Here is a 72089-nt window from a genome sequence, read left to right as displayed (position 1 = left end):
GCGCCACGTGAGGCGTGGCACAATCACTCCTGCTTAAATCTCCTTGTATAACAAACAGTCACACGGGCTCTTGTAACCAAGAGAGAGGCCACCAAACGGACCTAGGTCAAATAAAGACACACGGGAATAAGGGAAAACACATAGCTGATCTCCATTTCAGTGCGTGAGTTGTTAGAGATACTTGAGAAAACCATTTGCTGTCACCTGGTGAAGCTGGACACGTGCACAACCTCCGAGTTCCTCGTAGGCGCACCAGCACACAGCAGCAAGAATGTTATATATTTATAATATTATGATATTATGTGTCAGAACGGAAATAAACCAGATGCCCATCAACTTTAAATAGATCAACTATAGTCTTAAAATTGAATATTACACAGCAGTGAAAATTAAATCCTAGCGGTTTTTAAAGATATGGATGAATCTCAGGACAACGGGTTTACACCTAAACCAAGCAAAAATATTCACCTTATAAAGTGATCAATATTAAAAACACATGTTCATTATAAAATTTAATATGATTCAGAGATATAGGTATAAATGGAAAAACCACCAAGATAAGCCCGACGTTCAGAACAGTGATTAACTGTGAGGAGGAAAGGAAGGGCAGGGGTGAGGAGGAGAGCAAAGCGGGGTTTTGCCCGCAGGAAACGGCAGTGAGACTTGCCTTCAACAGGGTGCTGCGTGTACAAGTGCCTGCCATCCCGCGACTCTTTAACCTTCATGTTGTACACAGATTTTGTACATGTTCTTCTCAACCACTCAGTATTTAATCTCTAAAAACAGTGATTAATAAAAATACTTACAGTTCCTATAGGCCACATCTAGTGAAAGACCACACAAATGAAGTGCCCGGTGTCTGCGTTTGTAAATGTGTGCGTGGGGCCCTTTCCGACATCTTCAGTGGGTGCTTTCCACTCTCACAGGCCCCCCTGCTCTGAAGGTTAATAACTACTGTTAATGTAGCCATTACATTTTAATTTAATGCAGTTACTCTTACACAAGGTAGCATCACAGTTACCTTGCTATTAGGACTGTGTCCTTGTTGATCATGAACCTGATTCTAATTAAAATTATATCCTTATTACATTAAGACAACAGCACATCCTTTATTTCCCTCATTTCATATTGACTTACTTTACTGGCAACCAGCTTTTTCTCTAGCAAATTATTTTTACATTCCCACTAAACATTTTCTCTATTTCTTCTCATTTTAATAATTTTGTTGGCAAAACTCTAATTAATATCTCCAAGACTAGAATCTTAGAAAACTTAATCAATTCTAATTTTAATATATTTTGATGTCTTTGTACTTTAACTATAAAATTTAATATGATGTCCTGTATTTAACCGCATGTTACTGTATTATTTCTCGCATGAAATGGCATCCTTCCACAGTCTCTCATTTATCATGGTGAAATACTTCCCCCTCAATTAATTATTTATACAATTTTAGCATGAAGAGATGCCGTTTTATATCACATGGTTTTTATAATAACTGCATTCTCATGAAAATAATCTTCGCAGAAAACTGAAAGTATTTTAATGCATAGTAAATTGTGCAGTCTTCCTAATTGTTGACACCATTTAGAAAATATGACATTAAAGAAAATTATAAGTGAGTAACAAAATTTTTCTGGAATAGACAAAAATCCCTGCTTTTAAATTTCTTTTATTCTTAGTGTAGATATCTTAAGAACCAAATATTTGAGTATTTAATTAAAAATCTTTTACTTAAGGGAGAGGGTTCAGATAGTATTCTCTGGTTTAGTTGTATCTATGAGAACTCCTTAAGTTAAATTGCTACCCCAAGATTTCCCTAAGAAGACATTGTGTTATGTATTGGGGTGGCCAGGAAGGGCATGAGAGGGAGAGGGAAAGGATATAGACAGATTGGATAGATAAATAGATATCAATTATTTTTTACTTTTTTAAATTTTGATTTTAGGGCACTGCCAGTATGTGAAGGAATCCAGTGACCAGAGAACTTACTGGTTACAAGAAGTTCCAAAATAAAGTCCACGTGCCAATATCTCACACCCAACTGCCAGGCCTATGCCTGATGCATTGGGCTGCAGGGTGATGAAAGAGGCATTCTAATGTCAAGCAACAAAAGAGACCCAGTTAGCTCCATGTCAATACCCCATTAACATCCCGAGGCAGCCTTGGGGGAACGATAAAGTTGCTTTGATCAAGCATCCCCTGCATGGCCAGGCCAGACTAATCCTGAACATATCTATTCCTGTCTCTTAATTGCAAAACCAAATCAGTTTTCTAAGAGCATTCCTTAACTACAAACACCCAGAACTGCCAGATGACCAAGGTTCACCTCTACAACCCAGACAGTCCAGCGTGCTTCAACTGGGTATAGAATTAACCAGAATGATGTCAAGGGGGGCAAAGTCAGGGCTGGTACCTCATTGCCTGGGGCCCCTTTGTGGAACACTGTCCTTGAGCCTGACTTTGACTCAAGGTCTTGGGAAAGCTTCTGTGAAGACAGTGTGCCGTGCTCTGCGACTTCCTCCACAGGATGCACACCATGTCCCAAGCACCCCTCTCTCTCCAAATGCTGAGGGTCTCTACCATTTTCTCAGGAAGTGTCGTGGAGGCTCTGTTCCTAGGCAGGGAGGACTCTGGAGAGTTTAACTTAGGATATTTGCTGGGCAATGTAAATGCTCTGAAGATATTCAGGAGCCAACACTGTGACTGAAGCCCTCACGTTGGTCCAGAAAAGAAATCATCATATGTGCTGTGACTCTCGGATTAATCTTGAGAAACACATAGAAAAGGCAGACTTGCCTGCAGATAAGCATTTTCGTGTCCTCTGGAGAATCTAGTCCTATAGAGCAGCTTCATTTAACCAAGAAATAAGATGATCATCTTTCTTTTCCTTATCCTGTCTCTTCCTGTCCAAAAGCCAGAACCCCTCCCCCCAACCCCACGCACACACACCTCTAGATAAGGAGCAGGGTATTTCAAAAGGCATGTGGAGAGAGATGAGGCAGGCCAGCCACCCTTAAAAAAGCCCCGTGTCCTGCCTCCCTTTCCTTTCAGTGCTATGGTGCACTGACTCCAAGTTCATTTCCACCTTCTCCAGTGCCTCGGGGTTTAGGACATATTTTCAGCAAAGGAATATTTGCATGATTCTTTAGACATGTGTCATTTCCCTCACTGCGTATTGAAAATAATTAAAATGCCTCAGAAAGGTATGGCCCAAGGCACTAACTCCCTGCTGATCACATTCACCTGCCTGCGAGAGACCAGTTCAGGCCCCTCTGACTGGCCAAGGAGGAAGGCTGAGCTGTTATAAATGATTTTAATAAATGCAAACTACATCCAAAGGTTTTAGGCCTTCTAGAGTGGCCCTTTAAGTTGATTATCAGTTTTGTAAGTTATTTTGTAAACTGCATACATGAATTTTACATAGGTAATGATATTATATGTACCCAACCCTCATTCATCAGTGAGATGGCACATGACCCAGTACTTAATTTTTATGACCCAAGAAATACCAAAGGCTTTAACTGGTTGGAAACTGAAGAATGAAATGAAATTCAGCCCTGATGTGACCACAAAGACACTGAGTGGCACCTCTTCAGTGCAGTTGCTGCATATATATCAGTTTCTTCCTCTGTGTACGTGGACTGGTAAAGGTCACTCGCATTTACCATATTTTGCCACATATAATGTGCACTTTTTGCCCAAATTTTTGAGGGAAAAATAAGGATGTGCATTATACATGGGTGGTATATAAATAACATGGGTGTGCATTATACACAGGAGCATATTATATTTCCCTCAAATATTTGGGCAAAAACCGTACATTATGCATGGCAAAATATGGTACTGACCTACTCTATAGCATCCCTCTGGTTTTGTGATGCTCTTCGACATGAATTTATAGCTTTCCCTAATTGCACATTTGACTTTGTTCACATTTCTTCCTGCATATATACCATTAAATCCATGAGGTTCTTGTTCAAGTGTTCACATTTTTTCTCCTTGACTTAAAAGAAATGGCTGATTTTGCATTATGGCTGGTTTTGCTGTGGAGAGACATGCCTAAATTTTTTTTAAATGTATGTGCAAAGATTTGCATGTTCATTATAGTGGACCCAGTAGTACCTGAAGCAAAGATCACAGTGGATATCTTCAGTTATGTTTCACTCTGCACAAGGCATATCAAATAATCTGTCTGGACTATTGATAAAATCTAGAGCTCATTCCAATTTCTCTGGTTTATTTCAAGAGAAACGTACTATGTGTTTATGTTGTCTATGATCATTTACTCATTTGAATTTAAAGTTGAAGTACTAGGATGTTAAACAGCCAAATGGTTAACTTCTCCTTACAAAGCTATTATTTCCTTATTTTTACTACTGTGGTTAAGAATGTCACAAAGAAACTTTCCTGTTAAAATGAATGGTATTGATAATATTAATAGCATGCAGAAAATATAAAAAACATTAAACTGGTGGGAGAAAAGCAATTTTAAGTAATGCTTCTGTGTTGGTCTCCTTTACATTTTGGTGTGTGCAGCTAGAGGAATACACACATAAGTCTTTTAGTGTTAATAGTCTTCATATCTGAATTCTTAGGCATGTTTCTGAATATTTAAGTCAATTTAAGTCAGAATGTAACAAAATCATGTACTTGTTCACTTTGCAAAGGTGCACCGGGAAGATAAAATGGCAGTAACTTATTTTATCTGTAAGGTTTCAGGTTAAGCAATATTAATGGTTGGTTAATGGCTTAATGAGTGGGATACAAACCATTTAAGCATGCAATGAACCTTAGCTTCTCAATGGCTTTCCTAATGAAAGATCTATATGACTGCATGTCTGTGTCACAATAGAGATAGTAGGAAAAGTACCTAATCAATTGTGATGGTAAATCAATTGATCTGTAACCCTGTTTTCATACAGTGAGGAAGATATGGAGAGAGCATTTTACTATAGCCTTATTTCTAGCTGAACATCAATAAATAAAAGAGACAGCTCACTATTTGAAAATGTTCCCTTTTACTGTGTGCTTCCAAAGCCAAGGCAGGCAGATTGATATCCTATTTCATAGACGTGTCAGTTTCCTTTGTCATTTCTCAGAGATTTAAAGTTCTTCAAAATTAAATATATGATAGAGAATATCTGTGAGTCTAAACTTTATTGTCATGATTAAGGTTCAGATTGAAGATAAAGCTGTGGCATGATAAAAATTTGCTATACGGTTTTATAATATTCATGGATGTCATTTTAAAATTGTCCATCAAGAAAGGTTCTATTATTCCCATTTTCTTTTAGAAAAATATGTAGTGCTGATAGCATTTCCAAGTATAATAACTTGAGAAGTAGGTAAACAAATATAAACATGAACCACAGACTGGGAGGAAATATTTGCAAAACATATATATGATAATGTAATTGCATCAAAAAATATATAAAAAATTCTGAAAACTAAAAAAAAATCACCTAATTTTAAAATGAGCAAAAGATCTGAATGGACCTTTTACCAAAAAGATACCTAGATAGCAAATACATGAAAATACATTCAACAATATTATTTATTAAGGAAATCAAAATCTCAATGATATACAACTATTGACCGATTGAAAAGGTTAAAATAAAAGGAACAAACAATACCAAGTGCTGACAAAAATTTGAAGCAATTGAAACTTGCACATATCACTAGTAGGGATTTGGTGGTACAGCTCTTTGCTAAACAGTTTGGCAGTTTCTTATAACATTAGACAAACACCATACAACCCAGTGATGCTACTCCTAGGTATTCACCCAAGAGACAGGCAATTTTATATTGAAACAAGAACCTGTAAACAAGTGTTTATAATGGCTTTATTCATCATTGCCCCCCAATGGAAAAAAAAGTCCAAATAGCCTTTAAATGGTAAAGGAAAAAACTTGAAGTCCATGCAATGGAAGAAAGTAATAAAGAAGCATAAACTAATAGAAACTATATTTTGTATAAATCTTAAATACAATATAGTCAATCAAAGAAGCCAGCCTCAAAAGACCACATAGTGTATGATTTCATTTATATGACATTCTTGAAAAGGCAAAATGAAGGGGGCAGAAAATAGATCAGTGATTTGTAGGAGCTAGGACTTGGGGAAGAGGTTAACAACTAACAAGAGTGAGGGAAGTTTCTTTCGATGGAACTTTTCTACATATAAATTTTAGTAATGTTTATTTTTTAAAAGATTGTATTTATTTATTTTTAGACAGAGGGAAAGGAGGGAGAAAGAGAGAGAGAGAAACATCATCAATGTGTGGTTGCCTCGCACATGCCCCTTACTAGGGACCTGGCCCGCAACCCTCACATGTGCCCTCACTGGGAATCAAACCAGCGACCCTTTGGTTCACAGGCCTTCACTCAATCTACTGAGCTACACCAGCCAGGGCAAATTTTAGTAATGTACATACAGCTGTATGTATTTGTCAGAACTCATAGTATTCTATAAGTTCTGACAAACAATAAATTTTATAATATGTAAATTATACTTTAATGAACTTGAAATTGCAATAATATAGAATTAACACTAATACTTAACCAAGAATTAAAATCTTTCAAAAACTAAACATATGAATTCTTAAATACTTTAACTATAGATGACATAGTTAACCTCAAGTTGGTCTAAGGCAGAGGTTGGCAAACTGCAGCCCACTGACCAAATCTAGCCTACCACTTATTTTTGTAAATAAAGTTTTATTGAAACATAGGCAAAGCTCATTTATGGACATTTTCCCACTACAATGTAAAAGTTGAATGTTTGTGGTTGAGATCATATGCCCCACAAAAACTCAAATATTTGTAATCTGGTATCTTGAAGGAGAAGGTTGTTGACCTCTGGTCTAGGGCTAAATACTATACTCGTTAAAACCCTTGGTTGTCCTATAAAATTTAGTGTTTTCTTAAAGGTACCCACACTTAAATGCAAATAAAGGAGATACCATCATTAATAAAATCAATCAAGCTTTACAATAAACATTTATTAAAGGTTTTGATGTGCCAAGCATACAAATGTGAAATAACCATTTTCACCATCACAGAACTTAAAATTCAAACATAAAATTAGAATTTTTTCTTAAAAAGTGAAAAAGTTCTATACAGTAATTAAATTTCAAGGAAGAGTTATTTATTAAACACTTTATGCTTCTGTTGCATTTCTACTATACCTATTCAGACTTGGGGTCATTAACGGACCCCTGACTTGACCTCCATGCTAAGTGACCTGTCCGTCTTCATACTAGTGCCCAAATCTAATGGTTACCATGCGTCTTCTCAATAAAGTTTAACAGTTCTGTGCTGTTCTTAGATTTATGTCCAAACTCCACGTTAGCATGCATGCATGGACCTTCATAATCTGGCCCCAATTTATGGTCACATTAATTTATTATTCTTACTTTTTATATCTTATGTTTCTGCCACTCCAGACTATTCCAGCCCTCAAACATGAAATATTTCTCTCCATTTACACATTTTCTTCTTTACCCTACAAGTTCCTTTTCTATCTTTGCTGCCTCTGAGATTCCAATTACACATAAAGATTAAGCTAAAATCATTTGCCAAATTCTCTGTCAAGTTTTTTTATTACATATGTGATGTAACTGCTTTTTCCTGAGTTTTTCCACAATACTTTGTTTATACCTGTAAATCTAACACTAATGATATGATGCCTTATTAATTTTCCAATGTTTGCCTATCTTCAGTACATGTGCCCTGACAAGAGGAAACACATCTTATCACTCTGTGACCTTCCTCCATCACACCTAAGTGTATACATTCCATGTAATAGGTAACTGGTAAGTACTCCTTGACTTGAATTTAATTAAATTTAATTTTTGTAAATTCTTATCTACAATAATCTATTTTTAAAGGTTTTATTTATTTCTAGAGAAAGAGGAAGGGAAGAAGAAAGAGAGGGAGAGAAACATCAATGTGTTGGTTGCCTCTCATGCACCCCATACTGAGGACCTGGCCTGCAACCCAGGCATGTGCCCTGACTGGGAATCACCCCTTGGTTTGCAGGCTGATACTCAGTCCACTGAGCCACACCAGTCAGGGTATTTTTATGAATTATCATTAATAGTGATGACAATCTCAAAATTCTTTAACTATTCAAGGGGGAACACCCCAAAACAAGAATTATCTTCTGGAGGGTGGGCCCCTTTTAATAGAGGCTCCCCCTGCTGGGTGAGTGTTCTAGGAACCCACCTGTTATCAGTGTACCAGCTGGAGCTGTTGTGAGAGGCTGTGTTTGGCTTCAGTGAATTCTTTTTAAGACTCTTTCAATGCATTTGCCCATTTCATGATGGGTGATTCATGAGCACACCTGCCCACACCACACTCCTCACAGCACACCTCCCCACACCACAGCAGTTTTTGACCAAAAACAACATGATACCCACCCACCCCCATTACCCACCATCCCTATTCACCTGATCTTGCCCTGACTTTTGCCCTTGCCTTGACTTTTTTTTTTGTTTCCCCAGATGAAAAGAGTCCCCAAAGGGAAAGGTTTTGTCCATATGGAAGAGGTGAAACAAAAAATGACAGAAGCACTAAAGGGCATCCAAATCAGTTCAAAAACTGTTCTGAGCAATGGGAAAAAATGTCTCAATAGCTGTATTGATTGCATCAAGTGGAGAGTACTTTGAAGGTGACTGAAGTTTAAACATGTCAGAATAAATACACAATTTTTCATAAATAAATTCCAGAGTTTGGGGGGAAACTCATGCTATATCTTATATTGTCTGTGTCTCTGGCTATATACCCATTTTTACATTCTCGGTAGCATAGGAGTCAAATACATGGAATTTAGTGCTTGTTTTTAAAATCCTTTGACAAAACTCATCTAGCCCCTTTACTCTTTCTAACTATTTTTGTGTTCATTCTAATCTGTCCTTAAATCTTTCCACATTTTTAAGTTCATATGGAGGCACAGGGCAGATGGAAGCTGCGTTTCACCAGGAGGCAAAGAAAACAAGTCGATACTTCTAGAATGTAGGCAGGTCAGCCTCTTCCCCGCTTTTCCAGTGGGGGTTACCTTGTTCAACCAGATATACCTGGGCCAGCAAGGTTGATTCCATGTGCACAAATCTGCATGTGCAGTGGATTACATCTAGTGTTACTTTCCCGTGTCACCTACCTTCAGTCCCCACTGCCGTGGGGACAATGTCATTTCTTTCTGCTGTTTCTCTTTTGCTGTCAGAATGAAGCCCACTTTCTTCTTCATTCCAGTAAAACGTCTTTTCATTCATTGATAACTGTGTCCTGTTCTCGATCATTCTATGTGTTGGAATGCGATGGCCAGCTTCACCCACACCCTGAGTGGGGCGGTCCTTTAAACCTGCGCAGCCCGCAGCCATTAGTCATGACTATGCACGCGGCCTCCGGAGACTCGCATCTAGGTCGGGGGCCCCTACTTGACTCTTAGCATCAAGATTTCTGGGGCCCACAGGGGACAAAACTAGACACTTTAATTTTAATATGATTTCTTAAATGTGTTTTCTGGATGTTATTGTACATCCGGAAGACATTGCTTTGCCGAGTTTACCACCACAAAGGTTGCATCATTCCACACTCTTTCCAACAATGTGGAGGAGTTCCTGCTCCCCCCACAACTTCTCAGCAGAGCATGTTAACAACTTCCTGATTTTTTGCCAGCTAGGTGAAAAGGGATACCTAGTTTCATTTCACAAATTACTTATTATAAGTGAGAATTCTCTTTTCATATTTTTAATGCTAGTTATATTTGTTTTTCTACGAACTGTCTACATGTCTCTTGGTTACTTTTATATAGAGTTATTGATCAATTTTAACTTAATTTCTGGTAGTTATATATTATAAAGATTAACCCTATTTAGGATATAATTTGTAGATATTTTTCCCTATTTGACATTTGGTTTTTGACTTTGCTTATTTACAAACAAATAATTTGACATTTGTTGTTTGACTTTGCTTATAGTGAACTTTTATCTTGATGATGTAGTTGTTATTTTTATGTAGAAGAACTCATCAATCTTTTCTGTTATGGCTCATGGATTCTGGATCGTAGTTAAAAAGCTTTTTTGTTTCCAGACCAAAGTTATAAAAGAATGAACCCATGCTTTCTTCTAATGGTTTTCCTTTTTACATTCAAATCTTGTATTTGCTTACCTTGAAGTATAATACAAAGAATCCAATTTTGTCTTTTTCCCAAGCAGTTATCCCCTCGCTCCAATGGGATCTATTAAAATACTTGATCTGAGTTGTCACCTTTATCATAAACTACATTTCCATGTATAGTCATGTCTATTTCTATGCTTTCTATTCTGTTTCTTCCTTGGTCTATTTGTCTATTATGTACTCTAATTACATTTTTATATCATGCACCCCTTAATTAAAAGCAGAAATGTCCATTGATGAAGGGAATATGGCTTGCATTTCAAATTAACAAGTATGACAATTATTTGTCACTGTGTCTCCAGCTCTTCCTAAAGTTTAGATTACCACCCGGATCTCATTTTCTACTTTTGAGCCTGGCAAATATATTGTTATAGATCACATTGCAATACAGAAACATTCTTTTGGAGCTTTAAACTCTCTATCACCATTAGAGATCTTCAGGCACATATAGAGTTTCTCTCGAGCCAGCGGATGCATAACCTCAGCCTTCAGAAGTCGGACTGTGGCTCTGTAGCCCATGCTGACAGTGCAGGAGAGTCAACAATGTATTTCATGTCATCTCATGTGTACTAGAAGGCTGGAAACATAATCTCTCCTCAGACCACTGGAGATAGGGAACAATCACACAAAATACTATCAACACAATATAACACAACGGGCTATACCTCTCACGTTCCCAGCCAGCTCAGCATGGTTGATGAATATCAAGCTGTAGGTAGAAGTAAGCTTACCAAGTATCTGAATGTTGTCTCATGTTGACAGGAAAAAAATGCATTAGTCATTTTAATGACGGTGTAGATGCTTGGAGGTTGCTCATTTGCCTGAAACATTGTTCTAATCACAGCACTGTTACCACACTAACACCTGGTATCACATTGTTAGTATTATTTCAGAAGAAAGTATTCGATGCAATAAATTGCAGGTAATATTTTCAGGCAGTAGAGAAGTACCCAGGTGCCTCAACAGAACATTTTTCAATGAATGGCCATCACGGTTACTTTCTAAAAATAGGCATTTAGGAGGATGCCTAATAATAGTAATGGGAGTCACAACTTATTTATCTCCTGGGATACACCAGGCCCACCCTCTCGCATCAATATTGACTGAATACTGACAAACTTGTTCTGCAAAATGTAGGAATCTTAGAACTATGAATGTCTGTATCTCCTCATGTTTGTTTGAACTATGGTTTGCCAATAAGAAGCACAGAGGATCAACTTTGTGTTAAACATGTTACCTTCCAATTTCTTATGCTGAGAGCTTACTGAACTATCTTCCATCTAAATAATTGGGCATTTTAAGTTTTCTGACTTAAAAACTTTCAAGATTTAGAAGAGTTTAATATTTAAGTACATGCTCTAATATCAAGGTATTATAATTTGCCACGAAGCTAAAATCAGTTCTACGGCCACTAAAATTTCTCATTTGAAACACCAAATTTCATATGTTTTAGCACTATTTATAAGATGGTGACTTGTATATTTGCGGGAGACAGAAAATGGGTGAGAGGTAATCCCTGTTCCCCTTTAGAAGTTTACAATCTAATGTCTTCATTACAGTGTTTCTTGCTCCTGAGTCCTTCGGTTACATGATGAGGGCATGGCTCTTCTACACAATATAGTTAACTATGTATTGTCACAGTGCCAAAGATGGACCTCTCTTAAGTGTTTACTGCTAATGGTGCCAGAAACAACTATTTGTTTAAAACACACACACACACACACACACACACACACATACACACATATATATTCCAAATTAAGAAGCTATTTATGTTAATTTCTCTTCTTAAGACAGCCAATATGGCTCAAACTGAATACAGTATAAGAAAATTGGAATTTCAACCTATGCATTCTGCAGCCCCTGTCCTGTTATGAACAAAAGATAACATGAACAACTGCTAATTGTTGTAATCTGTAAAAGTGCCTTATCTAAAACATGAGTAGAAAATCTTCTAACATTTCGGAACTGTACTTTTCAAGTTCTATAAGATGCCTACAAAAGCAGCATTCTTAGGAAGAACAGAGAATTAACCTGGAAATCAGTAGCTAAGATCTGATTCATCAGCCGTGGGCTGTAGAGTGGTGGCTGCCTAATTTTAAAATGATGGCCACAAAGCTTTATTTATATCCAGTGTTAAAATAGAAGCTTACCTCTTTCCTCTGAAGATGTGATCATCTACCTTTTGCATACGCATAAACAAATTCAGAAAGGGTAAGAAATGTACCTAACACCACACACCTAACTAGTATGACGAGTTGGAAATAAAAGAAAATCACTGGGGAATGAGAGGGAGAGGAGCGAAAATGGAAAAATAAGTGCAAAATTAGCAAGTGTGGCTCTAAAGAGACAGCCTTAAAATATTTACTCAGATGAAAGTCAAAATGGACCCCTCATTTTTATGACCTGTGTAGCAATAACCTAGGTTTATGGCTTACATACTCACCTCAGGAAGTGGTAATAACAGCCATTATTTTCCGTGGAAGCAATGCCTGCAACCATGTCATCCTCTGATAAATCATACCAATTGCATCTTATTATCACACCAATGGTTCAATTAACTCACATCACCACTCAATTTATCAAATTAAAAAGGAAGGGTTTTGTGTGTTCTAATAATTGTTTCATTAACATAAAACTAGTTAAGAACCACAGAGCTTCAGATCTGGGTTCGTACTGTCTTTATGCAGTTTTGTTTTGATTTGCTCCGAGAGTCATACACTGACAGGACTCGTATTCTATTAGTTGTCATGATTATTCTTTCATTAACATCCATATGGCTATTGAATGTGGCAGGTTTTCACAGAAGACAAACACAATATTACGGAACAAAATGGTAACCATAATTTTGAAAGTCTGGTCATGTTTTTAAGCCTTCTAACGGCTTTAAAATAAGCATTGCCATGAGTTTAGTATGGGAGTATGATCTTTATGAAAGAGATGCATTAGCATAATATATGCAAGGAGTCTGAAGACGGGAGATCAAGGAATTTCATAATAAATTTTAAATGATTCTTAAAACTTTTTGTCTGACTGGAATAGACAAGTCTGTTGTTTCACTTTGCATAAATAAGTCAAGGGGAAGAAATATTTCAGAGGTACTTGTCCAATAAAAACGAATTTTGAAAAATTTGAGTCAGATGATTAGAGACTATGAGCCATACTTCAATTCTTTTGCAGCTCCTCTGCCGAGTATAGTTGTGCAACTTCGTGTTCGAAGCAGCGTGCTGATTCTTGCCCACTGGTGATAACTGCTATGTTCCAGTGCACAACAATTTATACACCCTTTCACGTTATTTTAACCTCACAACAACCATGCAGTTGAACACTGCGATTCCCACCTTGTAGATGTAGGAACGGGGGTACAGAGGGATTATGTTGCCCGGGCTGAGTTAGTTGCCCGAGTATGTGTAGACAAAAGTACAGGTGGTACTTAAAAGATGCTGGCCTGAGAATCAGAAGACTAGCTTTGCTGCTCATTAATTGAGAAACCTTGGTTAATTCATTTAAAATCTATGCCATCTTCCTTACCTCTAAAGTGAGTGTTCTACCATCTTGCATAATGATTTTGTTAAACAGGATGTGGAGGGGAAAGCACTTGGTGTGTTGCATGAACATGTAATAAGTACCTGTTTTAAAAAATTTCTCTTTGCGTAATGCCTTGCTGCCTTCTTTATTTACCTAACCCACTACCAAATGGAGCCCGGCATGTGGACCACGTTTTCCGTAACCCTTGCAGCTGGTTGCATGCTGGTTGCATGCTGGTCTGTTTCTTTTTTTACCAACAGTGGATTCTGTGTTTTTGCCTATGGAGGCAATGAAGAGTGGTGCTTTTGGCCACCTCCACTTGGTCATGAACTTAAGATTCCTCATGCTGAATTCATCAGCTCTTCACTGTATTGGTTATTATTTAGACTTTCTCTTCTCGTGACAGCCCTGAAATACAGGTATTCTTGTTCTCAGTTTGAATTCATTTTAACACCGTGGTCTCAGTCTTGAAGACATGGAGCTTCCATGCTGTTTTCAACTCGCCTCCCTAGTCATTCCCCAAATCCAATTAGGCGCAAAGTGTGGTCTTGCCAATTTCAGCTTTCAATTGCTTCTCATGTCCTTCACCTCCCTTGGATTTCCAGTTCCCCCCACTCTGGCTCAAGCCCTGTGGCTACAAAGCGGGAATGTTCCAATTGTTATCTAGCCTCTAATTAATCTCTGTATCAACCTTACCGTGCTTATTTCTAAGTTAACCTTCTAAAATAGAACTTTCATCTTGTCATCCTTGTGTCCAAAACCTGTGTCTTCGCAACACCTTTAAAGCCAAGTCTAAATAAACCCTTTAGCATGGCACTAAAGGTCTGCCTCGCTTTTGCCATTTTGTTTCCCCGTCGGACCCACATAGAACAGGTCTACTACTATTTCCAAGGAACATTTGGCAGTCGTGTAACTACGGAACTTCACTCTCACCATAGTGTCCTCTTGGAATTACTTTGCTTCTACATCCAGGCTTTCTAAAACCAACCTGTTCTTCGAAGTCCTATACAAATTTCTTGCCTTCCGTGAAATCTTATAATTAATCTTAAGGACTTCTTTCCTCACTACTTAAATTGATCTCCATATTATTTTCTGTTAACTATGCATATTTCTAGAGGCATCTTTTTCATTCTCTATCTGGAGCCTTAAAGCAGACTTTCTAAAATCCTGTCTTCAGCTTTTTGTAATATAACTGGCTGCTGTGTATTGCTACTCAGCCATCCTTATCCAGTAAGCTCTGTTCTGGGGGGAAAAGTTCATTACATTTTTTATCCTTTTCAGATTATCAACTGAAATGAACTAGAACAGAACCTAAACTAGCATACTGGACCCACTGATTATTTCCTAATTAAAACTCTTTCTTTGTTGAGTACAGAAACCACTTAAGCTCACAAAACCCTTCTGCTTTTAACATACCTGGTAAAATTTCTGTTTAATTTATCATATAATTAATTCTCAGATGCAAAAGGAGAAAAATACTGAGACTTTATTAGGACCCTACACTGTAATTATACAGCTGGTAAAAAAGTTAGACTCTAATCCAAGTCTTAATAAAATATATTACTCTTTGAAACACGAGCCTTTCTATCCCAGAAACACAACTATTGAATATGGAAATGCAAACTATGTAAGTCACGTTGGCAAAACAATAACTGATATTATATAGTATTTTTTATCTTGCCCTATTTTAATATTTTTCCTCACCTTCTTTGACATCCTTCTCTCCACAACTATATACTAAAAAATGTAAGGACTATGAGTTTCACTAATCTCAAACACCCATAGTGCAAGACACATAAAATGTGACCAAGAAATGCATGGTAATTAAATTGCCAACAGCAATGCATGTAACTAAACCAATGCAGAATAGATGTTCAAAATATATTTCTGACTTAATTTAAAACAACACTCAACTTTTTTTCTTGACAGAATTTTTCATTAAATATTTAATCATTATTCTGTTACAGTTGTCCCACGTTTCCCCCTTTGCCCTCCTCTGCCCAGCCCAGCCCCCACCCCCATGCCCATAGTCAATCCCCACCCTGTTGTCCATGTCCGTGGGTCATTCAAACATGCCCCTTGACTAGTCCTATCCCCTTCTTTCCACCCTTATCCTCCTCCCCGCTCTCCCCTGGTCATTGTCAGTCTGTTCCTTATTTCCACGTCTCTGGCTCTATTTTGCTTGCTGGTCTATTTTGTTCATTACATTCCTCTTATAGATGAGATCATATGGTATTTGTCTTTCACTGACTGGCTTGTTTCACTTAGCATAATATTCTCCAGTTCCATCCTTGCTGTTGCAAAAGGACCTCCTTCTTTCTTTCCACTGCATAGTATTCCATTGTGTAAATACACCACAGTTTTTTGAACCACTCATTTACTGATGGACATTTAGGTTGTTTCCAGCACTTGGCTATTGTAAACAGTACAGCTATGAACATAGGAGTGCATGAGTTCTTTTGAATTGTTGTTTTAGGGATTTTGGGGTATATTCACTCAACCTCTTTACAAAGGACAAAAAAGCAAATTTTATTTCTGTAATGTAAATTATAAGAGGGAGTAGTCAGCGTCAAGATCTGCTATCAGTCCCTTAATTTGCACCAGAAATTAGTTCAACACTGAGTATGCTCTATTTTTAAATGATATAATAGATGGTTTAATGGAAGTGAAGGTATTCATTCACAAGCAAAAGAGAATAATGAACATAATTATCTAATCAATTTGAGGACAAAAACCCCACAACTTCAGGTCACTTAGCTCTCATCTCTGTCTTAAGCCATTAACAAGAACCCTTGCTAAGCGTGGCCAAAGCGTTAATGACGTCAGAGAAGACCCCTCAGATGAAGCCCAGTGCTTCCTTGGGCAGTGACTTGCTCCTTCGAGGGTCACTACCAAATCAAACGTTTGATGGGAATATTTCCAATTTTTATCAAGATAATTCTTAAGGTAGCTTTAAGCCTGTGTGTTAGAAAGTATTTTGACACGTCGCTAAGCCTTTGCTGTTAGTTTGAACGTGCCGTCTTCCTCACATCCCTCAAGTGGGAAACCACCAGAGATCTAACCGGTGATTGAGCGCGCATCCGTGCAGCGGAGGGGTTTCCGTGGTTCGTTAACGGAGGCCGATTCCCACTCCTGCTGCCTTTGATCCTGGTTTTAACATCAGCTCCCTATCCGTGTGACTGTCGCGGGCACAGCCCAAGCACAGAGACAACAGCTGAGAACCCAGAAAGGTATTTTTAATCACATATAGGCAGCTTCATTAGTTATGCCCAAAAGATGATAATAAATGTAACCTTTTCGTATCACCCAAGTGACTGTCTTCAGTAGAGTGTTTGTAAGTGGTTGGCAACATACAAAAATCTCTCCTGTTGCTTAGAGAATGAAAAGTGATTTTCATCCTGAGATCCTTTTTAGAAATTTATATTAATTCTGTATTCTTCTTCTTCTGTTCTGTGTTATCCTTTTCCCAGCTAACAATTATTTTGTATGACCAACAGAGCATCGAAACACCTTTTGCTGTGTTGACACTGAATGACTTATGATCCTGGAAAACAAGTGAGAAAGCAAAGTCAAATGACCAAGGTTGTATATACCAAAAACTCTTGCTAGAGAAAACTTCTTTAGTATTCTTCCCAAAGAAGCAGTGATCCACTCATTGGCTAAACCAGGCAAAAATGAAAGGGAACAGTGTCAAAGGATGCTTTAAAAATCCATTTGTCTCTCCTCAATGGCCAAGTATTGCCTAGAGATTTCTTTTCTTTTTTAACTGATGGAATGAAAAGGTCTCCTTTTAAGTAGCTCAGTGAGGTAGGGGAGCAGAGAAGTTGGAAGGATCTTAAGGCACTCATACAATCTGAAGTGTCCCAGGCCTCAGTTCTCTCAAGCTGGGTTCCCATGTGAGCCAACACCCATGAGATTTGCATTAAACACCTAGGCTTTAAAGTGCTTCACATCAAAGCAAAGAGGCAGCAGAAGACGGGAAGGATGCTGCTACCTCATGTTTCAGCACTAATTAGGTTAAAAGAGGACACAAATGAACCATTGTGTTTGGACTGGATCCTGGAACAAAGGGTTTGATTGGAAAAGCCAGTGCAATCTGAATAAACTTTGTAGCTTAGTTACCAATATTTTACTGAAGTTAATGTCTAAGTTTTGACAAATTTACCATATTAAGTAACACATTAACATGAGAGAAAACTGGATGAAGGGTTGATGGGAACTCTTGTACTGTCTTTGGAACTTTTCTTTAAATCTAAAATGATTCTAAAATAAAAAGGTAACAAAAAAGAGATAACAAGAAAGGAGACATATAACATGGAAAAGAAGGTTATCAATAACATCCCATCAACACATACAGAAATTACAATTGCAACCATTTCTATAACTGCCCGAAGGACAACTGTCATCAAACTGGACTCACATAACTATTCATGCCAGTGCCCCTTTCCTCCTTACGCTGCGCACATGCACGGTCTGACTCATTATCCCACATTTGTGTAGAACATACAAGCTCTATGTTCTAAACCCCAATTAATGAAAATAATTGTGATCCCACCGTGTATACTACCCATTATTCAGAACATGCATAAGTTTCAAGGACTGCTTTTTAACAAAGAAGGGAAAAATATAAAAGTGACCCAATAAGCATTCATTAAGTGAAGGTGTGATGGTTTATCATGTTCAAACTCAACTACGAATGAAATTTACACATAACAGAAGGAAAGCCTTTCTGTGTGATCTTTGCAAGTGTCTTGAGTGCCCTATCCTTTAGTGTCAGAGGTCACCCTTCTCAGATAAAAGCCTTCAAGGGCATCTCTTACCTCCAGGGACGGAGCATCACAAAGTGTTTAACCCCACTGATCAGCACACACTGCCACGTCAGTCCCTAAAGTGCCACTTGCTTGTGGGACGTGAAAGCAGTGCGGCCAGGATTAGCTCGGCACCTGGGGGTGGGGGGGGGGGGATCCGGAGCAGCGCTGGGAAGCCACGTGGGGGCAGCTGCTCTCAGACCACTTTCCCGGTTTGCCTACTCCGAACTCGCGGCCTCGATAGACTATCTTCTTGACCAATTCTGCCATCTAGTGGGCTCTTCCCTTCTCACTACTTTTCCTTTCGGGCCCTTCCAGTTGAATACAATTAAAGGCCAGGTGTTCCTACTCACAGTGTGAGTAACCACTTGGCAGTGGGTGGGGAAGTGTGGGAAGGGAAACCATAACCCTCCCATAAGAAAAGTAATCCTGGCATGAAACAAAAGAGAGAGGTTCCTGTGGCCTTACCTCCAGAAAACCAAGCAGGTTGGACTCGTGCTGAGCTGTGTGTCTTCAGATCAGCAGAGACAGCAGCAGGCACTGAGACCACCTGTTAAGTGAAAATCCAAAAATCTTCAAAGCCCTTCCCATGCTGAAAACCTGTGATGAAAGTCCCCCTGGGTTTCTACCACCTTTGAAGGCAGCCCCCTGTTAGCCCCGGCCCCTCCTGCCACGGAGCGCTGAGTGTGTGCCACCCTCTGGGCTCCGCACTGAGTGTTTTGAAGAAAAAGAAAGGTTATTTGTACTTCTGCAGGCATACAGGGAAAATATATGATTACTTCTAGCTCAACACTCTTTGTTTTCCAGTGTAATGTACCTACCTTATGTCTGAACTCTCTGGTATTAATGAATTGCCATATTTTTAATCATCAGACTAAGACAATGCACTAATAAAAATTTCATATAATTGAGACCAACATACCCTTTCTATTGTTTTTAGAAAAGAAGAATAGAGGTCTTTGGGATATCATACTGGAAATTTTTACATCTGTGTCACCATTGACCAGAGAGAAACTCTGAAAGATTTCCCCGAGAATTACAATATTGAACGCTGAAAAATAGAAACCTTCACAATATATTTTCTTGTTATAAAATAAATACCAGTTCCTGGTGAATACTTTAAAAACTAGAGAAAAATAAAAATTAGAAAATAATAATCACTTGCACCCCCACTCTCCTGATTTAAATATTAGTGACATACACACATTTTGCACTAACCTTTTGATCTTCCTCAAGGCAGTTGTTTGTGTTTCTGCTGACTTTCCCTCGCGGTATTTACTTCCTTATGTAGTTTTAAAATTTTCATTCTAAGCTGATCTTCAGTTGGTGTTTTATTGTTGCTGCTGCTGTTTCTGTAGTTTGCCGGTTTGTTTGTCTGTCTGTGTCCTGTGGAAGTCTTGTGCGCTCTACATTGTGGAAGGGCCCCTCCATTTGCTTGCACCGAATGCCGCAGAGGTTTTGTTAGTCTCGGACTAGAGAGTCCATTGATTTCTCTACTTGGGAATCACATGCAACATGGATGTACAAAGTTGGGCTCTGCACTCCAGGTTTTTATTTATCATGGGGATTTATCTGTTTGTCTACAAACATGTTTAACTCTTCCCAGGATGTTCTTTAAGAAAGGGGCGGTGCTTCCAGGCTCCTGGCGGCATCCTCCACGCCTACTACAGTAAGTCTGAAGTACACTGTCTTTTTGCCTCCTGGACCGATACTACCAGACCGTCAATATCCCAAGGCCCAGAGCCCCGATTCCTAGGTTTTCACTCTGCAGTTAGGAATTTTCTCATCTTTCTAACTCATCTTTGTATTTCCAATAAAACACTAGTATATTTTTATACAGAATATTATGAGTCTTAGTTAAGGGAAAGTGGTTCATATTAGGTCTGTCTGCCGTATTGCTGGGACTCAATTTTTTCCTTTCTGTATACTGTTTCATATAGTTCAAATAGTACTCTGTCCTTACACCAAATTCCATTTTAAATTAGAAGAAAAAATAAGTCTTGTCATTCAACCCTTTCTAAGCTTCCAGGGTTAAAATGTAAGTCCTGCTCCATCTGTCCTTCTGAGACATACCCAGCACCACCATCTGTTTCTGACTGTTTAGTGGTATGGTATTGTGGCCATTGCTTTTTTGACATTTATCAAACACCACTATGATGTGAAAGTATCCAAATGTACAGATGACAGACAATAACCTTACAAACCAAGGCACTCACCACACAATTATAGGATATCACATTGAAATCAAGGATCTCAGTATTTTAGATCTGAAAACTACCTTAGAAGCCATCTCGTCATAACCAACTCTTCCTTAAATTTGAGGAAACCAAGGCCCTGAGAGTTCAAGAACAATTTTCTAAGGTCTTTGCAAAACCTCTACCAAAGTAGTGCCACAGCACTGAATTTACTGTTCTGAATCAATCTGACATTCTAATGTTAAAATAAGTGTACAGATAATCTCTTCATTAAACATTAATATATAATAAAGCAATTATCTGGGGGTGTGGAAAATCGTTCAAATTATAACCTTTTGTTTGAGTTTTCTATTATTTCAGAGTTTATTTAAGTTGTAGTTAGTTCAAGCAAGTCCATCATTTACTTTTCAAAATTTCAACATTATTAAAAGAATCATGACTAAAGGCCAACTAAGCCTTTATAAATCAATATGAGCTATTTTATATGTACATTTGTAAATGTTTTTTTCAATAGTTTACTATGTTATTAAACTCTCTGAATATGTGAATTGCACAAATGGGCTTCCCTCATTTTATTAGTTTTATATTTGTGTAATCCACGTTTCTTTTTTGATCTTTTGTTTGTTCAGATGTGGATTTTATGGGATAAGGGAACGCTCTAAAGATGGCATGACAAGACCACAATATTTTGCTAGAATGGTTACCATAACCCTTATTGTTCTGCATTGAGGAGATCGTGCTTCTCAGTGAGAGAGTTTTAGTTGAAAACGTTCCCCAAGTGACTCAATTCTTTCTTCCTAAGAACTTGAAAATAATTTGTTTAAAACTTTCAGTTGCTAACTTTTTCTCTATGGACAAAGCAGTAATTCTATACCTATTTTCTTAATATGCCAGAAATACAAATGTAGTATTAGCAACAAGGTTTAAATAGATTGACTCATTTCCGGGTAACTGAAAAGAATACATAAGCAATGATTTTCCCAAGGGCCAATGCTAATTCTGGGCCAGAATGGCAATCTAAAATTCATTTGGTATTCAGATTAGGGAAGATATTAGCTTCCACCCCCAAACACATAACCCCCTGGCAGGCATTTTGAATTCACACTCATTCAAGAGGTGATATTTAGAATGTGGTATTTTCAAAAACTGGCACAAACATTAGGTAACTAATATGTGAAAAGACACATTGATATTAAAATACTACAGGAGGTCTGACGCTCCAAGGTTTGGTTTTAGAAAGTCGTGCATGCCAGATGTTTCAGAGAAAAGCATAAAATCCACATTATGTGCCTAATTGTACTGTATTACATCACAGAGATGGGGATTTTTTTCCCTGACCACAGCTGGCGATAACCATATGCCCTAGAGCATGGAAGAATCAGGCACCCTGTATTTAGGGCAGACCTTTACTGGTTTTTGTTTGTTTGTTTGGTTTTTGTTTTTTGTTTCCGGAAGGGTGGAGAAAATTTTTAGTTCAAAAAACCTCTATATACATGAATGATAACACTCTCCAGTTAGCAAAGTCTGTGGATTTGGGCTGAAATACTGAACTAACTGGATTGGATCACTACTGTGGAGGATGATCTGGAAAAGGAAGAACCTGGCAGCATTGCAGATCTGGGTACCGGACAAACCATGTTTATAAGGGAGGAGGGGCACCACTGGGGCTCCAAAAAGTTCCCAGCATTCATTAGTGAGGATCACGCCTTGTTAAAACATGTCACAGACTCGAGCTGGTCCCAATAGGCTCCTTTGCTCTCATTACATCAGGAGCTGGCCATACAAAGGAAGGAGAAGAATGGAAAGTGTTAAAAAAATGGATTAGTTATATTGTGCCCTCCAAAACTTACATTCACCATTGACCGATTAAAAAATAGAGCCTTTCAGCTTTACTATCTTCCACATTCCTACCTAGAAATATAGTGTTTCTATATCAGCCAATAATACTATCTAGGCATTGTGCCTATTGTACTATACACAAAGTAATTTTTGGTGAATAAAGAGTTTTGAATTCTCTCTCAGTGTTTTTCCTTCCTGTTAGCACTTATAATACAGGCTGTCTACAAGGGAAGTCAAAGCTTTAGAGTAAGTTGCATTTCATAACTACACTCAAATTTTGTAGAGAATAACACCTGTCTGCAAAAGCAAAATTGGATTGTTTTGAAGAGTTTTATTAAACCTAAGTCTTCTTTTTAAAAAAGATTTTTTCAATGCCAAATCATTGCCATACAAAATTATCCTAAAGTAAATGTCCAACTCTTAGGAAGTATTAGAGGCAACATCTCAGAATGATTAAATAACTTTCCATTTGCTTTTTGAAATAAAATAATTTTGTTTTAAACATTTACCAAACTTTACAATGTTTGTATCACATAGTCCTTACGCCAGCAGGGTAGACAGAAGTTCTGTTTTGTTCCCCAGAAGCAATCTGTATTTCACGCTTTTATTGCTCTTTCCTTGTTGTTTCCCCCCTTCTTTTCCTCTCAGTTCTCTCTTACTCTCTTGGATCAGTGTCTCTAATTTGCATTTCAGTTTTAAAATTTAAGCACTTATTACAAGTACAATGCAGATGTGAATGTAAACTGAACTGGAAGCTTTTAATACAATAGTTCTGTGTCGTGCTGCCACCTAATGGTGCCCGCGACCTCTTCCACAATTAACTGCACACTATTATGGAAGAACAAGTTATTAATTAATACATAAGTCATAGTTTTTGGAATTATTAGAGAAATGTTTTATACAATGCAAAGGACCCATGAACACATTTGGAAACAGTCTTAGTGTTTTAAGTGGTTTGCATGTTTAAATAGTTCATTCTTCATAGCTAATTTTAATATCAAGCAGATTAACCCAGGACTTTCGCTTCTGCAGCCTGTATTTCTGACCATCTCTCTCTGAGTTTCATCCAAAGATTTTCAATAATGATCAACCCACCCACTGCTTTTATAATTCACAAAGAGCATAAAAATGTATTCACTTAGGTACATTTCTGGAGGGTTTGCATTGGTGCTGGCCATAACCCATAGTTACTTCCTCTTAAAGGACAAACCTGTATGTCTTTCAGTGATTCTATCATGTTCACATGAACTAGTAACGCTTGTGGTGAGAGAACAGAAGAACACTCTGACCAGCTGCTCTAGTTCTAATTCCATAGCTAACAGATTTACTTCTTTGAATTTCAGTTATCTTATCTCTAAGTCGAAAGTGTAGAATAGTCCATTTCTAAGTTGCCTTATAGCTTCCAAAGTATGCCATTTTAATGGCATACCCCACTAAGAGGCATACAGCATCACAATTTAATTCAATACCATGCACCAAAAGTCTTTAGAGCAATAGGTCTGTTCCCGAAACCACCTGATACAGCTAGAAGCAGAAAATAGTGACAATTTATCAGGTATATGAATTCTACCTAGCTATTAAGAATACCATTATCCCAATATCACTAATCTAGTCTATCATATTATCTGAAATATAAGCAATTATAAGATGATTTTTAGCCACTAAGCAAAAGAATATACACAGAATAAAAACCATTCTCGTGTGAGAGCCTGAAGTAATATCCAAGGATGTTTTCCACGTATGCATGTGTATGCTCTGTTTACATAATATGCATGGAGAAACAAAGCAGCATGCTAATTATTCTTACATATTGTATTTCAGGTTTAGTAGAGTTTCATTGTAAGTCGCCATCAATGTAAAATAAGAGGGAGGAGATTAAGATGATCTAGAGTCAAAAACAAGAATACAACAATAACAAGCCAAAATCAGGATCACAGAAGTTGGTTAAATCTGATGGAAACAGGTAGCTTCCTGACTCACACAGAATAGCAGGGCTTAGAACACCATCGACAGAACTCTTTTCAATTTTTCTTAAACTCTTAATTTAAGTGCTTCTATCTAAACAGAAATAAATAAATGAACCTAATTTTTCTGTATCCATCTCAAGAGGTTCATGATTTCAAAAGTCTCAAACATGTATAATTTTCTTTTAAAGCAATGTGCAGGTCTTCAGTTGATTACTTGCTAAGAAGGCAAAGAGGAGAAAATGTGACTGTGTAGCTATGAAAATTTTCACCCAAGGAGAATCCAGGAAGTTTTACTTAAAAAAAAAAAGCTTTGACTGTACAGATAATAGAAAACAGCTGGGAAAGTTTGAGTTCCAGATTAGATGCAAGTACACATGCTCTCATGCTTTTTCTTTTCTCCCTTCCTCCTTCCCTCTGTTTCTTCCTCTATCTTTCACTTTCTTCTCTTCTTCCTTTTTATTTTTTCCCTTTATCTTTTGGTAAATTTCAGTTATCTTAAGGAGGTCTTAAAGAAATATGAAGTGAGAAAGGCCCATTCATTTGGTTTTCTCTGCCAGGAGGTAGCTAAGAATCAGCTTGGGAAAAATAATCATTCTACAGTCATGTATACATCATAAACTCTCAAGTATTTACAGTGAAATAGAAATGTTTACTGCCTGTCTGGACGTGTTTCCCAGAAACAGAGAAACAAACGTCCAGTCCAGAGTGCTGGGAGTGTTATCTGATACTGCAGCAAAAAGGCAATATGTTTTGCAAACACACAAATAATAAAATACTTGAGCGAGTTCTGAAGGGAGAAAGGAGAGCCAGAGGAAAGAGGCAGGGGCTAGAAATCATTAAGACGAATTAGATTATAAACCAGAGCCCAATCTGTACACCAAAAGAAGAAAGAGTGCCAGAATGGGAAGATTAAAGTGTCGTAGAATTTGGCAATCTTTAAAAGCACAATTTTGAGTTCTTTGGGAGTTTGTATGTCCTATTGTGCATTTCTGACCTAGATTAGTCTAGTTACTCAGAACACAGCAGTATAGCTTTGCAGTAACATTGCCCCATGGCTTAATTTCCCAATTAAACTTAAACAAATTTCTCAAATGCTCATAAAACCCTTGGTGGCAAGATCAGTGCACCTGAATATTTAATTATTTGAATGTCAGTTTGAGACATAGATAATTGGCAGCTAATAGAAAATGCCCAAGACTCAAAAACAAAAGATTGTTCTATGGTTGATTGGGGAATAAGTGGATACATTTACTAAAATAGAGTTACTTTTTTGTTGTTTTCTTATCCTCAAGGAATGGAAAGATACTAGAAAACTGGAAAATGTTAAAGGTAAATAAGATAGGAGGAAAAAGACTAGTTGATTGCAATTATATTCTTAATGCTAAACTTTGGCTGCAGTTAAATAGCAGAACTAACATTCAGAAATAATCTGTGTATATCTCCAGACTAAGTGATTGCCTATCAGAAAATACCAAGGTTAGCCTTGTTAAGGTATTCCTCTCTTCTTTGGCTATAATATTTCAACATAAATAAATATAAAGCTAAACAACATAAATATATGTATCAGACATTTGAAAAATAATATTAATGTGGCAGTTCTTATAAATCAATGTAATTATACACCTAGTGAAATGGCTTGAGACTTGGCTGGAAGAAGATAAACCAGAGGTGGTGATAAAAGAGTTATTAGGCTCAGGAGAGGTCCCAGTGGGAAGCCCGGGGAATTAGTCTTGGGCTCAGTCTTACTTTACATCTTAATTACTGATTTCAAAGAGAGGCTAAACTGCACATTAACTAATTTGCAGATGGTACTAAACTGGCAAACCCTGGGAATTGCAGATTAAAAATCCAAAGGGATTTTTAAGAAGTTAGAAATAGGAGTCAATGGAACCCAATCTTTTTTGTAATAATAACAAGGATGATGATGGTGATAAAACTAAAACTCTGGTTGAATTCTTTTGTGGAGGCATCATGTGGAGAGGCGTGAAAGAAACATTGTTCTTCAGGACATGGTTGGGCCAGGAAACTGGATGTGCAAGAGCAGGTCTGAAATGGAGCAACCACTGAACCAGATACAGTTGAAAGGATAGGAATCGGAGACTCTGAAAACACTACAGCGGTATCTCCTTGACCAAAACTCAACTTGGCCCACTTCTCTTTATGAGGCTGAGCAATATGATCGATAACGCATTGTCACTACGTCTTCATGTCCTTCGTGCCGCCTGACTCCTCAAATAGCAACCTCTGCTTCTTATCCTTCATATTGATACTCGTTTTGGAAACCTAGAGGTCCTCTAACTAGGGATTCTAAATTAGCAAAATAGAAGATGCAATGATTGGAATCCCAGTTTGCCTCCCATCTTTTTTCAAACACCAACCTTAGCAGGCTGAGGCGGTGAGTGGTGTAGGTATAGAGAACAAAAAGAATCCACCAATAGCATCTGAGAGAATAAGATGATGATGAGGGAAAAACTGTTACCAGAGAACAAACATTTAAAACAGTGTCTGAAATTTAGGGAGGATAGAAATGTGTTTTGAAATGAAACAATGGGTAAAGTCAGCCTAAAACATGTTACCAGGGAGTTGAGAAATATCTGCCTAGCGGAACCTCCAAGGGACTCTGAGTTTAGAATTAGCTGGTGCCCAAGTGCAGGAAAGGGGAACGGAACTGAAACGAGGGCATCAACAAAGACCGTTGATGTGACCACTGCAGCAGTGTGTGAGCCCATTCCCCCACCCTGTTCCCAGAACAGAGCCCGGACAGCTGGTATTCTCTCCAGTCAAAGCGTTGCATGGCTCTTCTCTACAGAAACTTGGCCAAAGTCTAGGGAGAAAGGTATAGATTCCAATAAGGATATTTTATTCCCAAACACAAAAAGCCCTCTTCATTCTGGAATTTGGAGTGCTGGAGGCAGAGAAAAGATTTTTACCCATATTTCCTAAAGTAAAATCTTGTAGCCTAATGGCTACTAGAGCAGTCTTGTTCAAGTGGAAAAAAAAAGGAAAAAAAAATCATACATGGTCACTATCCCCTTCTTAGAAGGGCAGAACTATATTCATATGCACAGAATTAATTAGAGACCCAATCCATCTCTTTGCCTGGATCATCCCCTTACAGAGCTGCCAGTTATAATTCCCTTATATAGAGAAATTTCTGTTAAAAAATAAAAAAGCTGAGTAACTCACCCTGGCTACCCCTTCTTCTATGACAGCCCTGAACGCATAACCAAGCATTACCAGGCATATGAGGAAAATCAATAGTAGGAAAGAGAATAACAACCAGAACACAGACCCTGGAGAAACTAAAAGTATTCAGAAAGCCTCTAATGTAATCTTTTTAGAGATCAGAACATATTAGGTGCCCAAGATAAGAACAAGAGGAAAGACAGGATATAATGAATATGACCAATCCAAGTTAAAAAGAAAGGCAATTAAAACCCTCACACAAAACAAACAAAAAGCTCTGATCATGAAATTCACTGTCTAGATAAAACGTGAAATTATGCGACATGAACTTAATAATTGATGAAATATTTGGAAGGAACATTGATTTCACTTTAAAAACATTCTGTAGGATGACCAAGAGGTGAGGGCACTGGGTCTAGGCAGGGGACCCTGACTTGAGTGTACAGCTTGGCTTGGCACCAAACGGTATGGGTGTGATCAGACCAGTGTAAAGCCTGGTTACGGATTTTTCAAATGTTATCATCAGTATATTGTCAGAAGGTAAGAAGGCTTGGCTAGGGTTACTGGGGAGGTTATGAATGCTAATACTCTTAGGAAGGTTAAGGTGAAAGCAGAGCTACAACAAGCAGGCTTTCCAGAGAGAGAGAACTTGTGGAGAGAAGGGCCAGGGCGCTCATAGCCTCATCTCACAAAGGGGAAAAGGGGAGGTAGGGCCAGAATTTCATGAAAAAATAAAGAGAAGTTAATGTTCTTAAGAGTTACAAAGGTAGTTTAAAAAACTAAAATAATGGTATAATGTATTTAATCAAAGAAAAGGGGGTAGTATGAGATAAATGGTCTTATGTATTAAGAAGTCAGAAGATAATTTAAAATTGTTTTAATCAAGAAATAAGGGTAGAAGCACATCGTTTAGAATTATGAACATTATTATCACTCTACACTAAAAGAGACTGCTAAAGGAACTTACCTCTGGGGAATAGAACTGAAGGTAAATATCGTAAATTCTTTCACTGTAATTGACATAACCCATATGCCTGTATTTCTCCAGGAAAAATGATATCCAATTACTTTGTCTCATCTGTTCTAAATTAAAGAATGCAGGAAAAAAGCAGTCTAGAATAGCATAAACACTGTTAACAGAGACCACTTTCTGAATAGGCAAAGAGCTGGTTCAGACAGAACTTGAGACATCTCTGCAGACACCACAGAAAGGTTGCCATAGATAAAAGCCTGTGCACACGGGTGCCCATGTGTGTATCAGAGATCACTCCAGCTGACCTCTCGGCCTAGGTCTTCTTTGAGCATTACCCATATTTCACTGACAGCTCAATATTCTGCAAATATTAAGGATGTCTTTCGGCCTATAAGATAACCACATTTTTTAAAATAGGGACCTTCATAATCTGGTAGCAATTATCTTTTATCTGCCTTTTTTCACAATGTTCAAGAACATGTAAGTTCCTGTCCCAGCCAAACTGGACTACTCACTCTGCTGAGCGATTCTGTGCGTCCATCCCTGTGTCTGTGCTGCTCCACTCACCGAAACGCCCTGCCCCACCCTCTCTGTCCGGGTTAAAGCCTACTCATCCACCACAGTCATGCTCAAGCCCCACCTCTTTCAGGGAGCCTGAGAACCCTGTCCTGAAAAATGGGAGTCTGCACTGCAATCCTATCGTTTACTCAGCTTCTTCAGTTTTTCTTGATTTTTTCTTTCTGACCTCCCCCTTTTTTTTTCTCCCCACAAACATTTACCGACCACCTATCATGTGAAAGGCTAATGTGACAACAAGCCATAGACAGTTTGTAAGTCTTCTATATTACTACTGAGGTTTCCAGTTTCTCTGACCGGTCTCTCTAGTCTGAATACAACTCTATGAGGGTAAAGGACCATATTCCATACTTCTTCGTGTATCTTACAATGCCTAGGACGATGCCTCAACGAAGTAGACACTTGATACATATTTTTGGTTAAATGGGTAAGTATACAATAATTTGCCTTTATAACTTTGATGACATTCATCTTAATGTAACTAGCTTTAAAAACTTGTGAAGTTTGATTTATGAGACAGTCTAGCATAGAAACAAAAATTGAAAGAATTTGGTGGCTGGGTTGATACCTTTCCACTGTTTCCTAGCACGTGACCTGGGACCAGTAACTTAATCTAACTTTGCAACCGTCTTGTCACCTATAAAATGTGGCTAACAAAATGTCTAAAATACTCATAGTGCTGTCGTAAGAATTAAGTGAGTCATATTGTACATAGTGTTCAAGTTTGTGCCTACTAGGCTGCATGTGTTCTAAAAACATCAGCTACTTTGTAATTTTCAGGACAAAGGAACCTCAAAATCTCAGTTGTTGAACTCCTGACAGGTATTTCTCACTCACGCAGAGTCCACTGCAAGTCCCCAGAGGGACTGTGCTCCATATAGATTCTCAACTACGTAGGCCAGTGGACATTACCAGGGATGTCCTCAGGGAGCCTGGCAGTGGAGGAGACAGCTGGGGGTCGTGGGCTGGATCTTTTATTTGTGAGTCAGTAAGTGACACCATCACTGCTGCCCAACGATTGGTCAACCTCCTGTTTCTGCCACAGATAATGATGGCTCTATAGAAAGAGAGTGGCAGCAAGCAGAGGGACAATCTAAAAAGTCCGAAAGATCAGAACATTATTCTGAAACAGATTTCAAAAATATACATTTTTGAAACTAGCTATCAAATTAAATGCTTTAACAGACAAGTCACTATTGGTCTGACTTCTGGAAATTAGTATTTCTAACAAATTTTATTATTATCTTTTATAATTTTATCTTCCAAATTTATTCAGAGATCAGAGCTAGAAGAGATCTTGTTTTGAAAATAAAATGTTAATCTTATATTTAGCCATTATGTTTAGGGTAAATCTGCTGAAGTTTCCCATAATAAAGCTGCACTTCTTATTTGCTGCCAGCAAGGGGTGTTGTAAGAACTGGTAACTTCTCCACTATGATGCTAAACTGAAAATCTAAAAGGGAATGAGGAAAATTATAGATTTAAATTAATCACTTCTAAATCAGCAGGCTTTCCTGCAGAGGGACAGAAATATTTTCTAGTGCTTTGAGTATTACATCCAGAGTAATATACAGAGTAACAAAGAATGCTTAAAAAAAAAAAGACAACTTTGTTGTGTGAAGATTCCCCTAATTTTTTTTCTCTGGTAGTAATTTGTTTTCTCTAAATTAAATTTATGGCTGTAGACCCACTTAACATTTTTTGATCAATCTTCTGTATATTTCTGAGATAGACTTGCCAAAACACTTCACCTTTATCTGAACCCATAAATTCCCGGATTCCACCAAAGGAGCTGGAGCTCTTCCCTCTATTCTTGGAAACCTCCAGCTTCCTTATGTTCTCCCAGCAGTGACTTCTGCTGTCCTACAAGTGCTGCACAACTCGCATTCAGCTGGTTTTTCATCAAAGCCCATTCTCTGTGGCTCAGAGGTGAATGCATCCCACAGGGTAATCTTCCTTTCTCTTAACTCAGGAATTTAATGGAAGGGCTATGTCTCTCTAGCTCATAAGAAAAGGTATCTGAAATGTATATAATTTTTACTTTTTTCTTGTTAGGTAAATTTGAAAGTGTGAGTGATATGAAGAAAAAAATAAACTACAGTAAATAAATACTAATAAAATCTGCATCTACAATAAATTAAAAATTATTTTATTGTGCTTTTTCTTCTTCATTTTTTCTTTTATTTCTTTGTGTGCAATTAACTCAGGTAATTCAGATCAGAAAATCATCTTTTTCTCTTTTTTTTCTATGATAGAGGACTTACCTAACTCTTTTGCATATTAATCTAAATACTTCCCTAATCCTTCTATATCATTTTGTATCTTTTAGCCAGCCATAAGCTATATACCCAATCCATAACTTGGCATATTATCTGTATTTTTATTTAAACAAATCCAGTGTCCTCAGTGAATAAGGGGATTATCTAATTTATTGCATAAATATATAGAAAAATACTTTTAGGCTATAATTACAAAAAGTTATGCTGCATTACTTGGAATTTTAAAACGTATTTGCAAAAAGTTAAACTGACTGAACTCTATATTCTATCATGTATAGTTTTAGCAAAAAATATCATCAAAATAATTTTAGTTACTAACATGTTTACCCAGAAATTATAATTTTTAGTTGGTATTTGCCACAACTTTTCTACTTTCTTTTAAAGGATTGCTTTTGATACTTTCTGCTAGAAATGAAGTCTTATGACAGGCACATTAACTTTAAAAAAAATACCTTGGACTGGAGTTTCCTGAAAGTTTAAACAGCCCTGCATCAGATGTAAACAGCCTTACCAGTGTGGGAACACCTGCTCATACAGCTGGAGCCTACAGCACCCGGGCCCGGCTTGGCGGTCTTCCCATACTAGACCGTTTCCACAGCACCAAAAGTGTCTATCCTACCTTGCTAACGTCTTTCTCCACGCCACCCTTGTTCCCCAGTCCCAAGCACACACATTCACTCACAACCCCCTATTCAATGTTTTATAAATAACTTGTTGGCATTCTCTCCCTCTAATATTTTTTTTAAAAGGAGGAGGAGGTAGAGGAGGAGAAATGAGGAGAGGGAGGGAAGAGGGAAAGGATTCTCCGCTCACAACCACCGGTGTTAGTGGTGTAGAGGCATCCATCACATCCTCCGACTTGGTCTGCGTCCATCACTGCTGGTGGCCTCTGCCGATGGGCCGTCTCCGTGTACACCTCTGCGGTTTCCGGAGAGGGCATGCAGCTCCCTGTGTGCTGTTCATCTGTGAACACCCTTCCAATAGGAGCACTCATCTTCCTTTGGCCCTTCCCTTCTAGTAAGGTCCATTTTTGTTGTGTAATGAACACTCAGTCAATTTTGAAGCTTCCGCTTCTTCTTCAGAACTCTTTTTCCCTTCATGTGGAGTCAGAAACCACTGAGGTTTTTCAAGTGTTCTGGAGAACAGGACTGTGTATCCTTTGCTTCCCGGATGTACTAGCCATGCTGAAATGGTCAGCACGAATAGGCTTCGAACCTCCTAAAATCTCTGGAAGAACAGCAGTCACCAGAGCCTAGAGTAGAACATTTTATAGCCCCAGGTGATGCTGAACTTGACCACATTCTATTTTGCTTGACCAACACAACATGATGGGCCCAAGGACTTTGTGGCTCAGCAAGCATCTAGCCAGGGAGCAGATAGATACCAGTTTCCTCCTCTTGTGGGCATCCCAACAAGTAATTCTGTGGGGGTCTTTCCCTCATTTGCATAGGAGAACCCCTTCTCCTCCTCCATGGATGGGAAGGTGTAATCTTTCATTACTAAGCTCCCCTCCAAGGCTCAAATCCCCAGGGGCCTTCTCTTTTCTGACTCCGCCCTAACTCCAAAAAGGAAAGGACTATTGCGTTGGGGGTGGCTCTGCGGCCCCGGCTTCATTTAGTCTGCCCTGGGCTAGGACTCAGAGAGAGGGCTCAGTGGGCTTCATCTATCTTTACAAAGGGGGTCCTTCATGCATCTTTGTTTTCATTCGTGCATTCCTGTCCCAATTTTACGGCAACTGAAAAAACCCATGTAATACCCTGTTACACATGTCTTACTGCTTTTAATTATTTTGGCAAGGTGTGAAGACTAAATATTCCACACTAGAAAGTAAAAGTTCAGTAAGTGGCTATGACTGTATATATAACTTGGACGACAGGCTCACATAGCAAAGAAGCAGCTGACTCCAGTTCCACGAGACCCCGAAGTCTGTGTTTTCCCTCACACCTCAGTACTTCCTTCAGCACATTACTCAGCATCTCTGTGCCTTATTTTCAGTTGGGCAAAGCTGTAAGGATAAACAGTGTATTTCTTGTCATTCCTTCAATCTAAAGTGTCCATTAAAGATTCAATGACTATCTTCAGTTTTCCTTAGTTTGCTGAGTGTCATTTAATCAAATATTTAGTAAAGACACCCACAGTGTGCCAGGCACTTTGCTGAGCATCAGAGTTATAATGCTAAAACACAACCCCCAAAACTAAAAAACACTCTTTATTCTCTAGTAGTTTGCATTCCACGTAATGTGGATGTGTGTGTCAGATAAGGTAACATATACAGATTTATATATTATTGATATGCATTTACATAAATAAGTGGATAGATATATCAAATATAGTATTACATAATACACTGTATTTAACATATATTACATCTATTATACATTACATATATTATTGCTATATATGTAATATGTATTACATATATTATAACTGGTTATGGTATATTTTATGAAAAAATTAAGGTAGGGTAAAGAGAGTGAACAGTGAGTTTATATTTTGAGTGATCAAGAAAGGCTTTTCTTTTTTAAAAAAGATTTTATTTATTTATTTTTTAGAGAGGGAAGGGAGGGAGAAAGAGAGAGAGAGAAACATCAATGTGGGGTTGCTGGGGGTCATGGCCTGGAACTCAGGCATGTGCCCTGGCTGGGAATCGCACTTGCGACACTTTGGTTTGTAGCCTGTGCTCAATCCACTGAGCTATGCCAGCCAGGGCTAAGAAAGGCCTTTCTAAATGATATTTGAACAGAGATCCAAATTAAGTCTGTCTTGCAATTCCATACTGATATCTGGAGGAAGATAATTCCAGACTTGTGCACTAGTACAAAGGCCTCAGGTAAAAATAGCATGCTTGGCATGTTCCAGAATCAGGGAGAGAGCCAGTGTGGCTGGAGGGATGTGTGCAGAGCAGAGAAAGGGCAAGGGATCAGAAAATCCACGTAGGGTATTATGGCGACACTAATGACTTTGGGTTTTATTCTGAGTGGCACAGTGCAGTGGAAAGAGGTTAACTGACATTTTTATAATGATCATCCTGCAGGTGCAGAAGGGGAGAAACCTGTCAGGAAGCTTACACCCACAGCCAAGAGGTGAGAGACTTACACCCAGGCCTTAGTAGTTGAGATGGTGAGACCAGTTGGCTTCTACGCATATTTGAAAGTGGAGCTGCCAGAATTTGCTGATGAATTAGATTGAGGTATTAGAGAAAGACAAAATGAACAAGCTTAATTACTAGGTATGTAGAAGAATTAGATTTGGGGTGGGGGGGCGGAATTCTGGAGGTTGCTGTTGAACATGCTGAATATTATTTGATTTTTCTATAGTCAAGTGGAAATGCTGAGAAGTCAGATTGAAAAATAAATCCAAGACAGAAGAAATGTTGGAAATTATCTTCATGTAGAAGATCTTATTTCTGGGAGAGGTTTTCTGTTATCCCAGAAACAAAATGCAGCTGAGACACAAAAAGAGTCACTTGCTCGTGAATACACGGGTAGCCAGCGCAGAGCTGAAATTCAAACAGGTGATGTGGCCTTAGAGTCCATATTTTAACCACTGTGATTAGCTGTTGCCTCCCTGGTTTATTTTTGTTTCTTTGGTCTCTGTTAGCTTGTTTTGGCCACTTCTTCAAATGTTATTAGCCCTATTACTGTTTTCAGTGTGTCAAGGTTTATAACATTTACATTCTATTTCATTACCATATTTCCCACAATTAGTCTTTGTTCAAAATTTAAATGTATTTAGTTATCACCACCACTCATTTTAGGTCAGCTTTTCCATTCTTGATATTTTAATATTTACTTGTGGTAGGATTTAATTTTATCATTAAGTGTTTTTTTTTAAATCGCAGGTGTTACATTTCCAGATATTTCTTGCTTATAAATACATGGCTTTGATGTTATATCAAAACACATTCAGTTTTTGAGTTTCACTTTCTTTCCTTGAGAACTTTGCGGGCATGGATCCGATGTCTCTCATCACTGCATTGTATCACTGCGTATTGCTGAAGCTTCTCCACTTTATACTTTGGTTGCTCTTCGTCCTCAAATTTTTTTAAGAAACACTTTCCTGGCTGGCATAGCTCAGTGGATTGAGTGCGGGCTGCAAACCAAAGTGTCGCAGGTTCGATTCCCAGTCAGTGCACATGCCTGGGTTGCAGGCCATGACCCTCAGCAACCGCACATTCGTGTTTCTCTCTTTCTCTCTCTCTTTTTCCCTACCTTTCCTCTCTAAAAAGTAAATAAATAAAATCTTAAAAAAGAAACATTTTTAGACATTCTAATCCTTATTTTTATTTTTGTGCTGAAATTGTCTGTCTATCATCTTTATACTTAAACTGACAACATAACTATTGATGTTGTTTTAAGTTACATTTTCTTCTTCAATGTTTTGCATTGTTTCTGGCATTGATTGTTAGCATTTAAGAAACTAAGTAAGCTTCAGGCTGTTTTGTTTTGTTTTTTGTTTTTAATCTATAGAGTTGACTTAGTTTGCTTGTCTCGAGCCTGAAATTTTACTTCGCTACCCTTAATGTTCACAATATTAAGTGAAGTATTTTTCAGTGCTGGTTGCTTGATGATGGTGATGTTGATGATGAAGAGGATGGTGAAGATGTATGTTTTCTAAACTGCACTAACTTCTTTCAAAACTATAGATCCACTTCTTTATTTCAAAAAAAGTAAGTGTTATTCCATTATTTCTTTAAATATTTTCTATTCCATTTACTGATTTTCCTATTTCAGGGACACTGATTTATTATTATTAGTTTGGATTATCTTTGACTTCTAAATTTATCATAACTCCTTCATTTTTGGAGGTTGTCAAGCTTTTCTAGAAAAGCAATTTTATATTTAATCATCTATTCTGTCCCTTGTCATTATTATTTTATATATTATTTCTGTAATAATGTCACTTGCATTCTCCCTTCACCAATAACTTCTTGTATTACTAAATTCATATTATTGCTAAATTTTTCTATTGTGTAATGAATTTGTACGGAAGTTTCATCGGTTCCTTGGAATATGTTTCCTTCCCAAACTTGTCTTGGTCTTATGAGATTTTTTTAAACATATCAATAGCCTGCTTCACAACTGCCATGACAATTTTGTACATCTTATTTCTGGTTGATATGACTAACTGTACCTAAATCTATTTCTTGGACAAAGCATTATAATGTTGCAACATAATAATAAATACATTTTTGGTCTATGCCTCCATTGCATGGCTCAGAGATCCTAAAACTCCTGTAATTTCTTGAGCAATACAATCATCTTCTGTAGTAAAATATTTGGTCTTTGTCCGTGGTTCCTGACACAAGAGCTTTTAAGATCCTTAGAACCGCCAGAGTGACAAGAATGTCCTTTTGTATGCTAACGGGTGACTGGTGGTCGATGAGCCCTAGAGAGCTTCTGGATGGGAGTTGGGTTTGCCAGAGGGATCCGCCATGCGATTAGAGGGCTGGAGTTTTCTGCCACACCTCCTGACCTCCAGGGAGGGGAGAAGAAGCTGAAGGGTGAATTAATCACTAATGCCCAGTGAGTTATGGAATCTCCGCAAAACCCCTAAACAATGAGGTTCGGGGAGCTTCTGGGTTGGTGAACGTATCCACAGGCCTAGAGGGTGGCACACCCCTAATTTACAGGGACAGAAGCTCCTGTGCTCAGGACATTTCCAGGCATTGCCTATGTATCTCTTTATCTGGTTCCTCATTTGTATCTCTTATAATATGCTTTATACAAAATCATTAAATCTAAGTCAAGTGTTTCCCTGAGTTCCGAGAATCTCTATAACAAATTATCGAAACTGAGAAGGAGGTTGTAGGAGCCCCTAATTTGTATCCAAGTTGGACAGAAGTGTGGGTAACCTGGGAACCTAGTACTTGCATTTGGCATCAGTCTTTCGGGGCTGAGCCCTTAACCTGTGGAGTCTGTGCCAACTCCAGATAGTTAGTATCAGAATTTAACTAAATTGTAGGATACCATCAGAGAAATACAGAATGCTTGGTATGCAAAACTCACACATTGGGTGTTCAAAGTGCTGTAAGTAAAGAAATGGTTTTTCCCAAGTATTCAAAATTTCCTTGACATCCATGCTACTGGGTTTAGAACCTCTTTGTCTATCCTGGTGGCCACCTTAAAGGCTGAGGTGGCGGTCTGCCTGCTTTTCTGTAGTCTCGAGGCGCTGGGGAGTGTTGTGGGGGTGAGAAAAGGGAGGGTTGGACCTCAGCTGGATCTCTGTGTTTCCTTCATCAAAGGTCACCAGCTCTGTTCTCTGTTTTGGGTTTTTCTTAAATGTTCTGTATCATTTCATTTAGTTGGTAAGGGATTTTAGTTGTGAAAGGGAATTTGCTTGGTCTTTGAATTATTTTCAGAATCTATCAGGAAGCCCTGGATAATCTCTACCCTCCTCAATGGTTTTCAGATCCATTTCTAGAGGCTCTGTTGATGTGGCCTTGTCTCCACACAATCTGTCCTTGCCTTTTTCTGGGATAACTTCTTCATCTTCCCAGACTCAGCCTGCTTACTGCCCTCTAACCTGGTGGTGGTGAGTCCAGACAAATCTTAACGAGAACGCTGAGAGTTTTGTTGTTTCAACCTTCCCACCCAATCTGGCCACCGGAACGTGGCAGTGAAGTTAGGAGCCACTGCACTCACTTCCATGCGAGAAGCTGGGTTTCCTTTAGTCTCAAATGGCGCATTTCCAAATTGATGACATGGATTCCTTTCTTGTTTGGTTGTTAGGTAAATGTATACTTTTATGTATTCATTACTATTTTTTATTCAATTTGTCACATGCTAAGGGGAGACTTTCTGTGGTCCAGTTTCATTCTGTCATTTTAGCTTGAAATCTACAATATTTTATTAGAACTTTATCTTGATGGCATAAGAAATATGTTTATAAACACACATGCTGTACAAAAGAAAAAAATCTGTAATTCTGCTATGAAGTGATAATCACTAACACTAACATAGGATTTTTCTATAATAATATGGAAAATTTTTGTGTGAGGAAAATAACTCTTTTTTACTTTTGTATTGAATTTATTGGGGTAACATTGGTTAATAAAATGGAGTTTTAGGTTTCAGGTGTATGATTCTATAATAGATCATCTGTATATTATATTGTGTGCTCATCACCCAAGTCAAGCCTCCTTCCATCACCATTTATCCCCCCTGTACCCTCTTCTGCCTCCGCTCATTGCCCCTTTCCCTCTGGTCATCACCAGACTGTTGTCTGTGTCTGTAAGCCTTGGGGTTCTTTTGGCTTAGTCCTCTCATATTTTCCACTCAGCCCCATACCCCCTTTCCCTTCTGACAGCTGCCAGTCTGTTCTTTGTCTATGAGTCTGCTTCTAGTTTGTTTGTTAGTTTATTTTGTTCCTTTGATACCACATGTAAGTGAAGTCATATGGTACTTGTCTTTCTCTGACTGGCTTGTTTCACATAGCATGATGCTCCCTAGGTCCATCCAGGCTGTCACAAAGGGTAAGATTTCCTTCTTTTTTTGTGGACAAGTAGTATTCCATTGTAGAAATATATCATAGTTTTTTATTCACTCATCTGCTGATGGACACTAGCACTATTATAAATAACCCTGGAATGAACATTAGGGTGCTCATAGGGGTGCATATCTTCTTTCCAATTGGTGTTTCAGGTTTCTTTGGGTTTATTCCCAGAAGCAGAATCACTGGGTCAAAAGACAGTTCCATTTTTAATTTTTTGAGGTAACCCCATACTGCTTTCCATAGTGGTTGCACCAATTTGCATTCCCACCAACAGTGCACTAAGGTTCCCTTTTCTCCACATGCTTGCCAACACTTGTTGTTGATTTATTGATAATAGCTGTTCTGCCCACTGTGAGGTGATATCTCATTGTGATGTTAATTTGCATTTCTCTGATGTTTAGTGACATCTTTTCATATGTCTATTAGCCATTTGTATGTCTTTTTTGGAGACATGTCTATTCAGGTTTTTGGCCCATTTTTAATTGGATTTTTTCTCTGTTGACTTGCAAAAGTTAATTTATAGTTTTTGAATATGAGCCCCTCATCTGATGTATCATTGGTGACTATGTTCTCCCATTCAGTGGGTTATCTTTTCATTTTGCCCATGGTTTTCTTTGCTATGCAAAAACTTTTTAGTTTGATGTAGTCTTCTTTTTTCTTTTTTTCCCTTGCCTGAGGAGATATATCAGAAAAAATATTGCCATGAGAAATGACCAGATTTTGTTGCCTATATTTTGTTCTAGAATTTTTATGGTTTTGTATCTAACATTTAAGTTTTTCATCTATTTCCATTTTATTCTTATGTGTAGTGTAAAAAGGTGGTCTAGTTTCATTCTTTTGAACGTATCTGTCCAATTTTCCCAACATCATTTATTGAAGAGACTCTCTCTATCCAATTATATTTTTTCTCATTTCTGGGCTCTCTATTCCATTCCATTGATCTATAATATCTAGGGGTTTTTTTCACCCTTACCTGAGGACATTTTTTTAATTGTTTTCAGAGAGACAAAGAGAAAGAGAGAGAAACATCAATGTGGGAGAGAAACATAGACTGGCTGCGTTCTCATATGTGCCCCGACTGGGATTGAACATGTAACCTGGGTATGTGCTCTGACCAGGAATTGAACCTGTCGCTTTTCTGTCTGTGGGATGACATTCCAACCAGCTGAGCCACACTAGTCAGGGCTATATATCTGCTTCTATGACAGTATCATGCTGTTTTGATTACTATGGCTTTGTAGTGTTTGATATCAGCATGATTCCTCTAACTTTGTTCTTCTTTCTCCAGATTGTTGTGTCTATTCATGGTCTTTTGGGGTTCCAAATAAATTTTTGGAATACTTGTTCTAGTTCTGTGAAATACATCATTGGTACCTTGAGAGGAATTGTGTTCAATCTATAGATTGTTTTGGGTAGTGTGGATATTTTAATGATTTTAATTCTTCCTATCCATAAACATGGTATATGTTTCCACTTATTTGTATCTTCTTCACTTTCTTTCTTCAGTGCCTTATAATTTTCCATGTCCAAGTCTGTTTCTTTGAAAGTATAAACAAGATTGACAAACGTTTAACTAGACTGATCAAGAAAAGGAGAGGACCCAAATAAATAAAATTAGAAATACAAGAGGAGAAGTAACAACTCACACCAAAGAAATATTTACAAAAGATTGTAAGAAAATATTATAAACAACTATATGCCAACAGAGTGGACAATATGGATGAAATGGAGAAATTCCTAGAAACACACACTCTTCCAAAACTGAATCAAGGATTAGAGAGTCTGAACTGATTACAACTAGTAAAACTGAAGCAGTAATCAACAAATTCCCAGTAAACAAAAGTCCTGGACTTCCAGAATATTGATTTTCTGTTTTTTTGAAGCAAACTTATCTGTTTTTGGTGAAATCTTTAGCGTTCTTTATACACAGTATCATGTCACCTACAAATCATGACAGTTCTACCTCTTCCCTTCCAATATGGATGTATTTTATTTCTTCTTCTTATGTGATTATTGCTGTTAGAACTTCCAGTACTATGTGGAATAAGAGTGGTAAAGGTGGACATCCCTGTGGCCACTTAGAATTTTTTTCCAATAAGTCCTATTATAAACATGTTCTGATATACATACCTATATATCATATTTTTTTGGTATTGCTTTTATTTCCTTTAGTTAGAGTCCAAGGAGTAAGCACAACAGATAATTTGAGAAGGAATCACATTCAAACTGAGGCAGCAAACGTAATTTTTCTATAATTTCCGTTAGCCTATATGATTTGGGTACTCCTAAAATAACTATGTATGGTTTCTATAAGAACTAACCTTCAGAGCTAAAAAAGACTGTGTAGAGTGTGTAAAGGTATAGAATTCAATACACCAATTGTTCTGTATCTTGAGCCCTCATGACAAGATCCTGGATTTTTTAAAAAAAATTACTAGACAGCTGGTACTTGGCTCCTGTTTAGCAGGATCAGGACACACCCAGTGTTCGTCTTATAATTAGTCATTTAAAATAGCATTAAAAGTTCTAAGACTGCATTTAAGTGACCTAAAAAATACCGTGCAGTACCAAGATTACTGGTATTGAAGAACAATGTGTGAGGTAGCAGTTTACTACTGATGTAGCAAACTCATGATTTGTTTCTTCTTTGATCCCAACCATCAGGATAGTTCTCTTTCTCCCCAGCACTGTCAACTGCCAGAGAGGGGGAAGGAAGGGAAAGAGAGAAACTCATGAACTCATAAATTCTTCCTGATGCATCTGTAAGGTCAACCCATAAACATTAACATCTGCTGGGACTCGGGAGGGGCAGTTCTGAAGGGAAGTTGGAGAAAAGAAGGGGGGCTATTGCTCAACCTTGCCTTTCCTTCAAAAGTAGTCCTGGCTCATGCTTTATAAAGCACTAGCAATGGAACTTCGCCCAAGACACTGTCATTTTGACACTACTCCACAAGTCATAGAATTCCCAGGAAAGGGAGCAGACCTCCAGCTTGGACTGAGTCTTGAGCCGTCATTACTGGTAGCAGTTCTAGAGTCCCTTCATCATAGCTCAGGTGCCTCACACTTTCTGGGAACAGAGCGTTCAATTCCCAAACCACAACGATGCTGGATGGGAATTCCAAATTCCCGTCTCTCAAGGAAAGCATTTATTTCTGATCCTGACTAAAGGTTTATCCTTTTTTGCTCCCTATGGTGGTGCTTAATTCCTCTTACTTCATACTATTTTGAGGGTTTATCCTACATGTTTTATTATCCCCAAATTCCAATTCCATGTAGAAATGGTCCATAAAGTGACTCCTGAATAGTTTCCTCAGTGAAGTCACAAGATGGGCAGGCACATGGGAGTGCCTCTCCTGGGAACATCATGTGCACCTGATGCGTCTTTGTCTTCCTGTTACCTTCAATAAAGCCAAGTTTGTTGAACAAATAATGCAGTGAGGGAGAATCAAGAGACATGAATATGCAGATAAGTTTGCTTCAAAACACAGGAAATAGTAGCACTCAGGAATACCCATCTTTTCCAACCTATAATCTCTGTTACCCAGGGGAACACATCAGCTCTGGCAGATAGGGGAAGATCCCAGAGTAGGCATTGTTTAATCAATCAGCGAATCTATATGTTATTGAGTTCAGCCAGTCCTGTGCTAGATGACTTAGGAAAGTCACAAACACACCAATGCATATGCTCATGCACACACACATCTCTCTGTTCTCAAGTCATTTGAAAGGTGCTAAACAAGTTTAGTGTTTTAGGTATAGTGTTTGATGTTTGGAATACTCTTACTTAAATAAGGGCTGTGTAGTAAATGCAAGCAAGTTTTGATTGGGAAGATCATTAAATAAAATTTTAAAATATAGGCAATCATATTTAATAGAGCTAAAATTAAGATGCAACTGGAATTCCATGATGTCACTGAGTAGGCAAGGCTTTCCATGCATGCAGAGATGCTGCGGACAGAGAAAGATGCTGTGAACAGGTGTTTGAATGGGACCTCCAAATTAGAATACAAATGGGCTGATACTTCGAGATAGAATTACTGACTTGCGCCAAGCTGTTGCTTACTGCACAATTATTAGAGCTCTCCACTGTGAGCAATGGCAGAGTTGTATGAGCTGCTATATCAAACAGACTCAGGAAATGCATTATGAATCTTATTCAAGAGCAATTTATTTCTTGCTGCCTGACAACAACTAACTGGGTGGATGAAGAGTTTGGGGTGGTGACAGGACAGCAGACGCTCTGCCATCTCCGACACATGGCTTCCATATCTCAGATCGTCTCCCTCCAGCTGTCCAGAAGCACAAAGCACTTGCGGGAAGTCTTTGATGAACCAGGCCTGAAATGCCACATATCACATTCTGTTGGCCAACACCCAAAATTAGTTGGGAAATAGGGTTCAGCTGAGGATCCAGAAAGAAAAAGAGGTTGTATGTTTTGGTGAGCAGCTTACAGGATCTGTCTTAAGACTATTCTTTTAATTATATAAGGTTAGATAAAGTTTCTCCCACAGGACGCTAAGTGGCACAAAGAACAGATAATAACAGATAACATGCTGAGTGTTCACAATGTGCTAGGTACTGAGCATACCTGTATAGTTTAATTCAAGTCTCACACACATTTGAGGTATGTAATGCAATTTTCCCCATATCTACACAGATGAGGAAACAAAGACCCCCAATATTTAAATAATTTTCCAAGATTGTATAGCTTGCTAATGGCAAAGCCAGAAACTCACCTGGGCTTACTCTGGAGCTTGTACCTATGAGCAGAAAGGTAGATCAGTAGGTATGTGGATTTATACTTCTCTTTAAACATTTGCAATCTAATTGGGAATTCCAAATCAACAGGTCCTATGGCCATTTATAGCTATACTCACTTCCTTCCCCTCCTCCTCAAGTCCTTCTTAGCCCCTGGCAACCGCTAATCTGTTCTTCATTTTTATACTTGTGTCATTTCAGGACCATTTTAAAGGGAACCACAGAATGTAGCCTTTTTGGTTTGCTTTTCTCATTGAGGTCACATGATACGGGTTGCCATGTGTATCAACAGTTCATTTCTTTTTGTTGCTGAGTAGTGTTCTGTGGCATGGACATACCACAGGTTGTCTAACCATTCATTGGTTGAAGGATATGTGGGCAGATTCCCATTTTGGCTGTTACAAATAATCCTCCTATGCACATTTGTGTCCAGGTTTTGGTGTGAGCAAAAGTTTTCATTTCTCTAGATGGAATTTGTGTCATTATCACCTGGCAAATGTAGAAGTCTGGGTGCACCACTTTAGCCTTTGCTGGTGGAGCTGGGGAGGTGTCAAGGTTAATTCTGTGGTGTTTGCCGGAAACAGAGCAGGTATTGTGTCAGTGTTTTCTATCTTTTTAGGTTGTTTCTTTCCTGGTCCTCAGCTAGAATGAGCAGGCTTTTATTGTTGCTGTTGTTTGTGCTCTTTGGCCTCTTTGGGTTTCTGGCTTCTTTAACTCCAAGTCTAAAACCCTGGGAACTCACTGCCTTGCCGTTCGTTCTCTGTGTCCCAAGATGCTTAATTGGTTTTTCTACCTTCCTAAGGCTTCTTATGTTTGGTTCATATATAATATCCAAAGTTTTTATACTTGGACTTAGTGGAATAAATAGAAAAATAGGTCTGGTTTATCTTCTTGGAAATAGAAGTGTCTGACAGGCTTTTAAATGTGAATTAATGTCTTCTATAAAATCTGCAGACACTAATATTATCATTTCCATCAACTTCACTAATTCATTCCCCTATCAAGGCATGCTAAAGATATAAGTGTAACTTTTTTAACATCAAGAAATACCATGTTTCCAAAGCCTCACAAAATCTTAACTATATAACCAACTTATTCGTGCTCCATTTGCTGCAACTTTAAAGTTTGTATTTAAATGGAGCTTTGATGGGATAGCTAATTTACTTTGAAGGAAATTCTTTAGTAGTAAAATTTGTAAGTCCAGTGAAGTCAAGGTCCTTGTAAATTGAACCTATTTACTTGTAAAGTGTGAGGAATGCACCTTTTAAAGCACATACTATTGAGTTTCTCTTTTAGGAAACTCTCTTTAATTAGATAATAGTTGCAGGCTGTCAGAACTAAAATTAACATAATAAAAGATATTTACTTCAAACCTTGCTTCCTCTGCCCTTATTTAAAACTATGTGTAAAGTTGGAAGATACCTTTTTTAGGCATGCATGTTAAGATAATAATTAAATGTTGATAGTCTAGTCACTAAAAATTTGCAACCATTTAAGAACTGCATCAGCTTTTAAAAATAATACACAATAAAGGCTAGAAGAAAAAATACAAAGAGTAATTAAGAATAAAGCCTTAGAGAACAACCTCCAAAGTAATGCCTACATTTAGTACTGTTAATGAAAAATAGGAAGCATATATTTAGAAATGAATTTTGCTTAATTGAAAAACCATAGTCCTATTTATTTTTGATGCCTATATTGCAACACTTTCTTATCTAAAAGAAAAACTAATTTAGAAATTCAAATGGATATTCCCCATCATCTAAATACCATTTTTCTAATATTCAATAGCTATTTGCTATGCAGTTACTGGTGGCATGTTCTGAGAATCTATAAAACACCACTTGAAATTCAAACATTATTCTTACTTTCAACACTGTCCAAAAGAAGTCCATATATTAGCTAATTTAAAAGCCAGTCAGAAAGCATTATATCTAGAGAGCACTGCACACAGATGATTCATATATCCATGTTTATTCATTTATTTAACATTTACTTACCGACCTCTTAGGCAGTAGGCTTTGCTAGACGCTAAAATGCCACATAACTAATAACTCTTATCCCTGAAGAACTCATGCTACAAAATGCAAAGAATCTAGATAACATAATCTAGAAGTGCAACTTCAATTTGTAGAAATAAAACTTAGTACTGGCTGATGTGGCTCAGTGAACTGAATGCTGACCTGAGAGCCAAAGGGTTGCTGGTTCAGTTCCCTATCTGGGCACATGCCTGGGTTGTGGGCCAGGTCCCCAGTAGGGAGTGTGTGAGAGGCAACCATACATTGAGGTTTCTCTCCCTCTCTTTCTCCTTCCCTTCCCCTCTCTCTAAAAAATAAGTAAATAAATAAATAAATAAGTCTTTAAAAAAAGAAACAAAACTTAATACCTCTATGTGAGTCTACTGTTCAAATTGTTTGCCTGAAGGAAATAGACAATTACAGTGTCTTTATCTTACTTTGCTGTGTCAGTGTAGCCAAAATTCGGTAACTGACACTGAATGCTCCTAAGAGCAAGGTAACCGAAAGTGCTGTGTAGTGCCCTAGCGCTGTGGTCTGCATTCCACTAGTGAGTCTGCTGCAGAACACAGAAACAGGACAATACACCTAGAGTAGATCTTCCTGACAAGCCAATTTCACTTTAATGTTGAAGGGGAAAAGTTATATAATAGTACTCATAACTAATTTTAGTGTTATGTTTACATTAAAATTCACATAATATTAGGCAAATTTCATGTAAATTTTTAAGATGAAAAATAAGACTTCAAAAAATCTGCATTTGTGTAATAAAGGATTTACCTTCTGCAGATTCCTAGGAAATCACCTTTCAATGGAAGAGTTTGCATAGGGCACCCCTACATTATTTTTTCCTGTTATGATGAATTCATTAAAATTGAAACCATCAGAAAATATGGTCTGCAATGCTTTTTAATCTCTAGAATCCAATATATTTCTTATTCTCCCCATTTCTCCCACCCCCTCCTCCAAAGTACATTATCAAACCTGCTCTTGAGTTTTAACAGAAATCTAAACAAGTTATGATACACTTAAATAAAATAGTTTATATATGTGTCACCCTCCTTGATATGACCTGCTTTACTCACTTTGCTCCTTATTTAATCCAAAGCTTCTGGATTTCATTGCTGGATGTTTTCCATAGCCATCAAAGTCTGTATGTTTGCAGTAACATTTCTGCAAAATTGCAGGACTTTAATAAGGAGTAAGGCCAATGCCAATTGTAAGTTTTGTTTGCCAGGCAATATTAATCCCAGGTCACATGTGAGCTAAACTGTATAAGAAGACAGCACATGGAAGGAAATTATAAATCTTCATGTATTTGGGGGGGAGGTGAGGGGAATAAATGTTTTATTTATTTGCATTTACATTTATAAACCAACCAGCCAAACCGGTATTATCATGATACAGCAAAATACAAAACATCTTTTACAAATACTCTGAGTATTAAACAAATTAGGGGTTGTGGTAAAACAGCAAAGGGCACAGGGAATCAGTGAAGCATGTTGCAACCATTCACCTGAACTGAGGTTTTTAACAAACTTCCCAACCCCAGAAGACACAAATAATCTTGTATCACACATCTTTGTGCTCTTACTTTCTATAATTAAGGTTGAGATTCTACACCCTAGAGTAATTCAGAATAGTATTATATTTAATTTCTTATAGCCAGAGACGTACGTCTACAGCAGCAAGGCTACAGAAATCCTGATTAGACTCATCATACTTCACCCCCACCCCTCCAGGTTGGCATAATAGGCATCACGAAAAGCAGTTTATCAAAGCAGAGACACACAGAAAAATCTTTGGAGAAAAAATCTTATGAGAAATATAGCCACTGCCCAAATTGAGATTGAATAATACGCCCACCATCATAATGAAAGTTCATGGCTACATGTTCATGGAGTGGGCCTGCATGTTCATGGAATAATTTGAGAACAAATCCATGATTTGCTGAGTACTGTCATACAGAGGGGTTTGCAGTTCTGCATCACGGCTTTCCCCAGCGGTTTCCAAAGTGGCCTCTAAATCACAGATGGGAGTTGTGGGAACTGGATCTGAGGCTGCAGGGGTTCCTCTCCATAACTATAGAACTGATTGTCCCAGGCCTGGTTGTTCCAGGACTGGTTATTCCAGGCTTGAGGACAACAGGTCTGACTATCGCAGGAATGGAGGTTCCAAGATGGACTGTCCCAGGAATGGTTGCTCTAGGATGGGTCACTGCAGGTCTGGCTGCTCCACGCTGAAAGGTTTCCAGCAGCATTCACCAGACATCCCCGGCGATGACAGGAAGTGAGGCCCAGGCACTCTGCAGTTGTGGAGCTCATCTGAGTTACACAGCTGCTTTTTTTTTGGCCAGTTCTATTTCTGCCACCTCTTACATTTCATTCTCTGGTTGAATCTGTCTATAGCTAAGGTTCAGGATGTTGGAAAGTTCTTGCATCTGCTAGGGGTGAGATATTTCTGTCTCTGAAATCACTCATTGAGTACACAGAGCCTGGTCTATGAGAAGACAGTTCTGATCATCTGTTTCATAACCTGGCTTTTTTCCTCCTTCACTGTGCTGTCCTCTACAGAAGTGTGCAGTGTTACGTTGAGACTGGTGGGAGAATCAGGGTTATTCTGACTAAACAGGTCCACGGAAGAAGGAAGAAGAGAGACAGTCTCCATGTGGAGTGTCTCAGCAGATGACATTTGCAAGGATGCATGGTTTTCTTTGGGATCACAAATCTCAGGCACTGGTGAAGTTTCCCTAGACTGGATGGTTTGAGGCAGGCCAGGCTTTGGGGAGAAGCAGAATCCACACTCATGTTGCTGAGTTGAGGGAAAGAGAAAAACACCCCAAGAGCTAGATGGTAAGATAGAAGAGCTTACAGAAATACGAAGATCTCCAGATACAAAGATATCAAAAACACAGGATGAAGTGAATCACCTTGGCAGTAACAGCAGCCAACCAGCCCAATCTAGAAAAAAGTCTAAATCTATATGTTAACATCATCCTCAAGTCTGTCATAAAGGGAAAAGAAAAACAACAGAAACTGGCTACGGTAAGACCACCAATGCTGATAATGCAAACTGCAGGCATTAATAAATCATTTCTTAAAATAGATCTATGGCCAAGTTTTAGAGCATACATCTTCGAAGAATACAACTTCCACAGAATTACTACTTTTCACAAGTATTATCAAGGGATTATCTAAAGGGTCTTTAGAATATAAAAATAATGTCCTATATTCCATTATTTTATAAAACTAAACGGGTATCATTATGTTGAAGGTAGTGAAAACATGAACTGTAGGATAAATCTTCCATAGGTGAATCATGACTTAATATGGGGTAAGGACACTATTTTAAAGTCATATTGATAATAATTATAATACTTATATATAATTTAAATATAGTGATTATATATAAATATATGCTAAATATCTGTATAGATAGTACTCATAAGTACTTTTATTACTTAACCAGTACTTACAATCTATATTTTATCATAATATCTCATGTGCTTTTTTTATTATATGCAAATATGAGAGGCAAGAAAGCACTTCCTTTTCTGTTCTTTTGAGGTGCCCTTTTCCTCAGCCATAGCTTAAGCAATAACTCACAGAGATGTCACACCATGTGGTACCTTCAGCCTAGATCTCACTTCTGAAATCCAGACTCACACTCCCACTTGTCTACTCTACACCCTTGGGTTCTTTGAAGTTCCCTAAAACTCAATATATCAGAATCAAATTCCAGCTGTCTGGCTAGCCGCCCTACCACATTCTCAAACTATACCAGTGAATGGTAAAACCTTCCATCCCATCCCCAAAGCAAAAATATCAAAATCATTTTAAGCACCCACATTCTCTCCATTATCTCCCATGCCAAGGCCATCACCAAGTCCTGTTATTCTTACTTTCTAAATATATCCTGTATCCATCTACTTCTGGGAATGTTCACTGATAATCACTGGCCTAAGCTACCTAATTACCAATTACCTTCCAGTTGCTCCAGTTGTATCCACTCTTGCCAGCCACCTTCCCTTCCTTGCTTCTCCAACATGGTAGTCAGAATGCGATCTAATTATTCATGGCCCTGTTTAGAATACAGCAATGATTGCCCTTTGTTCTTAGGATAATGAGCAAAATTCTGCCCAAGGACTGCGAGGCAACTCTGTCCCCGGCCTCACCTCCACTCGACAACCCTCCGATCACTGCACGCCAGCCGCACTGGCCTTCCTCAGCTCCCCAGACGCACAGTGCCGCAGACCATCAGAGAGCCGTGATGCCTCTTCTCCACCTGGGACACTCTCCCACCTCCTTCTCTCGTTAAACACTCAGCTTCCTTCAGCTTCTCAGGGCAATTGCGACTTCTTCAGCTAACCTTCTTTAATGCTCCTTTATTATGCAGTTTAACATTGATGAACATAATTCTTTGATGAACATCTGTCTCCTTGAGGACAGGGTATACCTGATTTTGCTCCCATTGCATGCCTCACCCCTCCTAGAACAGCTGGTACCTAATGGGCACTCAGGGTATCTGTCGAAAACATGAAGAAAGGTAGGACTGAAGTGAATAACTAAGGAACGCTACTTTACATTTTATATATTCTATACTTAGTTTCCATAAACTCATATAGCAAATGAAGAAACTGAAGTTCAGAAAAGTTAAAGGACCTTGCTTAACGTCACACAGTTAATAGGAGATTTGCAAGGGTTTACACCTAAGTCTCCTTACCCCATGTTCAGAATGCCGATATGGTGGGCATTTCTGTTTCAAAGTGCCCTGCATCCATCTACCTTGTTCTGCTAGTGATACCTCTAGTTTCTCTTGGAATGGGCCCTCTTCTCTCCATGTGGTTTTGGTAAGGCTAAACTAACTCTTCATAAAGGAAGGAAGAAAGAGGCTTTAAAACAAATATCACTATAAATAATATAGTTTATGTGTAATGTGATTATACATAAAGTTATGTTTGCATAAAATGCTATTTAACATGATAATCATCGAAAATTAATGTTGATTATTTCAGAGTATGATATAAGGTGATTTTTTAGAAATACACACCCTTTTAAGTTTTGTTTGACTTTCTAAAAATGTAGATATGCTATTTATATAACCAGAGTAAAACAAATAAGAGAAATTTGGAGGGTAAAATAATTGGGAGATGCCGAGTACTTACCGGTTCTAGTTTGAATGGAAAAGCCCACACAATAGCTGAGACACCACTGCTGCTGCCCAAATTTTACTTCGCAGGCGCAGCACCCCTCCCTCCCTTTCCAGTTGTCACTCTGCCAAGATACACATGCATTGAACCAAAAGTCAATGTTTTTCATACAAGTTTTGGAAAACTAATGTATCTTGTCATCCTCAATCCCTTAATCATTTTTATTGTTATTCTGTGGATTTTTAAGTATGTCCTTACTCCTGTGTTTTCAACTACAACCAGTAATTATTTATGAAAAAGTATAGACATTAAAAAGTCTTGAGTGTAGACAGGACCAAATAGACCTGGAGAAAAAACAAATGACTTTGGAAATGAGCCAAGTTAATTCTGATACATGCTGTCATGCAGATTAATTCATACTAATGATGATGAATCTCTAAGTACATAAAAATAAACTGGACATTTACTTTACAGAAATAATGATTAAAATACTAGAAACTCCTTAATGTGTGAACATGGCAAGAATTGCTTTTTACCTTAACGATATCCAGTTCCTAGCATAATACCAGACATTGTTATAGTAAACATTTAACAAACGCTTGTTGACCAAATGGACGGAAGTTGTTAGTAAGTGTTAAAAAAAACCTGAAGATTATTAACAATTTCATTATGCATAGCTTTGTATAGTGACCTTCAAAATATTCCAAGTAAAAAGTAATTATTGTTCAGATATTAACAAAAGAGAGACTTCCATTTCTGGCCAAGATGGTACCCAAGGAATCACATTTACTCTTCTACTTTTTTATACAAAGAAGTTATAAAAGAAAACAGTTTTTAAACACTGGCCTATAGGCAGTGTAAAACTATGATCCCTAAAAGAGAGGATACAAATGATGTGAACCTTATTTTTGTACCAGGTAACTACCTGGAAATGTTCCCAGGATTGAGAGCAGGGAAAGGGAATGTACCTAGAGCTCTGTGGTCTTCCTGAGTTGACAAGATGTAATTCAGGTCCACAGAGGCCAAGGAGACTAGAGTTCTTAGGCCCAACTACCAAAGGGGAGACAGACACAACAAGAGAGAGCCCCAGAGACCTACAGAGTTTCCCTCAGCCCCATGCTGGGAAAAGAACCACTGGAAAACGACAGGCAGAACAATCCTTGCAACTCACACCGACTAGAATAGTTTCTCTCCAGCAGCCATAGAGGGAAAACCTCATAACTTACAGAGTGCAGAGTACAATGCTCAGCTATTAAAAACTGCCTTAGTAATGGGGGAATAATCAGTTCTAAATTAAGGACTTCTCTGAATCTGCCAGACAAAGCTTAAAAGCAATCCTTGAAAACATCAAACTCTTTCCAAGTAACTTAACCATATGTCACAAATCAAAATTCAAGAACATTAGCATTAGAACATGTACACAGATACACACAAACACACATGCATATCCAGTGCCCATTAAGGTGAGATCTAGAATGTCTGGAATCCTACATACAATTAAAGGCAAGCAAAGAAGCAGGGTTATATTTCTAGGAGTGAGGAGAAAAATTCATTAATATTGAAACAGTTCCAGAAATGACACAGCTGATGGAATGTGTAGACAAGAGTATCGTGAGAGTTCTGAATTATTATAATTTCATTTCACCCTTAGACAACACTTGTTTGAACCGCAAGGGTTCACTTATACCAGGATTTTTGTTGTACAATGAATACAGTTGGCCCCTCCTATCTGCAGGTTTTGCATCTGTGGATTCAACAAACCACAGGTCAAAAACAGTACTTTTTCATCCCCAACTGAAGATATCCAATCTCAGACTTGAAAATACTGTTTTCTATCCCTCATTGGTTGAGTCTGTGGATGCGAAGGGCCAACTGTAGTTAAGTTTGGGGACGTCAAAAGTTATATGTGGATTTTCAACTGTGCCACGGTGGGTGCCCCTCCCCCTCTTAGATGCTCAAGGGTGAGCTGTATATTTCATGTGTTCTAGAAGCTACAGGAAAACATAAGCATATTAAAGAGAAAAATAGAAGATATAAAAAGAGCTAAATTGAATTTCCATTGAGAAAAAATCCATTGCCTAAGGAGAAAAACATAAGAAAATTATCTTATGAACTTGCTGGTCATAAATATGGAGGTTTTGTCATTTAACATAAAATGTCCTTAAAGTAATTGACCCAAAGTATGGTGGTAAGGACAGATTTTCCATTTCTGCTCTCTACCTTTTATCCTACTACCCTAATCTCCCTTTTCCTTTTTCTTTTCTTTTTCTTTTTCTTTTTCTTGCCTCATAAACCCCTTGAAGACTCCTCTGGGCAAAGAGCAGGGTCTTGGTGGGTCAGCGGTGAGGGACTGGTGCTGCTCACACAGCCCGTGCGGTGATTGTATCACAGGTTTTCTTGGTCACTGTTCACTGTTCTGCCCTCTCCTTCCTGGAAAGTCTCTACTCCCCAGCTTCCCCGTGCAAAACAGCATAATGGCTTCCAAGGAAAACGATTTGTGGGAGAAGGGGACACAACACATCAAATTACTGTTTTCAAAATATTCTCTTAGTCATGTAATAATTTGATTACAAAGAACGTTCATAACCAATTCTTTAACAGAGAGCTGCACCAGAACAACGTTCTGTAAACCATTCACACTGGAGACTACCACCCACTATGGAGCTCTGTGCAGAATGCTCTCGTTTTTCTACTGATTGTATACAAAATGTGTCATCCGGGAAATATCCTGTTGTAGATTATCACTAGCTATAACCAGGCCTCTGTTAGTTGTTAAGGAATGGGATTAAGTAACATTTTGTTTATTTACATATGAAAATACTTTTTTCCTTGCCAAATAAATTATGTTTTAATTGGTTTGATTTCAAGTTCATGCTCTCGACATTGATTTTTCCTTTGCTAAAAGAAGTAACTTCCTCCAAAGTTCACATGTTGTTTTAAGAAATAACAGAAGATAACTCTAGAGGATTCTGCCCTTAATATATTATCTTTACGGGATATTGACTTCCATTTTACTTTTAAGGATTTTTAAGCATTTCACGTCCAATCCAACATTGTCGTATTGAAATATGTCTAAGAGAAAAACAAATATATTGTTGAGTGATTTGTGTTGTATGATAGATACATTTATAGAAAGACTTTTGAAGAATGAGCTAGTTTGACGCACTTTGGCACCAGCAATTGAGCTTTGACTGTAATGGATGAGTTTGTGAGTTTTAGAACTGTTTCACACGGACAAGACAAATATTTTCTTTCATTTTATAGCTAAACAAAAACAACACAGAGTGTTTCTTTATCTCTTATAAATCAGTGATACAAATTAAAAGTAGAATTTGGCCTAAGAATTTCAAAATGGTTACTATGAGCCACCAAACAATCATTGCTTCTTAAAATGATTTGTAAATGAGTGCTTTTATGGCTAAACCCCATTGACTAAAGACCACAAGATATTAAAAACGACTGATAATTGACCTCTGTTTTACTCAGGCAAACTACATTCTTCAGACTTAACTATTCATCTAAATCATGAAAATGACCATAAAATACACCTAAATTACCAAAAAATAAAGTTTGATGGTTCTTTTAAGCAAAGTGTGTCCAACAATACTGATTTTCAAATAAGTTAAATTCAACTAACATTTATAGGGCATTCAATAAGTGCAAAGCATTATACAAATCTAGAGGAGACACAGAGATGACAAAATATATTTCCTGCCACTGGGATGCTACAATATATCAAGACACAGAAATTTTCTTTAAAAGATTTTATTGATTTACTTTTTTTAAGATTTTTTTTAATTTATTTATTTTTAGGGAGGGAAGGGAGGGAGATGAGAGAGAAAGAGAGAGAGAGAGAAACATCAATGTGTGGTTGCTGGGGGTTATGGCCTGCAACCCAGGCATGTACCCTGGCTGGGAATCGAACATGGGACACTTTGGTTCCCAGCCCACGCTCAATCCACTGAGCTACACCAGCCAGGGCAGAAATTATCTTTACAAGGCAGAAATAATGAGCTTATGTAATAAAAATATGTACTGACAATACTACATGCATGAGCTACTTTGATGGATGTTTTTTAAATAAATTAATATATTTGATCTTTCCACAGTCCTATGAAATAAACGCTCGATATTTCTGCTTTACTAATGGGGACACTGAAGCTTAAAATTAAGACCAAAGATCAGAAAAGTCAGAGGCAGGATTTGAACTAAGGCAGAGAATTTGTAGAGATATAAGCAAACTTCTGCAGGTAGCCACATGCTAAAAGAAGAAAAGAATGGATGTGAAATTTAATTATAGAGATTTGAGTTTATATTCTGGCTCTGGTTTTCACTAGCCGTATAAACAGAGTAAATGCTCAAACTTTTCTGAGGTGTATTGTCTGTAATTCTAAAGTGGTGATTTTATTAGCTATTGCTTAAGGCTATTATAGGGGTTATATAGTTAATATTTATGACAAATCCAGTAGAGCATATTGTATTTGGCTCCTCCCTCAAATATTATATTTATTTCTAATTTATAGTGGTTATATTAGGAATAACAGTAACACCAAAATAACAGTAGCTCAAACAGTCAGGTTAATTTTTCTCTCGTAAAAGAAGACCAGGATTAGAAAGTCCAGGACTGCTGTGGCAGGTTCATGAAGCCACTGTGAACCTATCTTAAAAGATAGAAGACTTTCTATCTTTCTGCTGTATTATTTTTGGTGTATTAATTCCACACTTAAGGTGACCTCATGATCCCGAATGTATTCTGGAGTTCCAACCTTCTCACCCACATTCCAGGTAGCGGAAAGAAGAATAGGAGAAAGCAACAAAGTCTACCTCTAAGGTCCCTTTAAAGGGTCTTCCTGGAAGGTTGTCACAAAATATTTACTCTCACACATCTAAACTGGGTGGGTACAGCATCCCCAAGCTACCTGAGAATTGTCATTATTATTTGAAATGGCCCTACAGAGAGCTAAACATTGGCATTCTGTTAGTAGGAAAGGAGAGGAGTCACTCTCTGTCATGACTCTGATGACAACACATTAAATGAAAATAATTTAGAAGACTGAGGAAAGAAAGCCTAAATCTAATTCTTACCTCCTGATGTGAGAACACACTAACACACCCTCATGCAAAGGAAGAGAATGCTCTCTTCTGTAAGCATGGAGACACAGAAAGGCACAGAGTCCGACAATGACCTTTGCGTAAATAATTACACAGCCCCCAAAGATGGCATCGAAGACAAGAATTTCCTCAGAGAATGCGATAGCTGGCATTCCCACAACCTCAACTGAGCAAATGAGGTGCCATCAGTTAGTCTTGGAGTAAAATTTGTAAGCAACTGACCAGAAAAAAAAAAAAAAAGAATGAGAGTGAGGCAGTATGATTTCAGTGGCCAACTCAGGTAGAATGCAACACGAAAAGGGTAAATCGTGCCTTCTATTTGCTGTAACTAACTCTTTTGACAATTGCCCCTGTTTGATCTAGGCTTTGGGAAAGGAAGTGGTAATTCCCAGGAATTGCCATGCAAAGTTCCCAATTTAAGGCCACTTGAGAGGTAATTCCAGGAAGGTACAGCAGGAGGAGCCCGTGGGACAGGGAGGCCTGCTTGCAAGTCTCAGCCTGTAATCAATTACCCTCCCCATTTCACCAGCTTTTAGCTTTTGCAGCTGTCCTGACCATTGGAAGGAAGTAGGGTGGTCTCTACCCAAAGGGTTCTAAAAAGCCCCGGAATTCTGCTCACAGAACTGGATTCATGTCCCATCTCCAAGACAGGCCAGCCTGCAAACTTTGACACAGTTGCTCAGTTTAAGCCTTGATCTACCCATCTATAAAGCGGGGTTGGTAATATTAATCATACCTACCTCATGGAGTTATTTTGCTAATTAAGAACTTGGTAGAGTACTTCATACTTAGTAAACAGGCAAACAGCTATTAGCTATTCTGCCCTTTGGAGTCATATTCATGTATGGTGGAACCCATTTAATAGCTAAATAACTAAAAATCTTCTAAGTCTCAAATTCTTGAGTCTCTGGCACCTAGAAAATTTGAAAGAAAATGTAATGATATTTGTGATAATTGCTGTATTTACTATTTAAATTTTATATACAAGTTCTCAAATAATGTAGTTTTTTAAATAATGTTAATGAGGAAAAAGAATCGATTCCCTTTTGGGGCCATGGTCTCTGTGGAGTTTGCATGTCCTCCCCACATCTGTGGGTTGTCTCCAGGCCCTCTGGTTTTCTCCCACAGCCCAAAGATGTGCATGTGAGGTTAGCTGGAGGGTCCCCCTTGTTCCAGGCTGAGGGAGTGTGGTTGTGTGCCTGACTGGCCCTGAGGTGGGGGGTGCCCTGCTCAGGCTGGCCCCTGCCTTCCTCCCAGAGCCATTGGGAGGCTCTCGCCATGCTCCACCTGTCACTGGGAAAATCGAGTTGGAAAATAACTACCTCACGTGTTTTTATTAATTTTTCTTAAATTTATAGATAGCTCACATTTATTTCAATGTTTAATATTAAAAGCATTTGGGGTCTTTATTTAGAAGTGTGTGATGTTTTTGTGATCAGGAATATTCCATAGGGACTTAACTCATATCAATTGGCATATATATGTGTGTGTGTGAGTGTGTGTATAAATAACAAGTCTTCTCAATTTGAGTTCTGAAAATTTTCTCTTACAATTTATTTAACTGCAAGTGTACTTTATTATAATATCCTAATGAAGTAGTTTGCTATATTTCCTCCTCTCTTTATACCCTCTCAAAGTGAGGATGTAATGAAATATATTATTGCGAGGTCAGATATGCATTTGACTTTGGCAAAAACCAGTTTAATATTGTATCACTGCACCTTAGATCTGGCACAAACTTCTCTCTTTAAGTGACAATGCAGAATATTAAAATAAGCCTGAACCTGTAAAGCTTATGTTTTGACTCCACTAGAATGTGCAAAACTCATTGTATTTAAGCTGCAGTCTCAAATGGGATCATCTTTTATCTGCCAAATTTTAAAGTCTCCAGGCTTCTGAGTTCCAGAAATGAATTCACTGACATAAATATTTGGAAAGTGGGTAAATACATGTTCCCAAAAAGGGAATAAATCTACCACAGGAAAATTAGCCAGGAAGGGAGAAAGATTACCCTCACAATAAGCACAGTTGGGCCTACACACAGTGCATTAGTCAATGATGTATTTAGTGCATTCTGATAGCCAGAACAGGTACAGTTAGGCCAGGACTCCACATGCAAGAGTGTAAAGCAACTGTTTTAAGGGCTGATTGTTGTTGGCTATTGATTCTCCTGCTTTTGTGTTTCATGTGGGCAAAATGCCAACCATTTCAAGGCCAATGGAATTTTTATGATAAAAATCCAGAATTATTTGGCTGATGAAATATAAATTCAGAAATTGGTAATTTACTTTAATATCAGTGGAAGTCTACTATATTTAGAATTGGAGTTTCAAGAAAGGTCTCTTTCTGTGCACTACCATATTTTTAGGACTATAAGATGCACCTAGGTTTTAGAGGAGGAAAATAGGAAAAAAACATTTTGAAGCAAAAAAATGTGGTAAAATATTTAATAACCTGTGACTCTGCTCCACCGCCACCCCCCCCACACACACACACACAGTGAGCCAGGTAAGCTACATTTGAACTATAAGACACACCCCCCTTTTCCTCCCAACTTAGACGGGGGAAAGTGTGTCTTATAGTTTGAAAAATACAGAAAGTCTGAAAACCAGAAGCCAACAGACGATAAGTGAGATCTTCTAACAGTGCTTTCTTTCTACAATTTTAGGTCAAATCCACATCAATAGGTATTGTTCCAAAGCTTCAGTTCCAAAATGAAATGAGCTAGAATTATTTGGATGCAAATCATATTCATCTCCCATAGATCTCTTCAACCTCTTATTAAATAGACACTTGGAACATAAGCAGTGCAAATGGAACCCAATCACTTGGGAATATCACTCACTGATTATGGATTTTTCCCACACCCCAAACAACTACTCCCATCCTTTCCCTAAAGAAGGTTTTTATCAAGCATAGGTGACTGTCAGAAGAAGTTATTTAATAATAGTCTATTCATATATTTTCCAAAAAAAAATCACTATTAGAATGTTTTATAAAACAGCCTAAATATTTACACAAATAAATGCAACATTTTTGGTATACTAGAAAAAACATTGGGTTTGAACTAAGAAAATTGTTGTTCAAATTTTGCCTCTGATTCTCAGGACTGTAAACTTGGACTTTAATTCCAGTTCTTTGTTCATCAGTTTATTCACTGAATGCCCAATATGTTCCAATTACTATTCTAAGCTTAGTTGTACAGAGGAGAAATAGACAGAACTTCCTGCTCCTTTGGACTTTATAATTTAAGGTCCAAGATGAGAAAAACATTTAAGAACTATAATATCATGTAGTGGTAAATGTCATGAGTAAGAATATAGCAGCGTAAAGAGTCATGTTGTAGTGGGTGGCATTTTTGACAGGCAGGTAAAGAAAGGCTTTTCTGGGACTGAAATGAGGAGAAAACGGGAATGTCTAGGGGAAGAATATTCTAGGCACTCCAGGAACAGGAAATAGTAGAACATGCACTCATGTTTAGGGACAGGCAGGAAGTCCTGTCTAGCTGAGGTAGAGTAAGTGAGAGGTGTTGGCAGGAGAATGGAGGGTGGGCCTAGTGTCAAAGCAAGTGGGTCTCAGAGTCTAAGAACTGAGATTTCATTCCAAATGTGTTGAGAAGCCATTGGAGTGACCTGAGTGAGTGGCATTCCTGAAGGATCACTTTAGGAAGGATCACTTCACTATGTAAAGAACAGATTTTTAAGGTCGATATGGAAACCGAGGGACAGGGGTTTATAAAACAAAAGATGTGAAAATACTGTGCACACTTCACGTCAATGCTCACGCTTGTTAGAGCTGAGAGGGAAGAGTAAGCTGAAGCAGTGAATGGTTTCCTCGTCCATGAATTCAGCTGTCCTCAAGCACTTGTCTGTCTGCTTGTGATGCTGTCACAGAACCTTTCAAATCTTGGGCCTTGGCTGCTGTCCCAGAAAGGTGTTCAATGCCCCCAAAGGCCGATTTTGTAATCCTGGCCACGCACTGCCCTGTCTCTACTAGGAGACCGCTGTTCTAAAGGATTTTTCTTAAATGAGTGTCATCCCTGGAAAACCTGCACCCTGCTCCTCCCTGGGCTTTATCTTCTGACCAGTCAAAACTTGCTTTCCCAACAGGCAAGTGCAGCATACGGTACAGCCCAAAATTATTAGCTTTGTTAAGACAAAATGATGTTGAGGATACTGCACAATACTTTGCCTATGCTAGCAACAGGTTCTTGGTTTTGTTTTATTGTTCAGTTTCATGTTGTCCAAGAATATAAAAATGTATGATTCTTTTTAGAAATTGTTTTTCATTCCATAAGAAATGCAGAAATAACCTTTTTCCTACTTAAAAAAGAATTAAAATATATCAGGATAGACTAAGTCACTTCTGAACACTACCTACAGTCTTAGTGTCTATTTTGGGTTAACTACAGATAAGAATTTGGTGCGTATCCTTTCAGAACTTTTTCTATGCCTATATTTTCATAACATATTCCATGTTATATTATATAATTTGGTGTTTGTTCTTTTTACATATTTATATGGATGATATACTTTTGTGAGCTAATTTTCCTTTTGTTTATATAAATAAAAAGTACCACTGTGTCATGCTCAAAATTTCATGGTGTTTCTACTAACACATCTACCAGAACTTTCTAGGAATAAGTGTATATTTATTTATTTTAATTGTTGCAATGCATTCTACAATATGAATATATTGTAATGGTTCAGCCATTTACATTTTGACAGCAAAGTTTCTCTTTTGTTTTCCTATTAAAACTAAGACTGCAATAAACAGCCTTAAATATGGTTACTTCTTCACTTGAGAACATTAAGTCTATTAATCTGGTATAGAGTAGATTCCAAGAGTAAAATTGCTGTATCTATTTTAATTTAATTAAATAGTATTAAATTGAACACAGAGTAAAACTAATTTAACCTTTAATTTTAATTGTTGTTCAAGTACAGTTTTCTGCCTTTTAATCCCATCCCAGCCCACCTTCCAAGCCCTCCCTACCTCCCTCCCATTTCCAACCCCCATAGTTTTTGCCTATGTGTCTTTTATACTGCAAGCCCTTCCCCTTTTCTGCTGAAATTCCCTCCCCTTTCCCCTCTGGTCACTGTCAGCCTGTTCTTAATTTCAGTGTCTTTGGTTATATTTTGCTTGTTTGTTTGTTTTGTTGATTAGATTCCTGTTAAAGGTGAGATCATATGGTATTTGTCTTTCACTGCCTGGCTTATTTCACTTAGCATAATGCTTTCCAGGTCCATCCATGCTGTCTCGAAGGGTAGGAGCTCCTTCTTTCTTTTTGCTGCATAGAATTCCATTCTGTTAATGTACCATAGTTTTTTGATCCACTCATTTACTGATGGGCACCTAGGTAACTTCCAGCACTTGGCAAACAACAAGTGTTGGAGAGGTTGTGGAGAAAAGGAAACCCTAGTGCACTGTTGGTGGGATTGAAGATGGTACAACCACTATGGAAGACAGTATGGAATTTTCTCAGAAAACTAAAAATGGATCTGCCTTTTGACCCAGCAATTCCACTGTTAGGATTATATCCTATGAACCTTGAAACACCAGTCCAAAAGAACCTATGCACCCCAATGTTCATAGCAGCACAATTTACAATAGCTAATTTAGTCTTATTAGCAGAGTAATTACCTACGCACTGACCAAGACTTGATCTTACTATTATTTACTTATTTACTTAGTACTTACTTATTTATTGCCATACTAGCAAGTGAAAAATTACTATCTCAGTTTTGGTCTAAAGAGTTTCCCTTATTCCTAGAAAACTTAGACAGTTTTTCATAATATTATTGAACATTTGTAATTCTATATTTGTCAGTTATCAGTTTAATTATTTAATATTTTTTCTGTTATTTTTCTTTCTTATATACAGGGTCCAGCAGATGTAATGCCACCTTGAGTGTGGTTGGTAGGGTAATAATATAAGTGTAATAATTTATAGTTTTAATTTGACCATTTCCCTTAAAATGTCATATGGTGTGCTTGAGTGTGATATTGTTATGTTACAGAATTACATGCTTATGATTTTGTAATAAAAGATTTTGAAATAGAAAAGGGACATAATTTGTGCTGGACCCTGTATTTGTAAAAAAGTTATTTATATGTATTAAGTATTAATTATTATATATTCAGCTGTTATTCTCTCCTGCTTAACTTTTCTTTTAACAATTTGACAATATTTTCTTTTAACAATTTTTTAAATAGACACAAATCTCTGTGGAGTTTATTATTTTTTAAGATTTTATTTATTTATTTTTAGAGTGGGAAGGGACAGAGATAGAGAGAGAGAGAAACATCAATGTGTGGTTGCTGGGGGTCATTGCCTGCAACCCAGGCATGTACTCTGACTGGGAATCGAACCTGCAACACTTTGGTTTGCAGCCTGCGCTCAATCCACCGAGCAACACCAGCCAGGGCTTTCTTTTAACAATTTTTTAATAATATAAAGCTTTAAGTTATTACTTAGAGTCAAATTTATTATTTTGTTTTATGACTCTTTCATTATAACTCTTATTTTTTTTAGAAAGCTATCCTTACCTGAATTAATATGTACATGCTTTATGTTTGCTTCTGAGATCTGTCAGTTTACTTATTTATTTACTTATTTATCTATTTACATTTAGATATTTGAGTCATATAGAATGCTTTTTTACTAATACTCAGGAGTAAAGGTCTAAAAATAATTTTTCTAATTAAAAGCTAATTATCTCAAAATTATTTTATTGGTTTGTCCACTCTTTGTATCCAGGTTAAAAAAAATTTACTTTGATTACATGCTAGATTTCCACATACACATGTATCCATTATCAGTTTTAATCTGTACATTGATCTAATTAACTCCAGTTGCCTCTCTCCCCTTCCTAAACCTGAGACTTCACATACACAATTGCATTAGTCTGTTTGGGGTTGCAAGTAATGGAAAACTCAATTGAAATAGATAAAAAATTAGAGGAATTACTCCAAAGTCTGATGAACTGAAAAGTTACTGAAAAAGTCCAAAAGTAGGACAGGATCCAGGCCAGACCTGGTCTACTGCCTCATGAGATGTTACCCGGAAACAGTTTCTTAGCTACAAAGAGCTCTTTCTTTCCATTTCACAGCTTTGCTTCATTACAGCAGACTTCATTGTTGGAAGTCCCCTACAATTGTGCAAGAAGCTGGAAAGAAAAGTCTGTGACCAGAATTTTCATTAAAATTCTCTGAAGTTTACTGTGACTGAATCCCTGAAACAGATTATTTTTAGGTAGGTTAATGTGAAATGCTTGTGGGACAGCTAAAATGGATATATTAAGTAGGCAATTTGTTACATGAATCTGAAGCTCAGGGGAACACTTTGGGCTAGAGATAGAAATATGGAATTCATTCTGGATTTATATTTTGTAGATGAAATATTCAGCTATGCAAATAAATGCAATCTAGGAAGAGAATTTAAAGAGAAATCAAAAGAGAGCCTAAGACTTAGCTTTGTAGAGGTTGCAGAGAGCTTAGCCTAGAGGTGGTAGAAAGGGCAGCATGTTGTAAAAAAGCCTGAGAGTGGCCCCGTGAGGCAGAAGTTAACCTAGGAGAGTGTGATGCCAGAGTCTTGGAATATAAAGCAGGTACTCTAACATGTGAATATGCATTCTTGCAGACAAGAGGCGCAAGTAGAAATTAACTAATTCATGTGTGGACATTAATGGACATTGCTTTCAAGTTCATGATGAAAGTGTGTTAGGAGGCATCTAGATGCATTTGGTGATGCCTCATAACTTTGCAATCGTATAGTCCAGTGACTATTTGCTCAAGTTTCTTGAGTTCTTGAAACTAATGCCATGTGTTAAGTGGGACTGGTCTGCTTCACAGGGTTGTTGTGAAGATGGGCTATACGAGCTTTGTGAAGCCCTGGTAGGTGTTTTCTTATCATTAGGACCAGGATATGAAGTTGAAAGGAGACTTATCTGTGGTATATAGTGGGGAGAATCACTGCATATCCATGTCTACACCGGTTTGACCGAAAGGTTAATAATTCTCTCATCCCTACAGTAGGGTTTCATTGAGGATATGGCCTTTCAGAAGCTATTTATACAGCAAGAAAGACATGTTCCTTCTTGATCTTTTGATGTCTTTACTCCTCCTGTTCCTGACACACGCATACACACACAATAGCTCTAGCAGTCATTTCACATTTCAGTGTGATTTTTACTCATTTTAATCACCTCTAAAGGAACTACAATGTCCATCGCTAGGAGATGTCTTCTACATCTTGAATACATGTCTGAGTTTCTCTTGACTCCAGGTCACTTAGCCATTGCCTTCTCCAACTCAGAATGACTGTGGCAGTGTTTTATATTCCGTATTCTTTTAATAATTGCTTGTCTCGATGACTTCATGTATTCATAGGCTTCTAGGCATAGATGGTGCTTTGAGAAGTAATCTAATCTTCCATCACTTTGATTTACTTCACAACTCCAGGGTTACAAGATATTTTTGCTGGGACTTAGCCTTGTAGCAGAGTTTGACTTTACAATACTCTGAAGGGTATATTGTACCAAACAATGCTGTCCTCAGTGCAGAGATCAATCGGATGACACAATGTGTCTTTCTAGCTTCTAACTTCTATGATATCTTACAGTATGGAATCTCTTCATAACATAATAGTCCTTTATATGAAGAAATGAATATATCATCTAATTATTTATTTCCATTTTAAACCACAATGTAGCTTCTGATTCAGCCACACACTGAAGTGAGAAAGCAGATGTATATCCTTTAATATCTGCTTTAGTCTTTTCATTTTAAATGGCAGAATTAAAATTGATGAGATCTATACATTTTTTCTTGTGTAGGCAATAAAAACACGAACAGAAACACATGGTCCTCTTCATCTAAGTTCTATTTATTTTTCATCAAAATCTTTCACCCATTTCATCAATTCTAAAGTCAGTAAATCATCTAGTATATTTTGTTTTGATACATCTGTCCCACCTGCTCTACTAGACAACAGTATATGAATAATGTGCTGCTTTATCATTATCAGTGTTTAATTATATCTAGCATTTTATATTTTTAAAAATATTTATCATTGTTAACTATAATGATATAATTAGAAAAAACAAAATTTGACTGACGTGGGTAGATCTTTCTCTCCAACAGTTAATATTTTCCAAGCAGTTTAAGAAACTTTTAATTCATATTTTGAAAAACATTATATTTACTTTTTTGACTTGCTCATGTATACATTAACAGGGAGGAAAAATACTAAATTCCATTCATTGCTAAATCATATATTAGACCTGTGAAGGTACCTTTTAAGTACCACATGAGACAAATGTTCATCATAAAATCTAGTTCCCAAGACAGCCCCTGACAAACGGTGACATGGTTATATATACAGCCATGAATAGTAGTTGATTACTAGATGATTTTCATTCCATCAAAGTCATAAAAGGGAAACGATTTATCATAGATCATTAACAATGCTATTATGTGTTTTAATAATTTTAAATGACTATTTTTTGGAGCAGTTTTAGGTTCACAGCAAACTTGAGTGGACATACAAAGATTTCTCATTACTAAGTTTTTATACCAACTGAGATTGGGACTGTCAAAAATGTAAAATCCAGGCTACTTTTCTAATGGAACTGAATTTAGTAAATTTATTCAAGAACAAAGACAAGAGTAAAGGTGGATATAATTGACACAGCAGCATCGGCGGGAGGCCCCCTGTCCATCCTTGTGCACAGCTGAAGTGGGTTAACCTGTTTGGCAGTTTGAACACAGCAAGTAGCCAGCCTCAGCCTTGTGCATGTGCTGGTTTACCGGGAGCTGTGAATAAGGGTGAGAGAAAGGACTAGTCTCGCTCAGTGAAGGGGAGCAAAGGAAGGTCTTCAGAGGCTGCGAGAACCCAACATCAGAGTTATAACACCTGCAGATCATTCCAGACAAGGATATTCTAAGTACATGTTTTATAAGTCACTCTGAAGTTCTCTATTTGTGACCACCTTGCATTCTGAACAAAGTACATCAGTGAAAGGCCTAAGGCCTTTAATTAAGCCTCCTTAGGACCTTGAACCTGAGAGCAGATCTATTCAGTAATTCATCAAGACTCACTAAAGCAGGGGTGTCCAACCTTTTGGTGTCTCTGGGTCACACTGGAAGAAGAGCTGTCTTGGACCACAAATTAAATACATTGTGACACATAATCACGAAAAAATTCTCATAATGTTTCAAGTAAATTTATGATTTTGTGTTGGGTCACATTCCTGGGTGGCATGCAGCTCACAAGCAGCAGGTTGGACACCAACTAAAGGTGAAAAGATTAAGTAAAACAACAACAACAAAAAACACCCTCATAGACACGGACAACAGTGTGGTGATTACAGAGGAAAGGAGGGTGGAAGGAGGGAGAAGAGGGTAAAGGGGAGATTAATGGAGCTGGAAGGAGACTTGGGTGGGGGTGGTGAACACACAATACAATATACAGATGATGTATTATAGAATTATACACCTGAACCATATATAATGTTATTAACCAATGTCACCCCCAATACATTTCATTTAAAAAACTCACTTGATCCTGGACTCCCTTTTTACTTTAATGTTAAGTGTGGTATTTGGACAAAGTGACACCCCCCGGAACTGCTCAAGGAGTCATCGCAACCTGCCCTGGGAAATCACGGATGCGCAGTACTCGGGCACCGACACGGTCGGCATTGATAGGGACTACATGTTACTGCTTCTTTTTTAACGTCACCACAATTCTAGCACGAAACAGTTTCCTACCCCTGATTCCAGTACTCAAATGGAATTGATTAGTAGTTTAACATTTCTCTTCATTTTACCTGGGTAAGATAAAACTGCTCCCCACTTCTGAGGCATAAAAAAGCATGAGAAATGGCAAATCTGAGCACCAGAAGCCCATCTTCACAGGGTCTGGATTTAGATATGTCTCATAAAAGTGACCAAGTTGTAAAAGCATGAAATTATGTTTTAAGTTGTTCTTTCTTAAAATTACTTGCAGAGTAACCTGGAGAAGATTGGTGTCAAATCCCTCTATTTTTTAAAAGCATAGTAATGAGGCACTTTAAATAATCTTGTAATATGTTCTAAAAAATAAGTAAAATTAGTGTACCTCCACTGCCCAAAAGTTCTTTGCATTTGTGTTGATTTATCACATTTTCTCATGACCGCCTCATTATCGCTACTCAAATCACGGCACATCTGTTAAATTATATCATGCATGTCTATAATGAGCCACCGAAAAAGTATGTCTAAGGTGCAAGTTTGATTGTGCTAGTTCTCTGCACAGAAATCTTCAGTGACTTTCCTCCATGCCTATAGTACCATAGTAAATCCTAACATGATTTGTCCAACTAAAATTTGAACCCAACCCACCTCTCCAGTCTCACAGGCTCCTTTCCACAGTTCACGGGTCCTAGAGAGCTGACCAGTTTCTTTCCCAGACTTGCTCAGGCCCATTTCATCTCCGCTTTGGCTCAGACTCTTTTTGCGGATTTACAATTCCCTTCCCCATTACGCCACTTCCCAACATCGACATCCCTGCTTATCACTGCTGTCTTTTGAAATCTACCATTGCCTTAAGTTTCTATTTAAATATCGCCTCTTTTGAAACCCCCTTCCCTGAGGCTATCCCACCAGAAGTAACATCTTTGCCCCTTGGGTTGCCACAGCAGTCGGTTGCTGCTTCTCTGACATCATGTATCACTCTGCACAGCTTTGTAGTTATTTGTGTACACATAAGGTGGCCATCGCTACAGACCCTCATCTCATAGAGAATGTCTTCCACAGTAGGCTCCTCCGTGACCTTGTCTTCAATTTAACTGGCTATATAATTAAGAACTACACCTCTTAGGCTGTATTAACACTCTGAAAGACTTTGGTACAATGTCAAAATAATATTTCTTCATCAATATATTTGAACTTTTTCAGAGTCTGTCTCAGCATGTTCAGAGGCATGTTTGGTAGCTGATAGCCGAAGAAAGCTATCCAACTCAAATGATTAAATAAGCATTAAAAAAATAACTGTAGTGACAAAGAAAGCCTAGCATGAAGGCCAACTTTGAAGATAACAGAGCTGAATAAACAAAAACCCAGTATAATTAGAGTTTAATAAGAACCACTTTCTACAAGTTCAAAAAAGTATTACAAAATGTATTCTCTGTGAGTGAGTAAAGGGAAAATAATGTGTGATAACAAACATCCATCAGTTGCCACCAGCCTCTGAGGCTGGCTTCTCCCACTCTGCTCACCCTAATTTCCTGAGGAAACACATATAATGTGAACTTTCCTGATGCTATTTGGTCCTATCAGGAGGTGGGAAGCCTTGCAAAACTTTCAGATGTTCCTGATGTAATCAATATCTGCATAGCAATTATGCTGAGACCTACCATCTGTTAAGACCTTCATATCTTGGATTCCTTTAGTAATTACCCAGTAGCTTCACTCAGAAAATGATTCTTCCCTTTCAACTCACTTCTGCCAAAAGCAATACTAAGTTGTATTAAAGCTAGCAGTCTGGGAAAATTCCCACTGTCATAAAAAAGCATTCTGGCCTACATTTTAGCTTTGAAAGATCTTACCTTACTATAAAGCTCGCCCTGCTTCTAACTTCTCAAGCCCTTTGGGAAGCATAATGCCTATTGTTTACATTTCCCCCTCTTAAAGCCATCTCAGAAATATTAAGGAGATAAGAGTACCTATAAAAGCCCTTAAGATACTCTTTCATTTAGAGCAAACAATGGACTATTTATTTGCCTTATCTGAGGATGGGTGTTCCCTTCAGTTCGCTAGAGAAGGCTGGGGCAGAGGAAATTTACACAAGGGACTCTGGGCCTCCCAAATCTCCTAGGAAGGGGCCAGACATTCAGGGCATCAGCTCCTCTGACCTCAGCCAGCTTGGCCATTTCTAAACGCAACATATTGTTTTGGGTAACACCCTCTTCTCTTCTTATCGAAACTACATTTTTTTTGTAACTGAAACAAGATAAAGCAGATTTAAGACTATTGTGTCATTCAGGTGTAGAAATGAATAAAGACCACCGAAATGCAACATGCTATGATTATTTATTTGGCACTTGCAAGGGATTCAAACACCATCACTCTTGTTTGGCAGAAATCAAAGTAGGCAGGCCAGGGAGGGGGGAAGTTTTAAAATGAAAAATAAGGAGGGCTTCAAATACACTCTGAATGCAAGCTTTTTGGAATGGGAAAGTAGGAGGTGTGTTACTGAACAGAAGTGGGATCCTGCTGCCCACTGCTACCTTCCAGGCAAAATCCTGGAGAGCTTCCGGTTCCCAAGCTGGTGTTCCATCCACTGAACCACACAAGCCAAGGCAAGGCCAAACTCTAACACCAGAGTTCTCCTATTATTCGCTTTGTTGGTTTTTAATTATTTCCATAGGGTTATTTTATAAACTAAAACAACACGATATATAAAAGCTACACAATTTTGGGAGAACTTCAGGCTTCTGCCTCAGAGCTCGTCCCCTCTAGAACATTCAAAGAAGAATAACCCTGCCACCCTCTGTCAGGCCAGCCCCATCCTAGTCTGGTCCTGGAGTTCCTTCCCATCCAAAATACCATCTGTTGGGAAATGCAGGCATCTGCAGCCCAATCAGCCAGGCATCCTCAAGGCAGGGGAGAGCCAGATAGCCAGAGAGCCCTCCTTTTATTTTAAATCTCTGGCCCATAATTTCAAGGGCTCTGGAGGCATTCAGCTTCTCAGTCAATCCTGTCTTAGCCTGTTTATCATTGCTTCGGGCAACCTCCTTCTATGGCTCCTTTCTATTCCACCCCAGTGTTCTGATCAGATCTCTTTGTATCGAGAGGTCATTTTATATGTGGTCTGGTCATTGTCCTCACATTCAGCCTCTCACACAGTGTTGTCACTATTTATATTTTAACCATTTAAAAAATAATTTTGTTAATCTTCACCCAAAGATATGTTTATTGATTTCAGAAAGATAGGAAGGAAGAGAGAGAAAGAAACATCAATCAGTTGACTCCTATAAGAGCCCTGACCAGGGATCAAACCTGCAACTGAGGTATGTGCCCTGATTGGGAATCGAACCCACAATGTTTTGGTTCATGGGACAACTTCCAATCAACTGAGCCACCCAGCCAGGGTTATTTTAAAATGATTTTTAAACAAAATAATATCCAGGAAATCATCAAAAAGAGTACAAGCAAGCTATAAATTCATTCCTCAATAGTAATTCTAGAATCATTTATATTTTAAAGAAGAGCATTGGTTTTCTCTCCTAAAAGAATAGATTATCTTGAAAGATGTTTCATCAAAGTAGCATCAGAAAAATCTTTTGATTACGAGCTGGAAACAAATGCTGTCCAAATAGTATCTGTTTAGGTTGATCCAGTTTCAAAATAAAATTATAAAAGGATAAGTGGTTTGATAGGTCAACTTTTTCACCAAGTAGATATTGGAAAACAAAAGAACAAGGCCTCCAGAATTTAAAAACAAAACAAAACAAAACAAAACAAAGGAGCGAAAGGATGAGACAAGCAGACTTAAAAAGGTGGTTGTGAGGGTAATGAACAACATAGATGTGATAAATGCATTGTAAACTAAACCAGCAGGACTTGGAGACTGATTGGATATGGAGAAGACGAGGAAAGAGAGTTCTAGGATGGCTCCCGTGTTTCTGATTTGGGCAATGTAGATTATGAGACTTTTAGCTGAAATCGGGCATATAAGAGAGAAAACATTCAGAGGGTATATTCAGGAAGAAGAAAAAGGGGGGAAAAAGAAAGAAAACAAACAAACCTTCAAAGCTCTAGAGGAGAGACAGAACTAAAGATACAGATTTTGAGTCATTTATTCAACACATATTTTTGAATGGGGAATTTAAATATTAAACAACTAACTAATTGCAACTATAATAAGTACTATGATGGAGCCAAGAGAGCATCTCACAAAGGGAAACACAACTATTTTGGAGAATCAGGAAATGCAGAAGTAATATATAAAAAATAAGCGATATGTGTATTAGCGGGAGTTAGCTCATCACTGGGATGGCAATTATTCCTGGGAGAGGGAATAGTGTGCACAAAGGCAATAAGACAGAAATACGTATATTCAAAGAACAGAAAGGAAGCTGATGTGGCTGAAGTAGAGGAAATGGAGGGTTGAGTGGCTCCAGATATGATGGATGAGATAGACAGACATTATATTATACAGGACCTTGTGATCCACATTCAGAATTTGGGATATTATCTTAATACAGAGGGAAGGCCTTAAGATAGAAGAATTACATGAACAGATTTGCACTTTCAAAAGATCATTTTGCCAACAATTAAGTCAGAGTATTGAAGGAGTGCAAGAGCACACGTAAGGGACCAGTACGGAGGCTATTAAAGTAGGCTAGGTGAATGGTAACAATACCTTAAACTGCATAATCATCATACAGACAAAGGGAAATAGGTCAATCTCAGAAATCATTAGAAGAAATATTGGAACTCTTGGTGAGTGGTTCAAAAGGGAGATCAAGGACCAGAAGAAGTCAAACATAATCCCCAACTATCTAGCTTGTGCAATTGAATAGATAGCAGAGTAGTTCTCTGAGATAAAAAAAAATAATAATAATGGGGAAGAACCAGGTGTGGAGAGGAAATTATGAGCTTGGTTTTGGAAATGTGAAGAACAGGATGCTCATAAGATAAACAAGTGGGGATGACAAGGAGGCAGTTGGTTCTATAGATCTAGAGTTCAGAGAAGAGTTAGAGTCAACAGAAAAAAAGCAGAGAGTTACAGATGGCAGTTGAAGGTATGGGAACAAAGAGTAAGAAACAGACCTAAGATAAAACTTTCAGAAAGATCAACTATTTAAGGCCAGAGGCAAAAGTGAAGAGGAGGAGAAAAATCCAAAGAATGTAAGGTAGCCAAAGGCAAAGGAGCATTTCAGTAACTGAGGTATAGTGAACTGTCTCAGTATTCCTGCAGGAACAAGTAAGAGGAAAATTTTAAACAAAACAGCACTGGTTTAGTAGCATGTGTATCATTAATG

At 37.9% G+C, this 72089-nt stretch overlaps 1 pseudogene; it reads right to left on the bottom strand.

Moving 5' to 3' along the window:
* Positions 1 to 47684: 47684 nt before the first annotated feature.
* LOC123818720 lies at positions 47685 to 48604 on the bottom strand (annotated as a pseudogene).
* Between the last annotated feature and the right edge of the window lie 23485 nt (positions 48605 to 72089).

The sequence above is a fragment of the Phyllostomus hastatus genome, unplaced genomic scaffold (genome assembly GCF_019186645.2).
Source record: "Phyllostomus hastatus isolate PE091 unplaced genomic scaffold, TTU_PhHast_1.1 phas_contig_29, whole genome shotgun sequence".
Classification (NCBI taxonomy): Eukaryota; Metazoa; Chordata; class Mammalia; order Chiroptera; family Phyllostomidae; genus Phyllostomus; species Phyllostomus hastatus.
The sequence above is the reverse complement of the archived record's forward strand: the minus strand, read 5'-3'. Positions and strand labels throughout refer to the sequence as shown.